Consider the following 72089-nt stretch of genomic DNA (forward strand, 5'->3'; position numbering starts at 1 on the left):
CTCCCAGCAATAAGGCTTGGAGAGCTTCCTGGTTGGTGAACATATTGATGTGCTAGAAAGACCAGTTGGAGAGGGCACAGAAGCTCTGTAACCAGGACTCCTCCAGACCTTGCTGCCCTGAGTATCTCCATCTGGCCGTTCATTTGTATGCTTTATAATAAACTGTCATTGTAACTATAAAAAAAAAGAAACAGATATTTGTACATTTTGAATAGGGCATAGTTTCGTATGGACCGTGTCAATCTTTTAGGTTGAAATATTTAAGTGTTTTATAGTTCAAACAAAATTTCAAATATACTAGTATAGGGAGAATTGCTCAGAAATAGTATCTTTCATCAGAGATCTAGTGGAAATGTACCTTTCTATGTCTTAGCATTCTTTCCCTTTATTTCTCATTCTCAGTTGTAGACTTTTTTCGTGAGCAAGGCTGGCTTTTCTTCCATCAAAGAGGTATTTTCATTTGGGGAAATGGATTTTTATTTTTCCAACAAATTTTGGGCAGACTTCAGTACTGTTGATAACTAAGGCAGTTATCTAGATAAAACAATTATGTGATAATGTGTTATCATTTTAGTTGTTACATGTGTCAATGGATAGTTTGGGAATTTTGTTTTTTAGAAATGAATCTCATGCAGAATGTGGTTTGTGAAAATGAAGAGGGCAGATGGGTCATGGACCTTGCTTGTCACACATCTTTTATGAGCAAACAAAATGTGATGAGTTGACCGAAGACTTGAGATCTGGTTGTAAGCATGTAAGTAAGTAAAGTAAGTAAGTATATGTGGATAAACACGTTTACTGTACCATTTTCATAAGAGCATTAAAGGAAGCAGTTTGGTTGCTGATCAGCATGATCTCTGACAGTGAAAGTATAACCTGGCTTAGGTCTGCAGAACGACAGGTCATGGCATTTTGAGCCTTAGCCTGTGAAGATGCTGTGCTGCCACCCCCAGGCCCTGGCTCCTCTGTAGCTGGAAGGAACCAAGGTGCTCACCTGCCTGTCAAGCCCAGACTTATTGTAAATAGGCTCAGAAGGGGCCAGAGGAGAAATTATTCTACCCACTGCTTGTCCTAAGCTTCTCCCAAATATCCAGTGATGTGGAATTACAGCAATAAGTGATGCATTATTCCAGTCCTTGAGAAACTCTCCATCAGCCCAGAGGGATAAGACACAAATACAAGACACCATAATCAGCATCACAAGACACACCAGCCAAAAGCATTTGAAGTTTAGAGGAGAAACAACTTTTGCATGAGTAGGTAGCAAAAGAACTTCACAGAGGTGGGCACTTTTGAGGCAGAGTTTTAACAGGTAATCCTTTGGGGGCATGATAAATTTCCAAATGGAGGGAAAGCCCAGTGGGAAGAGAAGGAGATGGTGAAGCGTGGGCGTGTTTGAGAAGGTGCATGGTCCAGTGTGCCCAGTCTTTATGGCAGAATGAGGGGAGTGGCCGGAGACTAGGAGATGAAGATGGAGAGGTCAGTAGGGCAAGGAGGTAGATTGAGTTTTAACAACCATGCTAGAGATTGAAGCTTCTCTGGAAAGCGGCAGGACTCATTGCTTGTGGAACTTACTTTGTGAGTCTTCTCCTGGCAGTGGAGGTCATTTGAATGGGAGAGTCCTTAGGATGTTGTAGAAATCTAGGTGTCCCCGTGAAAATGAAAAGAAACTAGCTAAAGAAAAACATAGAAGTAAAGTGGCTAGGATTTTGGGTGGGATGTCAGGGATAGTAGAGAGGCAGGAAGAAAATAGGGTCTGTGGTCTGAGTTACTTGGGGAAATGGCAATTCCATTACCTGAAGGGTGCAGGAATCAGAAGAAAGTGTAGATTTTAGGTGATTGTGGTTTGAGGTGGAAGTGTTCAGTAGTGGAAATAGGGATCAAAAATTTGGAGGTAAGTTAGTTACAACTTGGTCAGTGATATCTTGATCTCAAAAGATCAATGAAGATGCAGACTGAACAGTAGATACTGACTTTGTCCCTGAAAAGGTCATGGAATTCTCGTGTGGCTTGTGGAAGTGTAAATTGGTACAACTGTTGTAGAAACCTGCATGGCAGTGTCTTGTAAAGGTGAACTTGATGAACTTCATATTTTATCAACTAATACTACACCTTCTACTCAGTAGAAAAAGTGTGTATGTTCACCAAAAGACACACTAAAATGTTCACAGCGGCACTAGTTGTACCAGCTTCAAAAAAGCGACCTCTCAAATTCTTATCAGCAGTGGAATTTTCCAAGTCACTGCAAAAACAAAATGAAACAAAACCTGCATGTGGGGTTCATCATCATGTTGTTCATCCTCTGAACTATTAGGTCACAGTGAGTGAGTGATGTGCAGCTACATGCAGCAACATGGATGAATCTCAGGAATGTGTGGAATTATATGAGGCTAAGAACACATTCTGTAATTCTTTCTGCATATAGCTCAAAAGTGCACTCCTCTGCAGAGCAAGCAGCAAGGGCAGTCACACTTGGATTGGCAGGTGGCTTGGGAAGCAAGCTTAGGGGTGGCTTGGGTAGTACTTGCAGTGTTATGCTTCTCCATCTGTGCTGCTGGCTATGAAGATGTGTTCAGATTGTGAAACTTCCTTCAGTTATACCCTTCATTTATCTATGTATGTTATGCTTTGGGAAAAAGTTTTAAAAAACTAATGTTGAAACTGAGAAAAAGTACTTGCAATTCATGTCACAGGTTAAGGGCCCATTCTCCTAATATATGAATGGTTCTAATAACCAATAAGAAAAAGTCCAGGCGCGGTGGCCCATGCCTGTAATCCTAGCACTTTGGGAGGCTGAGGCAGGTGGATTGCCTGAGCTCAGGAGTTCAAGACCAGCCTGGGAAACACAGTGAAACCCCATCTCTACTAAAATACAAAAAATTAGCTGGGTGTGGCACCGTCCGCCAGTAGTCCCAGCTACTCAGGGGGCTGAGGCAGGAGACTTGCTTAAACCCGGGAGGCAGAGGTTGCAGTGAACTGCCACTGCACTCCAGCCTGGGTGACAGAGTGAGATTCCGTCTCTTAAAAAAGAAAAGAAAAGAAAAATTTATAGGAAAAAATAAAATGGTAGTTAAATGTACAAAAAATTATTTTTACTCATGGAAAGAAATGCAGAATAAATCTACCCAGTGATGTTATTTTTCAATTGTTTCCTTTGTAGTGATCCAAAAGTTTGGTAATAAAACTGTGTTGGCAAGGATGTAAGGGACACAGGTATGCTAGCCCATTCTTGGCGCAGCCTCTAGGTATGGTGATGGTACAGCATCTAGCAATGTTACATGTGCGCTCTCCTATAACCAACCCACTCTGCTCCTGGAATTTATTCTTCAGCTGCTACATTACAAAGATGCTGAGAATACTTCAGTTGCACTTGAGGATACATCCTAGGGAGCTATAACTAATTACATTTTGTTGAGGAAATTATGTTGCATCTCAGATTTGGACAAATGATGCTGGTTATTAATGTCTGTCTCGTCTGTCTTTAAGAGAGTTCTTTGCTCAAAGATCTGAAGCTCTTGGTTGCCTTTGTCGTGGTCACAGTGTGAAAAGAGGAAGCATGGAATGTGCTGTAGTGCTCACAATCAGCAGGTTTTAGACTTTGGGTGTTATAATGGCAGAGCTTGAGCATAGTAACTTTAAAATGCAGAAGAGGGGCAGGACTGAATAGTGGTAAAAATCTAAGGTTTTAACAGTCCTGGAATTGTAGCTCAGCCTTTTAACTACTTCTAGGACATTGAACAATTTATTTAACTTCTCTATGCCTTAATTTCCCCATTTCTAAATAGTACACTTTAATAGGGTTTTATATGACCTAAAAGTGATGGTCCATGTAAAGCATTTAGCCCCACGCCAACATGTAGTAAGCACTTCCCAGCTTCTCATTGCTATTGTTACATTGCTGGTTGGTGTGAAGAGTTTTAAAATTCATTTTTTAAACTATGCTCTAAAAAGATGTTTTGAAATATGTAATGTTTTGACTTAATACAACGTAATACATAGACAAATAAAAAGACAGTAGCTATTCAGATAGTGAAAAGTGCATAAAACATGAGTGAGGAGAAGGAGCTACTTTAGCTGTGCTGGTGAGGGCGACATCTAGGGGATGGTGCTGAGTTGGCATCTCAGTGATGAAAAGAAGACAATGCCCAGAGATCTAGAGGGTGAGTGTTGCAGCAGAGGGAGGTTATCTGTGTGCAGGCCCAGAGGTAGGCAGTAGGATGGCATCTTGGAAGAATGGAAAGCAGGCAGGCAGAGCTGCTGAGAGGAGAGAGTGGGCAGGTAGGATGGATGCATGATTCCAAGGCCAGAGCATGTGAGCTCCTGGTAGGAGTTGGGTTTTATCTCCAATAAACTGGGAGGAAGTGCTTGGGGACAGGGGCGACTTTGTTGTGGTGCTGCCCATCTCCAGGTGCAGCAGGAGGCTATCATATATGAGGGGCCTGGGTGGAGACATCAGTGAAGCACAGAGGAGGGAAAGAAGCAGGCAGAGGCATAGGAAACAGGAGAGAAGAGATGAAGGCTGGGGACAAGGCTGACACATGGAAGCAGAGGACAGGGCAGGAATTCAAGATTGATTCCCTAGAGTCAGAGGACTTATTGATTAACTCCATGGAGGAAATTAGGGTTATTGGAGGGAGTGTTTATAAAACCTAAATTTCACTAAGTCTCATTTTGAGATAGTAGACATAATGTTAGAAATCACAGTTGATGGCCAGGCACAGTGGCTCATGCTTGTAATCCTAACATTTTGGGATTCTGAGGTGGGTGGATTACCTGAGATCAGCAGTTTGAGACCAGCCTGGCCAACATGGCGAAACCCTATCTTTACTTAAAAAAAAATACAAAAAATTAGCTGGGTATGGTAGCACACATCTATAATGCCAGCTATCCAGGAGGCTGAGGCAGGAGAATCACTTGAACCTGGGCAGTGCACATTTTAGTGAGCCGAGATTGTGCACCTGCGTGACAAGAGTGAAACTCCGTCTCAAAAAAAATAAAAAAGAAAGAAATTGGGGGTGGAGCCAAGATGGCCGAATAGGAACAGCTCCGGTCTCCAGCTCCCAGCCCCAGCGACACAGAAGACGGGTGACTTCTGCATTTCTGCTTGAGGTACCGGTTTCATCTTACTAGGGAGTGCCTAACAGTGGGTTCAGGACAGTCGGTGAAGCGCACTGTGCGCGAGCCGAAGCAGGGCGAGGCATTGCCTCACTCGGGAAGCACAAGGGGTCAGGGAGTTCCCTTTCCTAGTCAAAGAAAGGGGAAACAGACGGCACCTGGAATATCGGGTCAGTCCCGTCCTAATACTGCGCTTTTCCAACGGGCCTGGAAAACGGCACACTGGGAGATTGTGTCCCGCACCTGGCTTGGAGGGTCCTATGCCCACAGAGTCTTGCTGATTGCTAGCACAGCAGTCTGAGATCAAGCTGCAAGGCGGCAACGAGGCTGGGGGAGGGGCGCCCGCCATTGCCCAGGCTTGCTTAGGTAAACAAAGCAGCCAGGAAGCTCGAACTGGGTGGAGCCCACCACAGCTCAAGGAGGCCTGCCTGCCTCTGTAGGCTCCACCTCTGGGGGCAGGGCACAGACAACCAAAAACTCAGCGAGAACCTCCACAGCCTTAAATGTCCCTGTCTGACTGACAGCTTTGAAGAGAGTAGTGGTTCTCCCAGCACGCAGCTGGAGATCTGAGAACGGACAGACTGCCTCCTAAAGTGGGTCCCTCACCCCTGAGCAGCCTAACTGGGAGGCACCCCCCAGTAGGTACAGACTGACACCTCATTCAACCGGGTACTCCTCTGAGACAAAACTTTCAGAGGAACTATCAGACAGCTGAATTTGTGATCTCACGAAAATCTGCTGTTCTGCAGCCACCGGTGCTGACACCCAGCCAAACAGGGTCTGGAGTGGACCTCTAGTAAACTCCAACAGACCTGCAGCTGAGGGTCTTGTCTGGTAGAAGGAAAATTAACAAACAGAAAGGACATCCACACCAAAAACCCATCTGTACATCATCATCATCGAAGACAAAAAGTAGACAAAACCACAAAGATGGGGAAAAAACAGACCAAAAAAACTGGAAACTCTAAAAAACAGAGCACCTCTCCTCCTCCAAAGGAACGCAGTTCCTCACCAGCAACGGAACAAAGCTGGATGGAGGATGACTTTGATGAGTTGAGAGAAGAAGGCTTCAGACGATCAAACTACTCTGAGCTACGAGAGGAAATTCAAAACAATAGCAAAGAAGTTAAAAACTTTGAAAAAAAATTAGAAGAATGGATAACTAGAATAACCAATGGAGAGAAGGGCTTAAAGGAGATGATGGAGCTGAAAGCCAAGTTTCGAGAACTACGCGAAGAATGCAGAAGCCTCAGTAGCAGATGCGATCAACTGGAAGAAAGGGTATCGCTGATAGAAGATGAAATGAATGAAATGAAGAGAGAAGGGAAGTTTAGAGAAAAAAGAATAAAAAGAAATGAACAAAGCCTCCAAGAAATTTGGGACTATGTGAAAAGACCAAACCTACGTCTGATTGGTGTACCTGAAAATGATGGGGAGAATGGAACCAAGTTGGAAAACACTCTGCAAGATATTATCCAGGAGAACTTCCCCAATCTAGCAAGGCAGGCCAGCATTCAGATTCAGGAAATACAGAGAATGCCACAAAGATACTCCTCGAGAAGGGCAACTCCAAGACACATAATTGTCAGATTCACCAAAGTTGAAATGAAGGAAAAAATGTTAAGGGCAGCCAGAGAGAAAGGTCGGGTTACCCACAAAGGGAAGCCCATCAGACTAACAGCTGATCTCTCGGCAGAAACTCTACAAGCCAGAAGAGAGTGGGGGCCGATATTCAACATTCTTAAAGAAAAGAATTTTCAACCCAGAATTTCCTATCCCGCCAAACTAAGCTTCATAAGTGAAGGAGAAATAAAATACTTTACAGACAAGCAAACGCTGAGTGATTTTGTCACCACCAGGCCTGCCCTAAAAGAGCTCCTGAAGGAAGCACTAAACATGGAAAGGAACAACCGGTACCAGCCCCTGCAAAAACATGCCAAATTGTAAAGACCATCGAGGCTAGGAAGAAACTATAGCAACTAACGAGCAAAATAACCAACTAACATCATAATGACAGGATCAGATTCACACATAACAATATTCACGTTAAATGTAAATGGGCTAAATGCTCCAATCAAAAGACACAGACTGGCAAACTGGATAAGGAGTCAGGACCCATCAGTGTGCTGTATTCAGGAAACCCATCTCACGTGCAGAGACACACATAGACTCAAAATAAAGGGATGGAGGAAGATCTATCAAGCAACTGGAAAACAAAAAAAGGCAGGGGTTGCAATCCTAGTCTCTGATAAAATAGACTTTAAACCAACAAAGATCAAAAGAGACAAAGAAGGCCATTACATAATGGTAAAGGGATCAATTCAACAAGAAGAGCTAACTATCCTAAATAGATATGCACCCAACACAGGAGCACCCAGATTCATAAAGCAAGTCCTCAGTGACCTACAAAGGGACTTAAACTCCCACACAATAATAATGGGAGATTTTAACACCCCACTGTCAGCATTAGACAGATCAACGAGACAGAAAGTTAACAAGGATATCCAGGAATTGAACTCAGCTCTACATAAAGTGGACCTAATAGACATCTACAGAACTCTCCACCCCAAATCAACAGAATATACATTTTTTCAGCACCACACCACACCTATTCCAAAATTGACCACATAGTTGGAAGTAAAGCTCTTCTCAGCAAATGTAAAAGAACAGAGATTATAACAAACTGTCTCTCAGACCACAGTGCAATCAAACTAGAACTCAGGATTAAGAAACTCAGTCAAAACCGCTCAACTACATGGAAACTGAACAACCTGCTCCTGAATGACTATTGGGTACATAATGAAATGAAGGCAGAAATAAAGATGTTCTTTGAAACCAACGAGAACAAAGACACAACATACCAGAATCTCTGGGACACGTTCAAAGCAGTGTGTAGAGGGAAATTTATAGCACTAAATGCCCACAAGAGAAAGCAGGAAAGATCCAAAATTGACACCCTAACATCACAATTAAAAGAACTAGAAAAGCAAGAGCAAACACATTCAAAAGCTAGCAGAAGGCTAGAAATAACTAAAATCAGAGCAGAACTGAAGGAAATAGAGACACAAAAAACCCTTCAAAAAATTAATGAATCCAGGAGCTGGTTTTTTGAAAAGATCAACAAAATTGATGGACCGCTAGCAAGACTAATAAAGAAGAAAAGAGAGAAGAATCAAATAGATGCAATAAAAAACGAAAAAGGGGATATCACCACCGATCCCACAGAAATACAAACTACCATCAGAGAATACTACAAACACCTCTATGCAAATAAACTAGAAAATCTAGAAGAAATGGATAAATTCCTCGACAAATACACCCTCCCAAGACTAAACCAGGAAGAAGTTGAATCTCTGAATAGACCAATAACAGGTTCTGAAATTGTGGCAATAATCAATAGCTTACCAACCAAAAAGAGTCCAGGACCTGATGGATTCACAGCTGAATTCTACCAGAGGTACAAGGAGGAACTGGTACCATTCCTTCTGAAACTATTCCAATCGATAGAAAAAGAGGGAATCCTCCCTAACACATTTTACGAAGCCAGCATCGTCCTGATACCAAAACCTGGCAGAGACATAACCAAAAAAGAGAATTTCAGACCAATATCCTTGATGAACATTGATGCAAAAATCCTCAATAAAATACTGGCAAACCGAATCCAGCAGCACATCAAAAAGCTTATCCACCATGATCAAGTGGGCTTCATCCCTGGGATGCAAGGCTGGTTCAACATACGCAAATCAAAAAATGTAATCCAGCATATAAACAGAACCAAAGACAAAAACCACATGATTATCTCAATAGATGCAGAAAAGGCCTTTGACAAAATTCAACAACCCTTCATGCTAAAAACTCTCAATAAATTAGGTATTGATGGGACGTATCTCAAAATAATAAGAGCTATCTACAACAAACCCACAGCCAATATCATACTGAATGGGCAAAAACTGGAAGCATTCCCTCTGAAAACTGGCACAAGACAGGGATGCCCTCTCTCACCGCTCCTATTCAACATAGTGCTGGAAGTTCTGGCCAGAGCAATCGGGCAGGAGAAGGAAATAAAGGGTATTCAATTAGGAAAAGAGGAAGTCAAATTGTCCCTGTTTGCAGATGACATGATTGTATATCTAGAAAACCCCATTGTCTCAGCCCAAAATCTCCTTAAGCTGATTAGCAACTTCAGCAAAGTCTCAGGATACAAAATTAATGTACAAAAATCACAAGCATTCTTGTACACCAATAACAGACAAACAGAGAGCCAAATCATGAGTGAACTCCCATTCACAATTGCTTCAAAGAGAATAAAATACCTAGGGATCCAACTTACAAGGGATGTGAAGGACCTCTTCAAGGAGAACTACAAACCACTGCTCAATGAAATAAAAGAGGATACAAACAAATGGAAGAACATTCCATGCTCATGGGTTGGAAGAATCAATATCGTGAAAATGGCCATACTGCCCAAGGTAATTTATAGATTCAATGCCATCCCCATCAAGCTACCAATGACTTTCTTCACAGAATTGGAAAAAACTACTTTAAAGTTCATATGGAACCAAAAAAGAGCCCGCATCGCCAAGTCAATCCTAAGCCAAAAGAACAAAGCTGGAGGCATCACGCTACCTGACTTTAAACTATACTACAAGGCTACAGTAACCAAAACAGCATGGTACTGGTACCACAACAGAGACATAGATCAATGGAACAGAACAGAGCCCTCAGAAATGATGCCGCATAGCTACAACTATCTGATCTTTGACAAACCTGACAAAAACAAGAAATGGGGAAAGGATTCCCTATTTAATAAATGGTGCTGGGAAAACTGGCTAGCCATATGTAGAAAGCTGCAACTGGATCCCTTCCTTACACCTTATACAAAAATTAATTCAAGATGGATTAAAGACTTATATGTTAGACCTAAAACCATTAAAATCCTACAAGAAAACCTAGGCAATACCATTCAGGACATAGGCGTGGGCAAGGACTTCATGTCTAAAACACCAAAAGCAATGGCAACAAAAGCCAAAATCGACAAATGGGATCTCATTAAACTAAAGAGCTTCTGCACAGCAAAAGAAACTATCATCAGAGTGAACAGGCAACCTACACAATGGGAGAAAATTTTTGCAACCTACTCATCTGACAAAGGGCTAATATCCAGAATCTACAATGAACTCAAACAAATTTACAAGAAAAAAACAAACAACCCCATCAAAAAGTGGGCAGAGGACATGAACAGACACTTCTCAAAAGAAGACATTTATGCAGCCAAAAAACACATGAAGAAATGCTCCTCATCACTGGCCATCAGAGAAATGCAAATCAAAACCACAGTGAGATACCATCTCACACCAGTTAGAATGGCCATCATTAAAAAATCAGGAAACAACAGGTGCTGGAGAGGATGTGGAGAAATAGGAACACTTTTACACTGTTGGTGGGACTGTAAACTAGTTCAACCATTGTGGAAGTCAGTGTGGCGATTCCTCAGGGATCTAGAACTAGAAATACCATTTGACCCAGCCATCCCATTACTGGGTATATACCCAAAGGACTATAAATCATGCTGCTATAAAGACACATGCACACATATGTTTATTGCGGCACTATTCACAATAGCAAAGAGTTGGAACCAACCCAAATGTCCAACAACGATAGACTGGATTAAGAAAATGTGGCACATATACACCATGGAATACTATGCAGCCATAAAAAATGATGAGTTCGTGTCCTTTGTAGGGACATGGATGAAACTGGAAACCATCATTGTCAGTAAGCTATCGAAAGGACAAAAAACCAAACACTGCATGTTCTCACTCATAGGTGGGAATTGAACAATGAGAACTCATGGACACAGGAAGGGGAACATCACGCTCCGGGGACTGTTGTGGGGTGGGGGGAGGGGGGAGGGACAGCATTAGGAGATACACCTAATGCTAAATGACGAGTTAATGGGTGCAAGAAATCAACATGGCACATGGATACATATGTAACAAACCTGCACATTGTGCACATGTACCCTAAAACCCTAAAGTATAATAAAAAAAAAAAAGAAATCGAAGTTGATTTATAGAACTTAATGTTGAAACTGAATTGTGGTCTTGTCCATTGCAGTGAATTTAAATGAGAATAAATACTTTAGAGAGGTAGATTTTTCTGCCTGGATTGATTGGGACTTTTGAGATTATGACGGAAGTTGAAGAGTAACTAACTTCCTTATTAAATAGATGAAAAAAACACTGGATCATAGGAAAATAGTTCTAATATTCAAAACTTTTATTTGAGTATAAGTTACAATTTTGATTCGCATTTAAGTTACTGAATCAAGAAAAAAAGTTCTCAAGTGAATAGCAATAAAAAATGAAGTGCATTTACTGAGTTCACATTTTAGGTCTGTCATGTGACTGTTGTGTAAGAAAGACAGTGGACATTTCTGCCCTATAGCAAGTTCCTTGAATGCAAACCTTCCTGAAACTTTCACGCAAATCAGAAGGAGAATCCCTAATCTGAATACAGATTTTTAAAAATGTGTTTATTTTATAAAATACCCTTATACCATAAGTTCCAGGAGGCAGGAGTTTTTATCTTCTTTCTCATTAATATGTCACCAATGATTAAACGGTGCCTAACACATAGTAGGTGTTGAATAATAATTATTGAAGGAATAAAGTATTATTTCTGTGTAGTTTACTTAGTAAGGGTAACTTATTTGACAGTATTTGTTTTAATGATTAAAAGACAGCATTAAGGAAATAAAAGGTTGTATCTGATCCTTTAAAGTTTATCTCTAGTAATTTGAGTTTAAGTGGGAAGAACAGCTTTGTCGACATCATTTAGCTGTGATGTCAGTGTAAGATAAAATAGTCTAGAACTTCTGAAAGCAGTTGAAAAGTAAGGAAATCATTATGTAATTATTTTGCAGCCATCAGTGGGCTATTTTATTAGACCACCAGAGAAGAGAAAACTTACTTCCTTGATAAGAAAATCTGACATATTGAGAAGTAATTTAGAAAAAGAAATGACTTGGGCTAAGGCAGTAGCTATGGGGATAGGAGAAAAGATCAGAGAGATTTGTGTTGGGGAAGGCAGCATTTTATTGTCTGTTTTGTGTGTGTATTTTGTGGAAATGACAGTGTTCGGTTTTTAATGAGCTGAATGTGACTGCTCTGGGTTTGCCGTAGAGCCCCCCTCCACCAAGTTGCAGAGTATGTGCACTAGAGTTACTAAATGTGTGGTGCAGTGTTAGACAAAATGTCACACCCATTTCACTGAAGGCTGTCTTTTTGTGATGTTGTTAGGTATTGAGTCTGCATATTCTTAGCATAGTGGGTAAGGGCTGAGTTACAGCATCAGATAATTTCCCCTCTGCTACTTCTTTAGACAGATGCTAGCCCTCCCTCAACCTACTGCTTCATCCCTAAGCAAGAATAGTATGTGAGGGCAGTGCCTGTCACCTAGTAAGTCACCACTGAATACATATTCTTTGTTATTATTAGGAACTGACTAATAATGTGGCCTTTGTTTATTTATGTCTTTGTTCCTAAATCTTTGGCCAGGAGAAGTTTCCAAGCCCAGTACCACAACAGTCAGTGAGGGTGAAGTCTGCCTTGACTTGTGTGTGAACTCCAGCTGGTCCATCCTGCCACGGCTGCAGCTGTCACTCTTCAGGTTATGCATCATGTGTAAACAGATGTGTGTGAACATCCACTAGGACTGTTAACTGCATTCTTAGGAAAGCAGAGCCACATGCGTTTAGACACAGGATACGGATGAGTGCACATGAGAGTTAACACCTTTGATTCTTCAAACACAAGCAGCAGCAGGGACACATCGGGAGTGGGGGCCCCTGTGAACAGGCCGTGCCTCTGATCCCCACTCCCCCTCGTGACTAATATATTTAGATTTTCATTATAAAGTTTACAAACGTCCCTTAAATTTTCAAAAGCTTACTTGACTTTGGTCCTTTATGTAAATTTCAGATACAATTGATGTATACCTCCTGTTTATTTTCCTCATATTTTTTTACAAAGCAACAAATGTAAATTTTCTAATAGCCTGCATTTCCCAGTTGCAGAATAACTCCGTTGTGTAGACCACATCTATTTCAGAAAGATAACCCATGTAGATTTCCTTATTACATTACCTGAGTTTATACCAGCATGACCTGAATTTGTTATATGCAGTTTATCTGTGACTGTTTTTTTAAATTTTGTTAGACTCACAGTGATATCACCAGTGAGATAAGCACCTCAAATTATTCAAGCCAGCCCAGCCCCATCAGAGGAACAGGCTGTGGAAAAATTGAGAGAAAAAGTTTCATGTCAGAATATAGAAAAAGGAACATTACCATCTATTATCCAAAACAACTCTGATACGAAAAATGACTGAAACTACTTCTCTGAGTAGCAAGCCTAAAGATGTAAAACCTAATCTTAGATCAAGTGAAGATCCTTCCTCCAAAAGTGGAGATCTGTTGGAACCCAGCGAGGTGGATTTGACCTCAAACCTCAGGGAAGTGGACCCAATCAGGCTGGCTCTCCTGAGCAAGTTAGGTATTGGGGGACCTGCCCTGACAGTCACGTAGGTTCTTTTCTATTTTCCTAAGCGTTGGCCAGCTTGAGAAATAAACGGACAGAGTACAAGAGAGAAATTTTAAAGCTGGGCCTCTGGGGGAGACATCACACGTTGGTAGGATCCGTGATGCCCCACAAGCCACAAAAACCAGCAAGTTTTTATTAGGGAGTTTCAAAAGGGGAGGGAGTGTGCGAATAGGTGTGGGTGACAGACATCAAGTACTTAACAAGGTAATAGAATATCACAAGGCAAGTGGAGGCAGGGCGAGATCAAGGACCACAGCTCCAAGATGAAATTAAAATTGCTAATGAAGTTTCGGGCACCACTGTCATTGATAACATCTTATCAGGAGACAGGGTTTTGAGATAACTGGTCTGACCAAAATTTATTAGGCGGGAATTTCCTCTTCCTAATAAGCCTGGGAGCACTATGGGAGACTGGAGTTTACTTCACCCCTGCAGTCTCAACCATAAGAGGCAGGTACGCCCCAGGGGGGCCAGTTCAGAGACCTACCCCTAGGTGCGCATTCTCTTTCTCAGCGATATCCTATGCTGAGAAAAAGAATTCAGCGATATTTCTCCCATTTGCTTTTGAAAGAAGAGAAATATGGCTCCATTCTGCCCGGCTCACTGGTGGTCAGAGTTTAAGGTTATCTCTCTTATTCCCTGAACAATTGCTGTTATCCTGTTCTTTTTTCAAGGTGCTCAGATTTCATATTGCATAAACATACATGCTGTACAATTTGTGCAGTTAATGCAATTATCACATAGTCCTGAGGCGACATACATCCTCCTCAGCTGACAGAATTAAGAGATTAAAGACAGGCATAGGAAATCACAAGGGTATTGATTGGGGAAGTGATAAGTGTCCATGAAATCTTTACAATTTATGTTTAGAGATTGCAGTAAAGACAGGTGTAAGAAATTATAAAAGTATTAATTTGGGGAACTAATAAATGTCCATAAAATATTCACAATCCACATTCTTCCATGGCTTCAGCTGGTCCCTCCATTTGGGGTCCCTGACTTCCCACAACAGTTAGGTCTGAGTCATCAGACAGGGTCAGCTGTTCACACTTCCCTGTGTCCTGCTAGGAAACTATAGAAGAAGAGCAAAGAGTCATCTCTAGAGATACATCAACTGCCAGTAGTGAGCTCAGAGGCCAGGACCTGTTCCAAGCAGAACCATTCATGGCTCTGCAGCTGAGATGCAGAACGTGCCTGCTGCGGTGCCTGCACTCCTTGATGTGACCCCCTCCCAGCACAGCTTCCAGAGGTATTTAAGAACACTGCCTTCAGCTGGAAGTGTTTCCTTGCCTCAGTGCCAGGCTGGCAGTGCCACAGTCCATGGCTTCTTAGGAGGCTGTCCTTATCCAGCTTTCAAGGGAGAGCATGTGCAGAACTCTGTGGCTATGAGAATTTGGGACCAAACAAATACTGGCTCTGGATGGATGGGTAACTCTTCCATCTGCAACCCATATTCTAATGCCTTATATCAGAACCTGCTAAGCACAGCAAAACATTTTCCTGTGCAGTCTGTTGGTACAAACTGTGGAAATGGGCCACGGGATTCAGGAATGACATCAGGACTTGGTGAGATGCTTTTGCTCTATTATTGTTGTTGTTATTTCACAGTTGAATTTTTTTCAAATGACCCCACAAAGCTAGTTTGTTTCAAGGAGTTACTGGTTGGCCTAATTTCTTGTAAGTTTTGTGCTTTGTCCCAAACTGAGACCACCACAATATATTTCTGTGCAAGGGTCCCTGAAGATGGCTTAGAACACCCCTAGCACTTATGCAGGTGACAGGCTGCCTGTGGCTTTGCCTCTCTTACTCCTCTTTTGCTCTGCCATTGCAGTTTTGTGATTATTTCACCTAGGAAATGTCCAGTTTAGAGTTGAATCCCAGAGTGAACGAGTGTCTCCACCTTGAGAGTGTCTGGGTGGCTGTTGTGGTGGAGAGGCAGCACTCAGGTGCATCTGTGGGGCAGCTTCCCTCTTGCTGATGGTCACTGTGCCCCCATCGCTGGGAGCTGTGATTTTACTTACGTGGTACACATAGCCACTGAGGTGCTGTCTTCAGTGCCCTCCAGAGCAACTGCATGAGGATGGTGCAAAGACGGGTGGTAGTATTCAAATCAGAGAGGCTCTACATCTGGAAAGTTAGAGCCTCTGTGGTTTTCTGTTAGGTTAAGCAGTGGCATATGATTTGTGAGAGAAAAAAGGAAGAGATGACTAACTGGCAGTAACATCCAATAATTCAGTAGCTATAATGGTGACTTCGATCTAATTTTAATTGTTTTTCCTGGACTGGATGGAAGCAGGAAAAGGTTGTTGGCAGGTCTCTGCTGAGGCTCAGGCAGTGGCAAGGACTCCTGCATCTGGAGCACTTTGAACTGTAGCTCTGAGCCACAAACAGGCTGTCTCATAGACTCATTGCCATTGAACTGATTGGCTTTTAGTCAGGGGTTTGCTATCGCTTGCATCTTTGACTGTGCCTTATTCTCACCCAGGGAGTGTTGGAGTGCCTGAGGAGTGGAAGCTTCCTCATGCCTGCGGTGTTGGGACGGCTTCCCAGTCCCACCTTCATGTGCTCAAGGCAACCAACCGCTGGCTGCAAGTCAGCATCAGCATCCTCAGATCAGCATCAGTGGGGAAAAGGCAGCTTTCTAGGGCGCTCTCCTTTGATGTAACAGTTGCACTGGGAGTCAGTGCTTGATTTCTCCTCTCTCAGGGCCAGGTTCTCCTCCACCCCTTTCCACCTCACACCAGCATTGCCATGGGATCTTCTCCTCGGGCACCATTTTGTTGTAGTGCTTATAATGTACAGTAAAATATGAAGGTTTTACTTTTTCTGTCATTCATTACTTATATTTTATTTTTATTTATTTATAAAATTATACAAATTTGGTTTTAGCACTACTATTACAATTACTGAAAGTTCACAGTTCCTGGCCCTCTACTTGTTAATTTTGTAAAATGGGACTGAATATAAGTTATGGTCATTTATCAAAAGAAAGGAGATAAGTTAATCTTTGGGCTTATGCCTTCATTTGGTAAGGGGAGTCTTTTTGACTACTTTATCTGATGATTTGCTTATGTAAGCTTTTGAAATACCTGGAAATGCAATTTTAATATGCCTAGTGGAGAGGATCACTTGAGGCCGGGAGCTTTAGACCAGCCTGAGCAACCTAGTGACTGTCTAAAAAAATTTTTGAAAAATAAGCCAGGTATGGTGGACCAGGAGATCCAGGCTACAGTGAGCTATGATTGTGCTGCTGCACTCCAGCATTGGTGACAGAACAAGACTCTGACCCTAAAAAACTTTAAAAGTAATAAAATAAATAAAAATTCTCTTTATCCCTTTTGTCTTAGAGCCAATTTTGTCTGGTGTTAATATTGTGCATCATCTTTGTTTTCTTTTCTTTCTTTTTTTTTTTTTTTTTTGAGACAGAGTTTTGTTCTTATTTCCCAGGCTGGAGTGCATTGGGGCGATCTCACTTACTGCAACCTCCACCTCCCGGGTTCAAGCAATTTCCCTGCCTCAGCCTCCCAAGTAGCTGGGATTACAAGTGTGCACCACCACACCCATCTGATTTTGTATTTTTAGTAGAAAAGGGGTTTCACCATGTTGGTCAGGCTGGTCTCGAGCTCCTGACTTAAAGTGATCCACCCGCCTCAACTTCCCAAAGTGGTGGGATTACAGGCATGAGCCACCATGCTCGGCCCACCTTTATTTTCGTTATGAATTTCCTGGTGTATTCATTTCCATCTTTCTGTTTTAAGTCTTTAACATCTACTTTAGTATAATATACCTTAAAAAATTAGCCAAAATTTTTCTTTTTGTTTCTTCTTTCCTTTTTTGTCTCCTCTTGGATAGATTATATTTTACTTTGTTTTTCCTTAGCACTAGTTTGGACATTATGTGTTTCTATTTCTACTTATTTCATATTGCTTATTCAAATCTAAAGTGAATCAGGAGCTCTATTCTATTCTCAAGCAACACAGTCAGCTTTCTTCATTTAAATGCTTATGTTTTCCTTCCATATTACCTTTGACCAATATTTTAGTTGTAAACAGTTTTTGAAACCCCAACATTAAAAAAATTTTACAGATCAAGCTATTTATACTTCTTCGTGTTCACCATTGCTTCATGCATCTTTTTCTCTGTTATAGACTTCATGATATGTATTTAAAATGAATAATTGTGTAGTTTATTTCAGATTTCTGTTTCTTGAAGTACTAATGGTTCCACCGTTACTTCTGTTGAGTCTTCCTGACTTTGAGTAGATTCCATTTTTTGATATTTAAAAATGTTTCATGCAAGCTCACATTCACTGAGGCTGCTTTTTTGCTTTAGGAATCCCATGTGTCCTGGTCTTTGGAAATGCTCCTAGAGAGTACTTTGCAGAAATGCTGGAGACACTGAAAGCCTCGTGATTTTTAGCCTTGGGCTCCCATACCTGGTGGGGCCTAGGCCCAGGCTTTCATGTTTTTATTAACAGTCTCCGATGCCACCTACCTCTGGACAGGTTCCTTGTTACCGTCACAGACATGCGATCAGACTTTTTTTCAGTTTTCTTTTTATTTCTAAAAAGGGCACTTCTTTGCATTTCTGGGCTTTATGTATAGAATTCCAGTTTCATTTTAGCCTCTCCCTGTCCACAAGCTTGAAGTAACATCGTCTGTTCTCTGGAAGATATTAAAGCTTTACAGCCTTGAGAGTGAATCCGGACCCCAGACTTTCCTGGGCCATCATGGAAGTTAGCTCCCACTCGCCAGGTGGACTTCATTTCCCTTTATTTTATGGTTGTTTGGGGCAAAGCAAAATGTGTGTGTGTCAAATATATTCAGTCTTCTGTATCTGTGGGTACTGCATCCCCACATTCTACCAACCTTGAATCAAAAATATCCACCCCCCACTCCCCGTAAAAAAGATGGTTGCATTTGTACTGGACAATGTATGGGCATTTCTTTTCATTATTCCCTACACGATAATGTATAACAACTATTTACATGGCACGTACATTCTTTTAGGTGTTATGAGTAATCTAGAAATGACTTGAAGTATGAAGGAGAATGTGCCTAGACTGCAGGCAAGTAGTATGCCATTTCATGTCAGGGATGTGCACTGATTATGGTGTCCAGTGGCGTTCTCATGTCTTCAAATATTTCTATACGTGGGGATCTCAGGGGTCTTGAGTTATGTTGGTCTCCCTGATTAAGGCAGTGAGTTCAACATGATCATAGGCCCTTGTAAACTTTAAATATGTCTATTTAGATAGTATTTTTAACATTTTTAAATAAAATTTGAAAATGCCAAGATATCAACAATGTTTTTGAAGGGAATGAAGAAGTCATTATTCTAATACTAGGGCTCATTATTAAAACTTTCTAATAATAGAAAGGAGGTCTATGTAATTTATACAATTGTCACTTCATCTGTAGATTAAAGAGTCTTTTCCAAGTAGCAGCAGCTTAATTCTCTGGTCTATTTGGGTACATAGATGACATCAGAAGAAGAATTTGACATTTATCTTTGTAGAATATAAGCAATTGGAAAGTTCTCCTTAATCCTGATTCTTAATTTGTGGCTAGAAATGGCAGTGATACGAACATAAGTAGTGTTATTTATGAATATATTGCTTTAAATAAATCAGTCCCTTTTTTGTAATTAGGTAGAAACAGAAGAGAAAGACATTCTTGATTTTGTTGGCTGCAGTGGTGGAGGCTGGAAATCTCTGCCACTAAAATCGATGGACTGGATGCATGCCACAATGCCAATCAGGCTGATTCTTACTGCTGTGAGTACAAATGTGTAATAAAAAAAATTCACAGAATACATCGATCTTATGAAATAAAATATTTTTGTTAAGAATTTTGTTCACAATTTCACATTACACTATTGGCTTTACTGAAACCGAGTCTTCTATTTCCGAACAGAGCACTGTGGCCTGGCAAGGTCTGATGTTTTCCAAGGATGCTGGCTGAGTTCCTGCAGGAGCAGCTCCCTGCACTGATGTGGTCCCTCGGCTGGCAGGTCACTCTGTGATCAACCACATGACATCTGCCAGTTAAGAGGGACAGGTAGGACACAATGTGCTTTCCATCAAAAAAAAAAGATAAGTTTTTCCAAACTGCTTTTCTTTCATTCAGATTTCAATCTTAGTGCTAGTATACATTAACTTTTTATTTTTATCTAATAAGGTCCAGAATTTCTGATAATTTCAGTTCTGTTCCAGAGTCCAAAGAAGCAACTCGGCTCTTCATGTATCATGTTTGTATTTTCTGGGAATTGCTTTTCTCTATATCTAAATACATTACAAATTTGAAACTTCTTTCCCCTGTCAGTAAATGTGAATGCTTCTAGTCATCAGTCAAATATCTTATGTTGTTTTGACAATGAGGCAGATGGCATGCTGTTTTGGATCAAACTTAGGTGAATGTGCATGACCACAGCAAGTACCACTGAGGACCTATTGCGATATTTTCTCTAAATTGATCTTACCTCATTTAATTCTTTAAAAAATCTTCTTGCCTACATTTTCTCATTGCCTCTAAGGACACTGTGTTGGACTAGTGATGGCGTGTACAATTCAATAACTCTCTGGTCTCTAAACTAAAAGAATAACCTTTTTTAATTTTAGAGCTTCAGGACTCAGGAGAAGACTTCGTGGGCAAGAGTTGACATAGAAGTTGACAGTCAAAACCCTATACTAGTTCTTAGAAGTGTTGATCTCCAATAAAGAGAAGAGCTAAAACCCATGCTCCCAGGGACTTATAGGTACCCTCAGTCCTCCCCTCTGCCATCATTGTCTTGCATTCAGACTGTTGTCACTTAAATGGTGACAAATTGTTGAAAGGTCTGTCTCGCTCCATCTTCTAGATGATGCGTTTGGTGGCCATCGTGGCTTCATCCACAAAGCAGCCCTTACCTCTGAGAAACGCTGGGAACATTGAAGTTTATTTAGATATCAACATATGAATTCCCACCAGAGCATCATACAGTAGTCTTTCCTGAGACTGTGAGAGTTCCCTGCCTTCTGAGGGCCCTGGTGCTGCCTGCCCTGTCAGGATACCCTGAGGAGCAGATCATGGGATCGCTGAGAATTTTAGACACTGGATGTTTCGCTAGTGTAAATATGGGGGTGCAGTGGGTGGAAGATCAGGTTTGTTAGGGAAGATGAAGAAGGAAAAGAGATGCTTCCTGGGAGAATAGGATAAGCTGAGACTCTGGTGAACCAGGAGGAAGGGCCAAATAACCTGTACTAGTAAATGAGAAAGGCATCTAAGGCAGGAGTGACTGAGTGGAAGCCGCGTTTCTCTAAGTCAGCATTCAATTATGATTCTGTCACTTTTTAGGTCCCAGAACAAGGAAGTCCCTTTTTAGAGGATCCAGAGAATCTGTCCCTTAAACCTGGAGAAGAACATGAGGTCATAGTTTCATTTTCTCCGAAGGATTCTGAAGCCTGGGAAAAAAGGTAACATAAACATGTTTATAATAACGAGGTTTTACGCGCCTCTCAAAACAGCCATTCGCTTAGATGTGCTTCAAAATCCACAGTCTGAATGACAAAGTTCACATCTAACATTACCTAATAGATGATATGGCTCCATGTAACCTTTTTTATTTAGCTTTAGATTTCCTTCTTTCTATTACTAAAAATCTCCTTTGAAACCAGTGGAATGGAATTTAAGAAATCATTATTTTCAAGTATATTCTGAAGGGTGTGAGTTAGGTTTGTCGCCCATGTTTGAGGAAGTGAGTGTATCATGACCGCAGGCACTTGTTGTAAACTTTGGGTATGTCTATTTTGATATCATTTATGCACATTTAGATTGGCTGAAAATGCCGAGATATTAACGATATTTTTTGAAATGAATTGAGAAGTCATGATTCTAATACTAAAACTCATTTTACAACTTCTTAAGAGAAAAGAAGTTTATATATTTTATACAATTTTCAGTTCATCTGAAGATTGATAGTCTTTTTCAAGTAGCAGCAGCTTAATTCTGTGGTCTATTTGGGCATGTAGATAACCTAAAAAGGAGAATTTAACATTTATCTTTGTAGAAAATAAGCAACTAGAAAATAGCCCAGGAAAACTTAGGTAAGTTTTATTTAATCCTGACTTTTAATTTGTGGATAGAAATGGCAGTGATGTGAACACAAGTGCTATTTATTAATATATTGCTTTTCATGAATAAGTCCCTTTTTTGTAATTAGGTAGAAACAGAAGAGAAAGACATTCTTGATTTTGTTGGCTGCAGTGGTGGAGGTTGGAAATCTCTGCCACTAAAATCAATGAACTGGATGCATGCTACAATGCCAGTCAGGCTGATTCTTACTGCTGTAAGTAGGAATGTGTAATAAAAAAAATTCACAGAATACATCGATCTTATGAAATAAAATATTTTTGTTAAGAATTTTGTTCACAAATTTCACATTACACTATTGGCTTTACTGAAACCGAGTCTTCTATTTCTGAACAGAGCACCGTGGCCTGGCAAGGTCTGATGTTTTCCAAGGATCCTGGCTGAGCTCCTGCAGGAGCAGCTGCCTGTGCTGAAGTGGTCCCTTGGCTGGCAGGCCCCTCTGTGATCAACCACATGACATCTGCCAGTTATGAGGGACAGGTAGGACGCAATGCACGTTCCATCAAAAAAAAAAAAGAAAAAAAGATAAGTTTTTCCAAACTGCTTTTCTTTCATTCAGATTTCAATCTTAATGCTAGTATACATTAATTTTTTATTTTTATCTAATAAGGTCCAGAATTTCTGATAATTTCAGGTCTTTTCAGAGTCCAAAGAAGCAACTCGGCTCTTCAGGTATCATGTTTCTATTTTCTGGGAATTGCTTTTCTCTACATCTAAATACACTACAAATTTGAGACTTCTTTCCTCTGCCGGTAAATGTGTATGCTTCGAGTCTTTGTCAATTATCTTCTTCTGTTGTTCTGACAATGAGGCAGATAGCTTGCTGTTTGGGGTCAAACCTAGGTGGATGTGCATGGCACAGAAAGTACTACTGAGGACCTATTGCAATATTTTCTCTAAATTGATCTTATCTCATTTACCAGTTGGATTTGCTCTTGCTTTTTCTGCTTCTCCACTCATTTCCAGTCCTCTTTTAATTCTTTAAAGTATCTTCTTGCCTACATGTTCTCATTGTCCCTAAAAACATTGTGTTGGAGTGATGATGGTGTATACAATTTAATAACTCTCTGGTCTCTGAACTAAAAGAATAACATTTTTTTAATTTTAGAGATTCAAGACTCAGGAGCAGACTTTGTGGCAAGAGTCGACATAGAAGTTGACAGCCGAAACCCTACACCAGTTCTTAGAAGTGTTGATCTCCAAGAGTAGAAACAGCTAAAACTCATGCTCCCAGGGACTTACAGGTACCATCAGTCCTCCCCTCTGCCACCATTGTCTTGCATTTAGACTGTTGTCACTTTAATGGTGACAGATTGTTGAAAGATCTGTCTCACTCCATCTTCTAGATGATGCATTTGGTGTCCCATCATGGCTTCATCCACAAAGCAGCTCTTACCTCTGAGAAACACTGGGAATACTGAAGTTTATTTAGATATCAACATATGAATTCCCACCAGAGCACCATAAAGTAGTCTTTCCTGAGATTGTGAGAGTTCCCTGCCTTCTGAGGGTTCCGGTGCTGCTTGCCCTGTCAGGTGCTTTGAGGAGCAGATGACGGAATTGCTGAGAGTTTGAAAAACTGGATGCTTCTCTAGTGTGAAATATGTGCTATGGTGCTGTTAGGTTAGAGTCCAATGTCTTGAATATGAAAACCAAGTTCTACATTGATTTCTGAAAAATGTGCATGTCAGCTTGTGGCTGGAGTTGGGGAGGAGTGACCCACACACTTTGACCTCTTTTCTGAGACCTAAAGGAGAGTGAGAGGGCATTAGTGACAGGAAATTATGGGTGCAGTTTGTGGGAGATAGGTTTGTTATGGAAGAAAATGAAGGAAAAGAGATGCTTTCCAAGAGAATGGGATGAGTTGAGACTGTGATGGACTAGAAGAAAGGGAAAGATAACCTCTCCTAGTGAATGAGAAAGGGACCTAAGGCAGGAGTTACTGAGTGAAAGCTGCAAGTTGACATTTAATTATGATTCTGTCACTATTTAGGTCCCAGAATGAGGAAGGCCCTCCTCAGTGGATCCAGAGAATCTATTCCTTAAGCCTGGAGAAGAACATGAGGTTATAGATTCTTTTTCTCCAAAGGATCCCAAAGCTTGGGAGGAAAGGTAACAGAAATATGTTTATCACTACAAGGTTTTACTCATCTCCCAAAATAGCCACTCGCTTGGATGTGCTTCAAAACCCACAGTCTGAATGACAAAGTCCACATCTTACTTTGGTTAATAGATGCTATGAATCTGTGTAACCTCTTTCATTTAGCTTCACATTTTCTTCTTTTTGGTACTGAGAATCTCCTTTGAAAACAGCTGAATAGATATTAAGAAATCATTATTTTTAAGTATATTCTGAAAAAAGTAAATAATAAAACATCAATCTTGATTTTTCTCATTCACTTTTCTTATTCTCCCAGAAACCACTAGTTGATTTTGTCAGCTGTTGAGGTGTATTTCTTCATTTCTTCTATGGGCCCATGAATTCTGGGACCCCAAATCATAAGTGAATATCTACTTACAGCCAGAGCTCCCCTGTGAAAAGTATCTAGCTCACTTGTGTGGCCCTTGCTTAAAGCACACTGTCCTCTTAGACACACACAGCTTATCCCCCTGCCTGGGTTACAGAACTCTTTGTGTGCTCAGTCTGCTCTTAGGACCTTACAGAAGAAGAAAAGAGTCATGCCTGCACCAGTGTGCATGCCTGTGTCTGGACTGCTTGCCCTCAACTTCCCTGGGCTGGCTCCTCCTAGGAAGCTTTCCTCCACTTTTCCCAGATTTCTTATAAATAGCATGCTTGTAGCACCATGGCCACTCACACCCCCTGTGCAGATGGCATTGTGATCATCTCTCTCCTTGCCTATATTCTTCCCTGGAGCACAAGCTCTAAGGGTGGGAATATCATTGTATCCTCAACACCTAGCTGTCTTTTGGGCAAAGGAAATACAGGAAATAGTTGACAACAGAATTGAATTCAGGATCTTCAGTTCAGATTTCTTTCTTTTTTAGGATCTAAAAAATGTTTGTGCAGCCATTTGGACCTCAGTGTGAAGTGGTGATAAAAGGTGAAGTCCATTCTTCAGGAAGTAAACCCCTGCCACATGGATCATGCTCAGACATTCTATTGATTTTGTCCAACAAACAGTTTCTTGCTTTGGAACATTTCCCTCTTGATGGAAAACAGTGAGTGTCAAAGATGGACAAATAGTCAATCCACTGTTTGTACATGTATTGGAGAAGATTGTGAATTAGTGTTTGGAGGACAATTTTGTTGTAACAGGCACTGTCGAGGCTCAGTTGTAAAGAACTGAAAAAGCCTTCTAGATGTTCATGTGTCTTGATTCAGCCTTTGTTTAACATGTATTGCAATCCTGATTCTGGCTTCACCAGCTGCAAAGTGGCGTGACCACTTTGCACATGTGACCAACAATGCGGAAGCTGCTAAAGAGAGAGTATTATCACCTCAAACTTACAGCCACCTCGTATTTTCAAAAGCCAGCCAAGAGAGGTACTTACAGCGAGCTGTACAGAAAACATGAAGTCCATCTAGCCATCTCAGTGAGCTAAATTTCTCAATCATTCACCCATGGTTTTAGCAAAACCCACAGAAATAGATTTGACTCACCAGCCTTGGGTGTCATGCTTCCTGCCCACACCAAATGGGGCACCTGACAGAGAGGAGACCCTAAGAAATGGGATTTAATATTTACTGTAAAATTGGTTTTTTTGAGACCCCCTATATTATACAGATTTATCTTTAAAAGCACCTCTGGGAGAAACAGCTCTCAGAAACCTGTGGCAGGAATAGTTCCACTTCCCTCAAGCAGTAGCTAGCTAGTTCTTAACTTCTGAGCACATTTAACTGACTATATGACTCTATGGAAACCCAGCCTCTCCCATTTCCACTTGATAACTGTACTACTTGAAAATAATAACCACTTTTTTTGTTTTGTTTTTTTTTACAAAGTAAAAAGTAAATAAATAAAAACGAAAACTGTAAGTAATGTTTCTTTCAGATTAAGTCTTTCCCAGTCGTACCTGTGGAAGGCTTTGCCAGAGGTGCCAGTAGCCAAAGGTCTCAGCATTCTTTTTGAATACAAGACCGAGGAGGCATAGACCACAGCTTAAATAATTTATTAGCTGCTGATTTTTCCAAAATTCGAGTAAGAGCTTTCTTTTAACAGACCAGCTTCTTCTTGTTTTTTGAGATGGTTAGGGGCTTGTGGAAGTCACGGCTTGTCATACTTACCTTATAAGTGAACTTGAAGGTGGTTCATGTGGTTGTCTTTATTTCCTGGGATGCATCCACACCAAATTGGACTGTTTTCCATCTAACTGGGAAAGTAAAGGTTCATTATAGGTGACAAAAATGGGTATGTTGGTGGTTCTACCAGATGGCTATACTTTCTTCACGCAGCCACAATCAATGTCCAGCTGCAAGTTGAGGCTCTGGCCAAGCACATGGCTGCACCTTTGAATAATACACACTATGCTCTTACCCTTCTAACTGAGGACACCTCTCAGATTAGGCAGGTGGCCTTATCAAACCCTATGGCTTTGGACATTTTAACAGTGGGTCAAGGGGGAAATTGTGCTTTGGTCAAAACCAAATGTTGCATTTTCCAGACTATTCACATAATTATTACCCAGGCTTAGAAAGGTTTAGACACTCATGTCTGCCTTTGATGCACCATCAGTCAACTCCTTATCAGCTTGGTTCCAACAACTGCCCAGTTTTTGGAAAGCCTTGTTTAGTTTACCTGGGATAATTTTACTTACTTTACTTTGCTATTGTTGAATATATTATGGTTGTACTCTTTGTATAGGAACACAAGATAAGCTTACTCAATACTTTCTTAAATTGGACACTTATTAATCTTCTAGGTGTCACATTTTGCTGGAACTCAGAGTTACAAACGACACTTACCATACCAACACTTTCTGACTGAGCTCCTCTTTACCCTGAATACAAGAGACCCTAATAGTTATGTGGAAATATCATTGCCCCTGTTCCGCATGAAAAAGTTACAGAAGACAGACCTTGATCCTTCTGCAACCCTTAGGATTAAGGGTCCTCTTGTAAAAAGGAGGGAGGATATATGTAAGAAGCATTCAAACCAGAGCAACTCCATTTTGAATAAGCACTAAGAAAAATGAAGCTGGGATCTGTTGGGCTGCATTTCCAGGAGGTTAAGCATTCCTACCCTCAAGATGTTTACAATTTAGGGAACAGATTAATAATGTTGTCTAAACAGACTCAGGACTTAACAGACCCAGGAATGTCCTGATACCTTGAGAAAAAAAAGCATTCCTAGCTTTAAATATGCATTGTACCTAGGTTGGATACTTTTTTCCTCCTACTTTTGGAAATGCCATACTCTTGTCTATGGAGTCACTATTCTTTCACTCCTTTAATAAAGTTGCTTCCATTTTACACTGTGGACTCGCCCCAAATTCTTCCTTGCATGAGATCCAAGAACACTCTTTTGGGGTCTGGATGGCGACCACTTTCTGATAACAGGTGGAACTACCCTTCTGGGATCTGGAGGATGGTGACCCTTTTCTCACAGCCCCACTAAGCAGTGCCCCAGTAGGAACTCTATATGGAGGCTGCAACCCCACAATCCCCCTCCACACCATCCCAGTTACAGGTTCTTTGTGATGGCTCCACCCCTGCAGCAGGCATCTGCCTGGACATCCAGGCTTTTCTATAAATTTTCTGAAATCTAGGCAGAGGTTCCTAAGACTCAGCTCTTGCACTCTGTGCACCTGCAGGGTTAACACTATGTGGAAGCTGTCAAGGCTTAGAGCTTGCACCCTCTGAAGCAGCAGCCCAATTTGTACCTTGACCACTGTTAGCCATGGCTGGAGCTATAGTGGCCAAAATGCAGGGCATCATGTCTCAAGGCTGCACAGAGCAGCAGGGCCCTGAGCCTGGCCCATAAAACCATTCAGTCTTCCTAGGCCTTCAGGCCTGTGATTGGAGGGACTGTCACAGAGGTCTCTGAAATGCCTCTGAGGCCTTTTCCCCATTGTTTTGTCTATTAGCAATTGACTCCTCTTTACTTGGGCAAATTTCTGCAGCCTGCTTGAATACCTCCCCTGAAAATGGATTTTTCTTTTCTACTGCATGGCCAGGCTGCAAATTTTCCAAATGTTTTAAGTGCTGCTTCTCTTTTAAATATAAGTTCCAGTTTGGGGTCATTTCTTTGCCCAGGCATATGAGCATAGGCTTTTAGAAGCAACTAGGTCAAATCTTGAATGCTTTGCTGCTTAGAAATTTGTTCCACCATATACCCTAAATCATCTCTCTCAAGTTCAGTGTTTCACCAAGTCTTAGAGCAGGAGCATAGTGCCACCAGTCTCTTTGTCAAAGCATACAAGAGTGACTTTTACTCCAGTTCCAATAAGTATTTTTTATCTCCATATGAAACCTACTCAGCCTGGACTTCATTGTCCATATCACTATCTATCTGCATTTGGGTCACAACAATTTAACAAGTCTCTAGGGAGTTCAAAGTTTTTCCTCATCTTCCTGTCTCCTGAGCCTTCCAAACTGTTACAGGCTCAGACCATTACCCAGTTCTAACACTGCTTCCATATTTTGAGGTATCTTCATAACAATGTCCCTCTCCCAGTACCAACTTTTGGTACTATTTCATTCTTGTATTATGAAGAAATGCCTGAGACTGGGTAATTTTTAAAGAAAAGAGGTTCAATTGGCTCATGGTTCCATCGGTTGTACAAGAAGTATGGCAACATCTGCTTGGGTTCAGTTATGGTGGAAGGCAAAGGGGAAACTGGCACTTCACATGGCTAAGGTAGGAGAAAGAGCGGGGAGGTGCTGCATGCTTTTAAACATAATCTCATGGTAACTTGCTATTGCCATGACAACACCAAGGGGGATGATGTTAAACCGTGAGAAACTGCCCCCATGATCCAGTCACCTCCCACAAGGCCCCATCTCCAACATTCCAACATTGGGGATTACAGTTGAACGTGAGGTTTGGATAGGGACAGAGATCCAAACTATATGACTCTCTGGGCATTCCAATATATGCAGAAAAAAGCATTTGACAAATTCAACGTTTTTTAATGATAAAAACTGTCCAAAAATTAGGTATATAAAGAATATGCAACTATACAATAAAGGCCACGTATAATATAGCCACAGCTAGCATCATAATCAACAGAGAAAAAAGATCCAGAACAAGACAAGGATGGCCTCAACACTTCTATTCAGTATAGTGCTGGAGGTCTTAGAACAATTAGATAGCTGAAACAAACAAAAGGCATCCAAATTGGAAAGAAAAAAGTTAAACTGTCCTTTTTTGCAGATGACATGGTCTTTTTTTTTTCTGGAGGCAGAGTCTCTGTCACCCAGACTGGAGTGCAGTTTCATGTTCATGGCTCACTGCAGCATCCACCTCCCTGCCTCAAGTGATCCTCCTGCCTCAGCCTCCCGAGTAGCTGGAACCACAAGCATGTGCCACCACAGATGGCTTTTTAAAAATTTTTTTGTAGGGACGTGATCTCACTGTGTTGCCCAAGCTAGTCTCAAACTCCTGAGCTCAAGCGATCCTCCTGCCTCAGCCTCCCAGAGTTTACAGGCATGAGCCCCCATACCCATACAGAGAAAACCCTAAAGACTCCCCCAGAAAACTGGTAGAAAACAGTCGAATTCAGTAAAGTTGCAGGATATAAAATCAATATGCAAGAATCAGTAGCATCCTTATTTACTAACAACAAACTATCTGAAATCAGTAAAACAATCTCACAATAACTATAAAATGTACTTTGGAATAAATTTAACCAAGGAGGTGAAAGAACTCTACACTGAAAACTATAGAACATTAATGAAAGAAAACATAGTAACATTGAAAAAAATTAAAATTTGTATGGAACCCCAAAAGACTCTGAATAGCCAAAGCAATCTTGAGCAAAACGAATGATCAAACATGGAAAAAATAAAGTTGGAAGCATCCCACTTGACCTCATAAAATACTACTTAATATACTTGACATATACATATATACACATATTTTTATATTGTAATATGTAATATATCGACCTCATACTACAAAGCTATAGTAACCAAAACAGCATAATACTGGCATTAAAACAGACACATAGATCAATGAAACAGAATAGAGAGCCCAGAAATAAAACACACTTACAGTCAACTAACGTTTGACAAAGGTGCCAAGAACACACAATGGGTCAAGCGTGATCTCTTCAAATGGTGCTGGGAAAACAGGATATCCACATGTAAAAGAGTCAAATGAGACCCATGTGCTGAACCTTATTGAGAAATCAACTCTAAATGGATTAAAGACTGAAATGTCAGTAGTCCAAAACTATGAAACTACTAGAAAAAGACATACAGGAAAAGCTTCATGACATTGATCTGGGCAAGGACGTTCTGGATTTTACCCCAAAAGCACAGCCAACAGAAGCAAAAATAGACAAATGAGATTACAGCAAACTAAGATGCTTCTGCACAGCAAAGGATACAGTGAACAGAGTGGAGAAACAACCTACAGAGTGGGAGATAATATTTGCAAACCACACATCTGACAAGGGGCTAATATCCAACATATATAAGGAATTCAAACAACTCAATAGCAAGAAACAAATTTGAAAATGGGCAAAGGACTTGAATAGTCATTTCTCAAAGGAAGACATACAAATGACCAACTGGTGTCTGAAAAAATGCTCAACATCACTAATCATCAGGGAAATGCAAATCAAAACCGCAGCAAGGTATCTCCTCACACCTGTTAGAATGGCTATTATCAAAAACACAAAAGGTAAGTGTTGGTGAGGATGTGGAGAAAAGGGCACCCTTGTACATTTTTCGGAATGTAATTTTTACAGCCATTATGGAATACAGTATGGAGGTTCCTCAGAAAATTAAAAATAGAACTACCATGTGATCCAGCAATTTTATTACTGGGTATATATCCAAAGGAAATGAAATCAGTGCTTTTGCACTCCCATGTTCATTTCGGCATTTTTCACAATAGCCAAGATGTGGAATCAACCTAAGTGCCCATCAGTGGATCAATGGATGAATGAATTTACTATTCAGCCATAAAATGAAGGACATCGTGTCATTTGTAACAACATGGATGAACTTGTGTTATGCTAAGTGAAATAAGCCAGGCACACAAAGGCAGATACCGCATATTCTGACTTGTATGTGAAAGCTAAAATGATGGAACCTAAAGAAACAGAGAGCAGAATCATGGCGGTTGAGATTGGGGAGGGCTGCATGTATGTTAATCAAATGATGCAAAATTTCAGTTAGAAGGAATAAGTTCAATAGACCTACCTTACTACATGGTGAGTTACACTTAATAACATATTGTACTCCTGAGAAATACTAAGAGAGTAGGTGTTAAGTGTTTTAACCACAAAAATAATCAAAATATGTGCTAATACATACGTTAATTAGCTAGATTAAGTCATTCCACAATGTATATATACTTCAAAACACAATATTGTACACAGTAAATACATACAATTTTAATCTTTTTAAAAAGCATTAAAAAAGAAAGGAATGTTTCCTTATTTTTCTTCCCAGCCTACTGAAAGATGGGTAACAAGCTGAGTTGTGGGAAAAAAAGCTCCATTATATGGAAAGGACACCAAATGTTTGCTTTGCCTTTCCTCTCAGCCCTGGGCCATAGGAAGCCGGTTGGTAACTAAGTGTCTATCAGCAGTCCCTAATGTAGGGAGATTAAAATATTTCACAATTTTTCAAGTTTCATCAGAATTCATTTTCTAAATTTCAGTTTAGGTTGAAATTCTTCCATAAAAATTAAGGCTCCTAAATAAATCAGGCAGCATGCTTTCATTTTACACAATGTAGCATTTTGATGAAATTTCCTATATAATAAATGTCATAGTATATGGATAGGTGATTGGATGGTTTCAATTATTACTATCAAGTTGTTCACCAAGTCCTACTAATATTTCCTTTATGTTTAATGCATTTAAAGAAAAATAACTTTGTTCTGAGCAGAATACAGTCAGCTTTGCTTCACTACTTAAAATTAAGCTGCATCATTTTTACCTATGCAGATTTTGTACATTTGTGTTCAAACATAGTATCCTATAAAATTATTATTATTATTATTTGAGATGGAGTCCCACTCTGTTACCAGGCTGGAGTGCAGTGGCACGATCTCGGCTCACTGCAACCTCCGCCTCCTGGGTTCAAGCAATTCTCCTGCCTCAGCCTCCCGAATAGCTGGGACTACAGGCACACACCACCATGCCCAGCTAATTTTTGTATTTTTAAGTAGAGATGGGGTTTCACCGTGTTGGCCAGGAAGGCCTCTATCTCCTGACCTCATGATCCACCTGCCTCGGACTCCCAAAGTGCTGAGATTACAGGCGTGAGCCACCATGCCTGGCCTAAAATTATATTTGAACCATCATATAAAGTAAGTCATAATTGTTCATCTAATAGCAAATCTCATTTACACCAAGAAAATAACAGCAACATGTTTTTGGATTATATGTATCTTCTAGAAAATGCCTACACCACTATATTCTGAATGAGCTAAAATAATAAAAAGACACAATTCTATATAATGTCCAGAGAATCTTGTTTTGGACTTCCTAGTTTGTTTAATACTGTTTCATTATATTGCTCTTTAAATATACCCTGTAATAAGTACAATATATTTCACTTTTGTTTTTAAAGAGGAACTTACATGTTTTCTTGCTATAAAATTCAGTAACTTCCCAATTTCCAAGCTATGGTATTTTTACAAGTAATTTTTGATATTTAATCAGAAATGACATTTGAGAGTTTCTTAATTTTATGAGCATGGAAGTGACAGAAATCATGTATATTAATCTGATAAGTTCTTAGAGACATTCCTTCAATGTTACTTATTAAATCTAAAAAGTGCTTATTTAAAAATCTGAGGCTAGGTGCAAGAATAGCTAAAATCTCATACAATTATTGATATTTTGTTAGACAATGGTATGTTTGAAATCATACTATAAATACATTATTTCATTGTATACATTAAAATTTAACTGTATTTATTTGTCTTTTTTCTGCTATAGAACTTAACTGCAAGAAAAAAATTTTTTTTAAGTTCTGGAAATACTTTAATTGGACCTTTAATGTTAAACATCCATTTAAGTGAACAGATTTCATGGTACTGGACATAATACAGATTTTTTTTAATTTTTTTAATTGAACTTTTAAGTTCAGGGGTACATGGGCAGGTTTGTTATATAGGTAAATTGTGTCATGGGGGTTTGTTGTACAGATTATTTCATAACCCAGGTATTAAACCTAATACCCATTCGTTATTTTTCCTGATCCTCTTACTCCTGTCACCCTCCACCCTCTGATAGTCCCCACTGTGTTTTGTTTCCCTCTATTAAGGGAGGAGACCACCCCTCATATTGTCTTGTGCCCAATTTCTGCCTCCAAAGAAAGAAGTAAAAACTAAAAGGCAGAAATGAAATCCACAGGCAGACAGCCCAGCGCTGTGCCCTGGGTCTGGTAGTTAAAGATTAGACCCCTGACCTAACCGGTTAAGTTATCGATATATTCCAGACATTGTATGGAAAAGCACTGTGAAAATCCCTGTCCTGTTCTGTTCCAATCTGATTTCCGGTGCATGCAGCCCCCAGTCACGTACCCCCTGCTTGCTCAATCGATCACGACCCTCTCATGCAGACCCGCTTAGAGCTGTGAGCCCTTAAAAGGGACAGGAATTGTTCACTCAGGGAGCTCGGCTCTTGAGGCAGGAGTCTTGCCGATGTTCCCAGCCAAATAAACCCCTTCCTTCTTTAACTTGGTGTCTGAGGAGTTTTGTCTGCGGCTCATCCTGCTACACTATGTGTCCATGTGTTCCCATTATTTAGCTCCTACTTATAAATGAGAACATGCAGTATTTGGTTTTCTGTTCCTGCATTAGTCTGCTAAGGATAATGGCCTCCAGATTCATCTGTATACCTGGAATGAACATAATCTTGGTTTTTTTATGGCTGCATAGCATTCCATGGTATACGTGTACCACATGTTCTTTACCTAGTCTACCACTGATGGAGGCCATTATCCTTAGCAGACACCGTTCTCACAGGAAACCAGAGCATGGCAATCCTTTATGGTTTTGTCTTGGGACCACGAACAAGGACCTTTGAAGCTTGTATTTTGGGTAAGGATTTTATGTTACCTATTTCTTCCTCCTTTTTTTCCCTTCTTTCCCCTTGTGAGAAAAGTGGGGGCACACATATGTGAGGACAGTAGGCCTATTAGAACATCAATGTAAAAATAACATCTGAAACAATATTTCTGACAGTTAATTTTATGCATCAACACAACAGGGCCAAGGAACACCCAGATAGCTGGTGAAATATTCTTCTGGGTGTGTGTGAAGGTGTTTCCAGAAGAGATTAGCACTTGAATCATAGACTGAGTATGGACTATCCACCCTCACCAATGTGGGTGGTCATCGTCCAGTCCATTCAAAGTATAAATAGAACAAAAAGGCAAGTTAGGCACATCCAGTTTCTCTTTCCCTCAGACTTTGGAGCTTCTGGTTCCTGGTCCTTGGATCTCAGACTGCCACTACCCCACCAGCCTTCCTGGTTTCCAGCTTGCAGACAGAAGATCTTGGGACTCCTCAGCCCCTGTAATCATGTGAGCCATGTCCACACAATAAATCACTTTCTAGGCTGGGCACGGTGGCTCACCCCTGTAATCCCAGCACTTTGGGAGGCCGAGGCAGGCAGATCACAAGGTCAGGAGATGGAAAACATCCTGGCTAACACGGTGAAACCCCATCTCTACTAAAAAAAAAAAACTACTTTCTGTATATCTATATATATCCTGTTGGTTCTGTTTCTCTGGAGAATTCTAACCAGTATAATATTTCTTTAGATGTCAGAGGAAATTCTGATTTAGTAAGTCTACAAGATATTTTATTTTTTTCTTTTTTCTTTTTTTTTTTTTTTTTGAGATGGAGGCTCGCTCTGTCGCCCAGGCTGGAGTGCAGTGGTGTGATCTCAGCTCACCGCAAGCTCCACCTCCCGGGTTCACGCCATTCTCCTGCCTCAGCCTCCCTTGTAACTGGGACTACAGGCGCCTGCCACCACGCCCAGCTAATTTTTTTGTATTTTTTAGTAGAGACAGGGTTTCACTGTGTTAGCCAGGATGGTCTCGATTTCCTGACCTCGTGATCCACCCACCTAGGCCTCCTAAAGTGCTGGAATTACAGGCGTGAGCCACCGCGCCTGGCCTCTACAAGGTATTTTCTTAAGAGAATGAAGTAAGGAAGGTGTAATCAGGAGCAGGGCAGAGTTGGGGATAGAGGAATTGGGGAAATTGGGCTGCTGAGAAAGTTAATGCCAGGTGGAGGCAGTAGCTGGAGCAGAGAGAGAGGAGGAGGATCTTGATCTTTTCCTTTTCTTTCCTTGCCTTGCCTTGCCATTGTGATGACCTCTGTTGCTGTCATGGAAACCTTCTCGACTGACTTGGGAAAATGAAAGGAGGGAAGTGGTAGGACGACAAAAGGCAGTGCAGATCCCAGGAAACAGCAAAAGTTGAAGCTGTAAAGAAAATAATAGAGGCAAATCCTACAGGACAGATTTGGGAGGTATGAGAAATTTCTCTACCAGTTTTTCTGGGGCAGTTATTTCTGGAGCGATGCACACACACCAACGTAGACTGCATAGGCATCCATGAGGACCTGTGTCTTTGTTCTACCCACTTGAAATTCAGTGTGCCAAATCCTTCTTTAAAAGCAATTAACCACGCTGGGCGTGGTGGCTCACACCTGTAATCCCAGCACTTTGGGAGGCTGAGGCGGGTGGATCACGAGGTCCAGAATTCAAGACCAGCCTGGACAATATGGTGAAACCTCATCTCTACTAAAAATACAAAAATTAGCCAGGGGTGGTGGTGGGAGCCTGTAATCCCAGCTACTCGGGAGCCTGAGGCGGGGAACTGCTTGAACCCAGGAGGCGGAGATTGCAGTGAGCTGAGATCAGGCCACTGCACTTCAGCCTGGATGACAGAGGGAGACTCCGTCAAAAAAAAAAAAAAAAAAAAAAAAGGCAATTAACCATTTCCTAAACTGTTTTATAAATCTGTGTTTTCTTCTACCAGTTGAAATGAGCTGTATTTTGGTGGTCCATCTGGGCTTGTGCAGTATTTAATAAATCATATCAACAAAGCAGCAGAAGGATAGAAAAACTGCACGATGCTGTCTAGAATTGTTGGTATTTGAACAATCAGTCATATGCTTATATTCCAGCAAATATTTTCACTGGATGCATCCAAATTTATACTTGACAGCTTGGTTTGATAGGACTTGGAGGACATCTTTATTAAAAATAAATGTAAGGAAAGGAATTTTCAGAAGAGACAACCTGGGCCCCCTGAGCAATGGTAAGAATGCAAGAGGAGATGATAGACTTGGATGAGGTAGTGTTGGGAAAATGTGATTCCCTTCCCGCTGGTTGGGTCATTTTCTCTGTGGGGGTGAGGGTGGGGGTTTTTACTGCTAGAGGGCAACGCCTGCCGGGCCTGCTGCCAGAGCAATATGGGTTGCATGCTGGAAGCTCACATAAACACTCCCACCCATCAGCACTGGCTACTTCTTCCAGATTTGCTGTTGATAGTAAAATACTCTGTGTGTGTGTGTGTTTTCTTTAAATCGTGGTGTAATTTTTAAAAAATAAAACATTTGAAAATCGGGAGAGATCACGTAGGAGCTCATTGTTTAGCGGTTTTGAGATAATAGGATGGTGATAATTAAGTTCTTTTCTGCTTCAGTGAATTCCTTTGCTTATGGTGCATATTGTCAATACCAATTTTGCAGATGCTCAATGGCACAAGAAAGAGAGTGCTTACTGTCCTTGGGTTTTATTTTTGTTGCTTTATAGAATTGTCAGGAATGAGTAATGTTATCTTTGAACACAGACGGCAGCCATATACATCTTTTCCCGTAAGAACTATATCATAAGAAGCACTCCTGAATATCACTTTAGTTACATGTTTTTATAATGGTACTAAAAATTAGTTGACAGATACAATTTATGTAGATGCATCTATCTATACAGGCAACACACGCAAAGTAACACACAATACAGTTGGCCACTGTGTCTGGTTCTCTGACTCAGTCACATTGCTAAAGAGACCACAGAGGCAGCTTCACTTTCAGTAGCAGCTGTTGACCTCGTATATTTTATTGTCACCAACTACCTAAGTTGAGCCTTCAACCTCACAAACGCATCACATTAAATCATAAGGTTTTGGACCTTGAGGGAATCTTAGTAATAATTGATCGTTTTATAAATGGGAAATGGAGGTTTAGACCATAGGCCATGGTCAGAGTAAGGTCAGAATTCACGAGTGTCTGGGTTATGGCGTGGGAAGGAAGTGGGCTTCGTGGACTGCCATTTGCTAAAACTGCTCAGAGGCTATGTCCTCGTTATGTTGTTTTGTCTGAATATGGACTATAGGTTATTGTTTAAAAGATTCAGGCTGATACAGACATATTCAAATTCAGCTGCATATTTATTTTCTAATTGACAGTTAAAGATTGTATATGTTTATGGTGTACAACATGTTTTTATTTTTGGGAGGTGTTCAGAGTCTCTCTCACCCAGGCTGGAGTGCAATGGTGTGATCTTGGCTCACTGCAGCCTTGATCTCCAGGTCTCCAGCAGTCCTTCTACTTCAGCCCCCCAAGTAGCTGGGGCTATAGGTGCATACCACCATGCCTGGCTATTTTTTATATCTTTTGTAGAGACAAGGTCTTGCCATGTTGCCCAGGCTGGTCCTGAACTCTTGGACTTAAGGGATCTGCCTGCCTCAGCCTCTCAAAGTGCCGGGATTACAGGCGTGATCCAACATGATATTACCACGGTGCTTGGTCCAACATGATATTTTGATATGTGTATACCTTGTGAAATGGCTGTCAAGCTAATTAACATATGCATTACCTTGCATACTTTTTTTGTGGTGAAAACATTTAAAATCTTCTCTTAGCAATTTTCAAGAATACAATAAATTGTTATTAACTGTAGTCACTATGGTGTACATTAGATTTCAAACTTATTCTTCCTTCTCACTGAAATTTTGTACCCTCAGACGATCATTTCCGGAATCCACTGCCACCCCACCGTTGGTAACCACCATTCCACTCTCCACTTCTATGATTTTGACTTTTTTAGATTCCACATATATTTCACATATCTGTCTTTCTTTTCCTGGCTTATTTCATTTAACACAATGTCCTCCAGATTCATCCATGTTGTTGCGAATCATCTGCATATCTCTGAGCTGTTCTTACCCTTATTCCCAACTCCAAACACTATACACAGAAATGAATTGAAATGAAGTACATGAAACGTTTGACTGTTATAGGAAGTCCAAGAATATCATCTACAATAATTACTGGATCCATGGCTGGATTTTCCCAGATGGCATTTGGATGCTTGCTTGATGGCCTGAAGATAAACTGGAAAAGTAGTACAGCAACTGCCAGTAAGTGCCAAATAATATCATACCTAATGCCACCTCTGAAGTTGCACATGACTGTGAGCAAAGACCAAGAATCATGCCCATGAGTCGTTATCCTGGCCTCCAATCATTCCTCATCTTGCTGACTCTTAAGAGCCATTTGTCCAGGCATGGTGGCTTATGTCTATAATCCTAGCACTTGAGAGGCTAAGGTAGGAGGATTGCTTAAGCCCAGGAGTTCAAGACCAGCCTGAGCAGCATAGCAAGACTCTGTCTCTAGAAAAAAAATTTTTTTTTAATTAGCCAGGCATAGTGGTGCATGTCTGGTCCCAGCTACTTGGGAAGCTGAGACAGGAGGATAATGTAAGTCCAGGAGGTTGAGGCTGCAGTGAGCCATGATCACATTAGTGCATTCTAGCCTGGGCAACAGAGCAAGACCCTATTTCAAAAAGTTAAAAAAAAAAGTCACTTACAAATATTTATCATTAAGATGTGATATTCTTATCTAGGTTTCTTCTTTTTTTTTGCGCCTTCTCTCCCTTCTTTTCTCCCTTCCTTCTTATCCCCATCTTCCTCCTTCTGAGTGCATATTATACAACAGGCATTTTTTTTTTTTTTTTGAGACACAGTCACACTCTGTTGCCCTGGCTGAAGTACAGTGACAAGACCTTGGCTCACTGTAGCCTCTGCCTCCCTGCAGCCCCCCGCCTCCCAGGTTCAAGCGATTCTCCTCCCTCAGCCTCCTGTGTAGCTGGGATTACAGGTGCCTCCCACCATGCCCGGCTAATTTTTGTATTTTTAGTAGAGACGGGGTTTCACCATGTTGGCCATGCTGGTCTCGAACTCCTGAACTCAGGTGATCCACCTGCCTTGGCCTCCCAAAGGGCTGGGATTACAGGCATAAGCCACTGCACCCAGCCTCCATCACTGACTTTCTGATTCTCCATAATTTGTTGAAGTCTTTGTCCTTTACTGTTTCCTGAGGAAACTCCGAAAGAGGCTGTGGTCTGAACTTTCCCCTAACTCCTATCTTCTGCCTGCTGACCACCCTGGTGCTTCCCCGTGTGGCCTGCATGACATGTGCACTTCCTGTCCCTAGGACCTGTGAGTGCAATAAACTCTGTCTTCCTGAGCCTCTCTTTTTGTGGCTGTACCTGACTGACCATCTCATAAAAAATACAAAATATCTTGTCTCCTAGCCCTGCATGACCAAAGCAGCCTACGTGCACAACGTGCGGCTGAACATTCCACTGCATTCAGAGAGGAACTCAGGAGTTGGTCATAGCTATTGATGAGGCCATGGCAACCTTGCGCCTGATTTGGCAGTATAACCCACTGCCCAGACTCTGTTGTTAATTTCTAGGCAATGTTCCCTGCTGTTATTCTTGCAGCCCCTTCTCTCTTGTTCTTGTTAGTCTGGGGGTCCTTCCTTTGAACTTGACATCTTTCCATGCTCTCAGCCATCCTCTTTTCCCTTTATTATTTTACCAGTATAAAATATTAATTCCATAAACAATCCCCTATCAACCTGCTCTTATCTTCCCTGAATTTTCACAGATATTATGAAGCATACATGTCTGTATAGTTTAGGGCAAGATCAGAACTAGAAATAAAAATTTTGGAGATATCAGATACACGTGTTTTTATAGCTACGTGTTTTGATGAAATCATCTGCAGAAGAGGGACTGATACAGGTTTTGTGATACTTAAATCTTTTATGCATTTGAGGGTTTTCTGCAAGACAGAATATATAATTATCAATCAAATTCAAGTTTATAAAAGTGAATTTTACTTAGGGTAAATTTAGAATATTAGAATGAACATTTACTTAGAATCTACACGAATTATAATTTTTAACTGTTGAATAAAATACCACAAACATCATAAAACCCAGAAAAATTATATTTGCATTAATTCACCACCTGATACACTCCTATAATATTTCCCCACCTGTTTTGGCTATATATTCTTTAGTCACATCTTTATATGACAATAATTTTGTAATATTTTCCATAAGGGAATAGGAAATTCAGTCTGTCCTCTAACAGGCTTATGGAACTTAACAAAAAAAATAGTTAAAAATGTTTCTTTTAGCATCACCAGTTTTTATTGGCAATATGCAAATTTTTAGGATTGTTTTCAAATGTGGGAAAATCTCCTTGAGTATTTTTTAAATATATAAACTATAAAATATCAGAGTATTTGAAGTTTTCATTCTCAGTGATTATTTTTTTCCCTGATATTTGTTTGTTTTTTTTTTTATTTAGTCCCAGAATAGTTCAGCAAACCACAGATCACAAACCACATCTGCTGCTTCGTTTTAAATGGCTCATAAGATAAAAATATATTTTACATTTTTAAATGGGTAAAGAAATCAAAAGAATAATAATATTTTGTGACACACGAAAACTGTAGGATAGTCAACTTTCAGTGTTCACAGGTAAAGTTTTATTGGAACACAGTCAAATTTATTTGCATAGTGTCTGTAGTTGCTTTCACATTACAATGGCCATATAGCTCATGAAACATGAACTATTTACTTTCCTGCCCTCTATAGAAGAAGTTTGCTGACCCATTGCCTAGAATATATGCATAAACAAAAATAACCAATTAACTAACCATTATCAAATCCTTGCCACAATATCAAATCCAACTATTTTTAAAGGAGTTCAAAGTACTTTATGTTTTAATTTAATTCTCATATACTCCAGTGGTCCATTTTATTCAAACTTTCTTGGCCACAGTCACCAGCCAGCCAGTTACTGCTGTGGGTGGAACATCAATCTTGAGATCCTTGGACCAGCATCCACTGATTACCCTTGTGCAATGACTAATTTTAAATACTCTGGATTGACAAAATTTCATTAACCAAGTGGTTGTTGGTGGATGCACTTACTGTAAGCAGTTTATCATGCATTTTATGTTATTATTAATTAGATTATTCATCAAAAGCCAACTCTTTACTCTTCCCGAAATTTATTTTTACTCAATGAATTATTGTTTTTAATATGATCTGAACAATTTCTTGTTGCAATTCACTTCTTAAAGTCAGAGTAATCTCTATTGATTTCACTGACCATCTGTGCTGATTTTGTTTCACATTCTATTTGTTTCTTCCAAATTTTATTATCTTTAAAATAAATAAATTTAAATAGGACAAAAACTGTCCTTTGTGTAAATTCAAATCAGGAATCTGTAATTTCTCACTTGTGTTATTGAAATAGTCAATGTGTATTTAAGTTGCGGGTAAATGGCATTTTCTCAGCTCACTTTTTCCTTAGCTGGGTTTTATTCCCCCACCACTGTCAACAAAATATAAACCTGAAAACTAAAATTAATTTAATATCACTAACTCTTTCAGTCTGGTTTCACTTAGCTGGATTCCCAAAGAAGTGCCTGGCTACTTCAGTAACCTCTGATAGAAGGAATTACGGAGGAAGCCATAGTGGAAAAAGACAAGGATTATCTGGTAATGATTAAAATATCTAATTTTTCTTAATATTTTACTAATACCATATGGTGATATGAACACATTTTGAGGGCCTTTGCTCCTCATGTAACATAAAGTCACCTCCCAAAATGAGGCATTGTATATAAAAAAGCCCTACAATAATACTCCAGGGAATCTCTACTATTTAGAGATAGTTTAGAGGAGATGTAACAAACAAACAAAAAAAGACTGAGAAGAAGATAAAAAAATCTATCCAGTGGGATAAAATTCAGATGAAGGTATTAACTGCATTTGAGGCAGGCTACAGACATGGGTAGTATTTAAAATAGGTTTTAGGGAGTGGATAGAGTACATAAAAACTCACTTAAATTATGGAACGTTTTTATTAGTTTCTTGTACTTAACCATACATCCTTTCAACTTTACATTAATCTATCTAACCCTTTATGCATTAACAAATGAAAGTTCTTAGCACACTTGATATATTTATAAATTTGAGTATTAAACTAACTCAGAGAACTCATACAACCTTTCACATCAAAGTATATTATTTATCTAATTAATTATAATAAAACCACAAAGCACTAGTTATTGAAGCAGATTCTTAAGTATATAAGGTGTTATTAATAGTTATAAAACGCAGCATGGGGAATGATAAGTAGGTGATGACGATCAAGTCTCAGGGAAGCCCTTGCAATTTGTTACACTGAAGACACTCTTTAGTGAATTTGTACTTGTAGAGATCACACACTAGATATTAATTTCTCTACTACTGTCTGCAGAATGTAATGTTTAAATATTGTAATCGATTTCTAATACTATTTGCTATTTCAGCCTCCCTACAATTATTATTAAATAGAGAAAAAAGATTGTAAACAAGAGAGAACTATGAACACTTGAATCCACATACATTAACTATCAAGGCTGAGACTTAATCATTTGTTTTAGGGAATTATTGCCCAAAAAGATAAGACTTAAAGTCAGCAAAAAAACTTTACTGCTTGCTTCAAGAAATTCCTGAAAACCAATTTATCTGAGTAAACAATTTGCTCATCTGGGCAAATAACTTTCCTATCAGCAAAATATGTGCTCACCTGCACAAAGAGCTTGCTTAGCAAGCAACAGTTTAGTGATCAAGACTCACTTGAGGCTGGGCACGGGTGGTTCAGGACTGTCATGCCAGCACTTTGGGAGGTGTAAGCAGGCTAAGGTTGTGGGTACCAGATAAAATGCAGCTTCAACAATTGTAAACTACTCAGGAAATTCTTGTACTCTCAGGCTCTTCTCTGCACTTGGTATTCTCTGCTCCTGTTTCCTTCCCATTCCCTCTTACCTAGATTCTCCATTCGGAGTGATGACTTAGTCTGTTAGATAACTGACCTGACTTGGACTTCACTCCTGCCCCTTACATTCAGCCTCTTAGACCATGGTCCTTGACGTCAGCAGTTGGAGACCAGCCTGGCTAACATGGTGAAACCCTGTCTCTACTAAAAATACAAAAATTAGCCAGGCATGGTGGCGCGTGCCTGTAGTCCCAGCTACTTGGGAGGCTGAGGCAGGAGAATCGCTTGAATCTGGGAGGCGGAAGTTGCAGTGAGCTAGGATCGCGCCCCTGCACTCCAGCCTGGGCGACGGAGCGAGACTCAGTCTTAAAGAAAAACAGAAGACTCACGAGAAGGCGGCGAGCGGGAGAGGGGAAAAGGTGGTGGGAAAAAGATTAGGGGTAGATGGAAGGGGGAAAGAGGGTAGCGAGAGGGAGGGGGAGATAGGGAAAAGAGGGTGGGAAAAAGACTGAGGAAAAGTTTTTGGATAGATGGAGGCAGAAAAGAGGGTGGCGGGAGGGGGAAAAGACAGTGCAGGAAAATGTTCTTGGATAGATGGAGGGGAAAAATAGGGTGGTGAACGGGATAGGGGAGAAGGTATGGGGAAAAGACGGTGGAGAAAATAATACTTGGGTAGATGGAGCCTGGAGAGAGGGTGGGGAGAGGGAGCTGGGAGAAGGCCGTGGGGAAAAGGGAGTGAGAAAAAGATGATGGGGAAAAAGACCTGAGGTAAATGGAGGGGAAAAGACTGGCGAACAGGAGTGGGGAGAAGCCGTTGGGAAAAGACGGTGGGGAGAAAACTTTGGGTAGATGGAGGGAAAAGAGGCTGGTGAGGAGGAGCCGGGAGAAGGCCTTCAGGAAGGACGTGGGGAAAATGTTTTTGGGTAGAAGGAGGAGAAAAGACTGTGGTGAGCGGGAAGGGGAAAAACAGGGAGGCGAGAGGGAGAGAGGAGAAGGCTTTGGGAAAAGACAGAGGCAAAAAGAGTGGGGGAAAAAGGTTTTGGGTAGATGGAGGGAAAAAGAGGGTGGCAAGAGGGAAGGGGGGAAAAGGCATTAGGAAAAGACAGGGGGATGGATAGAGACTAGCTTAAAGACCTTGCCTTACCCACCAGACTACTGTAGTCCCACACATTTTCCAGTTCAAATCAGTTCCCCATTGTTATGAACTGCATGTTTGTGTCACCCCAAAATTAATGTCACAATCCTGGCACCCAATATGTTGGTGGTAGGAGGGGGAGCCTTTGGGAAATAATTAGGTCTTGAGGGTACAGCACCCTCATGGATTAGTGCCCTCACAAAAGGGACACTCTTATAAGAGAGATTGCTTCCTCTGTCTCTGCTCTCTGTCATGTGAGGCCACAGTAAGGAGGTGGCCAAATGCAGGAAGAAGGCCCTCATTGGAAGCCAGCCATGCTGCATGGCTCTGATTGCAGACTTCTAGCCTCGAGAACGACTGGAAATAAATGTGTATTGTGTAAGACACCCAATCGCTAGTAACTTATAGCTGCGTGAGCTCACTAAAACACGCATCTTGAGCTATCTACCGTAAATGATTGTAGTAAGTTTTCAAGACTTCATAAATTTCTTCCGTGGCCATCACTCCTTTGCTAAGAAGCACTATTGTCTCTTATTGCAGTAAGTTAAATGAACTCACCATTATTTGATTGACAGGTTATGACAGTTGTCTTATTTGGGACTCAAGAACCAATAATCTGATGAGAAATGAAATGCATGATATGCCATTTTATCCTTACACTCAGAAGGAAAATCTGTCTAAATATTAAAGGATTAATGTGGTACTAAAAAATGAACCTTAAACCCTGCCACTGATACACAAGCTGTCTCTCTCAGAGTTCAACGAACACTTCAAGAGAGTATTTCCAACAATGTTTAGATAACCACCACCCTAGAACATTTAGTGGGTAGACATTCTATTCTCCTTTTTCAGATAACTTGGTCAGAAGTGATTGACCGTACAAATGGTACTTCTCAGCTAAAATCTTCCTTACGAACCCTTTCTTGAAGAGAAAATGTGTTTTCAGGCTGTATCAGTCAAAACAAAATGTCATAGAAGGGGTGGCTTTAAAATCATTTATTTCTCACAGTTCTGGAGGCTTGGGAATCTAAGATGAAGGTGGCAGCTGGATTGGTTTCTGGTGAGGGCTTTAGTCCTGGTTTGCAGAGACCTGCCTTCTCTCTGTGTCCTCACATGGTCAGAAGAGAAAACGTTGGGGGAGCCAATGGGGGAAGAGAGAGAGAGAGACAGAGATAGAGAGAGAGAGAGAGATAGGGTCCTCCTGTCTAAACCCATCATGAGGGCCCCACTCTGATGACCTCATCTAACCCTAATTACCTACAAAAGGCCCATCTCCAAATACCATCACATTGGGGGTTAGGGCCTCAACAGAGAAATTTGGGGAGGACACAGACATGCTGTCTACGATATAAGTGGAAACCCATCTCTTCCTCACCACTGGCGGAGACCACACTCTGCAGCCATGGAGACAGTGGAATGTTCTTCCTACAACTGGATCCATCTCCCCTAGGAGAGGGGGCAAGGAAGGAAAACAAAGCTGCGAGCACTGAAGAATATTAACAAGAGAATAAGGTTGCCAGATTTAACAAATAAAAAATGCTAGCCAGGCGCAGTGGCTCACACCTATAATCCTAGCACTTTTAGAGGTTGAGGTGGGCAGATCACCAGAGGTCAGGAGCTCAAGACCAGCCTGGCCAACGTGGCAAAACCCTGTCTCTACTAAAAATGCAAAAATTAGCCAGGTGTGGTGGCGGTTTGGTTCCAAATGAGTGCCTGTGCTGGGATGGCTCACCCCCTCCCTGCATAGCCCATGGAACTTACACTTTCCTTTTGGAGCCCTTGGTGGCTGGGGTCAGGGCACCTCTGAGCAGGTGGCCCTGGGGATGGAATAGGGCTGGCCCGAGGCACCACAGCAGCTAGCATGGCCAGGGTCTCCAACCTCCCAGCCACCCCTTTCTGTTGTGTTGAAGGACAGGGGTGGGGGGCTTGCTGTCAGTCCAGGGAGAGGAAAAGTGGTGAGACCTGCCCGGCTCCAATCCAACCTCTGCCACTTGCCAGCAGACCCTCCAAAGCAGGGGCCTGCCACACCAGTCCAGAGGGCCATCCACACTGGTCCCTACCTGCTCCAAATGTGTAAAATTACCTCACTGAAGAGAGAAGGGAGAGCAGGTGCTGTCCTAAGTCACTGTGTAAATGAGTAGAGTGTGTAAGACCAAAGGCAAAAGGGAACTGAGCATAAGCACTGCACTCTAGCTGATAAGGCTCTTCCCATAGGAAGTTGAGGGGAGAGAGCAGCCCTTTTGTGCTATTATCATGCCCCAGAGCTGCAGAACGGTAGAGGGATGCAGCAGGGAGACAGACATAAGGCTGGTCTTGGAGCAAGGGGTGGCTGCAGCCAGGTGGAGCAGCAGGCTGAGGCATTTCCTGGTCACAGAATCACTTCTCTCCCAGCCCCACGGCAGCCTGGGCCAAGTGAGAGGAGAATCTCCCCCTCCATTCCTTCTCCAGGCAGGGCCTGGGTAGTGCCCACTGGAGGAGCTGTTCACCCTGAGCCAGCCGGGTCTCTGCCCTTCTCTTCCTGACCCGAGTGCCCAGTGTGGCTTGAAGTCCTCACCTGTCTCCTCCTCTTGCTTTGGGTGAAGCTTCAGGGTCCTGCCAGTGAAGAAATGGCCAAACACTGAGAAGGTAACCCCGGCCAGCGGACCCCCCATGGTGGCTGCCCTGCGTTGGGCAGTCACTCCCAGCCTGAGCCTGGGTCTGGGGCAGGGGGGAGGAGGAAGGGGGTCTGCAATGGGGTGGTTGTCCAGCTGGAATTTTCTAGCATAAGGAGTCACCTTAATGGCAGACAAGTGGGGAGACTGTCCGGAGGTGCCTGGTGCCAAGATGCTGGGTGAGGTCTCCTGGGAGGTGTGCAGGAGGGGAGGGGATGTGCACTGCTCCTTGGGTGGGACAGAGCAGGGACAGGGAATGAGGAGGCTGAACCTGGGGGCCAGGATGGCCAGAGGAGGCTGGGTGGGGTAAGGGTGCAGGTGACTAGGGAGTGTGTGTCAGAGAGGAGGGCAGTGTTGCTGGGGGAGCCAGCATGCCAGGAGGGTCAGGGAGGCTGGAGAGGAGGAGGGAGATGGGAGATGGGGGACTCCAGGGGGTTCCTGTTCAGGAACTCATTTCCTGCTTTATGATGTCCTCAGGTTTTAAGCTGCCTGTGAGGAGGATCCTGATCCTGCAGGTGGAAAGGCTGATGGTGGCAGGTGGGGGTCCTCAAGCTGCCCCCAGAACTGAAGGTCAGGTGAAGGCTGCAGGGTGGACCTCAGCCCTGAGGCTCACCTCCCTCTTGGCCCCTCAGGGTGACACTTTTTCCTAGGAGCTCCCATCGGGGCAGCCATCCCAAATCCAGGCCCATTGCCTCCTGCCTCCTTCCCTAGCCTCATTCAGGGGCCAGGCGGCCAAGGTCACCTTGGGTGTGTTAGGCCAGTGTGGTCCCAGGTGGGGCCCTGACGCCTTGTCTGAAAGACAGGGAGAAGGAGGGGCCCCAGCCCCAGAGACTCTCCGCTATCCACACCCACAGACCCTCTTCAGCCCCCCAGCCCAGCAGGGCAAGGGCACAGGCGGGGGCTCTCGGCTGCCCCTGCAGTGAGTCTCCTTCCTGCTGTCAGTGTGCAGAGGGCCCCACGTGCTCTGGGAACACGATTACATTTTCACAAAGAAATTGGAGAAATTACAGCAAACACAGTTCAGCCGCGGCACTGAAGGGGTTCCCTTTCTCTTTCTTCATTTTGTCCTCTGTGAGTTCACAGTTACTCTTGCCCTGTCCATGTGCAGCCCCAAGTCTGGCACTGGAGATGGGTTTACTGTTTTGAGGGCAGAGGACATGGCCCAGAAATAGCAGTAGAAGGGCAGCTCTCGGTGTGGCAGCTCCCCAGCATGGCAGCAGAGAGAGAGCATGTGCAGGGGAACTCCCCTTTGTAAAACCATCAGAGCTCGTGAGACTTATTCACTATCATGAGACTAGCACGGGATAGACCCACCTTCATGATTCAGTGACCTCCCACCAGTTCCCTCCCACAACATGTGGGAATTATGGGAGCTACAATTTGAGATTTGGGTGGGGACACAGTCAAACCATACCACTGTCTATGACTGCTTTCACGCAACAAAATCAGAGTTTAGTAGTCGGAACAGATTGCCTGATGCACCAAGGCTAAAATATTTACTAGCTGGCCTATTGCAGAAACAGTTTGCTGACCCCTGGTTTAAAGTATTTACCTTGTGATCCCTTTATACTACAAATTGTAGAACAAGCCCTTTATCAAAGATAATGTACACATTAATTTTTAGCCAATTAGGTCAGAATTGTTCCAAATCAGTAGAACATGAATTCCCAGGAATGGGCATCATAACCTCAGGTTACAGTCTGAGCATGGTGGAAGTTGGAAAGAAAATGCTTGCACAGGGGCACGTCATTCCTACCCTGCTCTCGTCTCCCTCCTCCACGGCCCTGCCTTACGCACTCTGTGTTGCCCCAAGTACCAGAGTCTTTGTCTTGCTCACTTTTAGGAGGTCTCTCTCCTTCTCCCACTAGAACATGAGCTCCCTACTGGAGGGACGTCTGTCTGCCTCATTCTTGACCGCTAGGCAGCAAAGGCCCAGCCTTGGGTCACGGACCAGATGAGGAATGAGCCCAGATATAGAAGGACCGGCTGTGAGTTCCGGGTCACGATCCGGCACACTGGCTTTGGGAGGGATAATTTCACCTTTCTTTTCAACAGTAGTGAATTCCCACCTCCCCCCTGTCTTTTTCTCAGTTTTTTTTAGCTGACATCTATAATTTACAAAGCCGTAAAAATGAATATAGATGAAATATTAGAGGGTGGCAGTCTGAGAAAAGTGTGGACAAAGAGGCCCTCACCGCCTTCAATACGTCTTAAAACCACTTTCATCTCCACGCAGCCTCAGCCCTGTGAAACTGATTCGTTGACCAAACTGGCCATTTAAGATTCAAAAGCCTAGGCTCTCTCTGTTCAGCTCCCTCGTCTCCAGATTTATGGGGCCGCAGAGAGGCACCTGGGGTGTCTCTAGTTTCTTTTTTAAGGATGATCTACAGTGAGGCGACAGGCCCCTCCTTCCTGGGGAGCACACACTTGCCCACAACCACAGCCTGAAGCGGGCGGCCGTGCCAGGCACTGGCTCCCGGGACCACAGAGGGCACCTTTGCAGGTGCCATCCTGGGAGCCTGTCCTTGGGGATGACCTCCCCTCTGAGCTCCTGTCCTGCTCATTTGGAGGAACAAGGACTGGCGGTGTTTCCCAGGAAGGAAAGAGGTGGAGAGCAGCCTGGGATCCCAGTCCATGGCAGCAGCTGTGTGAGCCAGGGCAGCTCTGACTAGCATCGGGGAGCCTGAGAGTGCCCGACCTCTTCTTCTGAACTCACCTTGCCATCCTGAGCAGAGTTACAGCACTGGGCAGGCCTGGAGGCTGATCCCAGAGGTGACACGGGTAGGCATGAGCCTCCTGTGCAAACGAGTTTCATGGCAACCAGAGGATGCAAGGGTGGGGCCCCCAAGAAGGAAGTGGGAGAGAGCCGTTCCTCCCCAGGCGGGCAGGAGGTGGTGAATGATCAGTCCCCAGGGGGAGTTTCACGGCAGGGAACTCCTTCCCTGGTCACCTGGGCTCTGGCCACTTCTGCTACGTAAGCAAGCTGCCAGCAGAAGTCTGCAATCTAGAACCATGAGACTTCTTCAGGCTGCAAGAGGACAACTGGGAGAGAACATGGGAATAGGGGACTAGAAAGTGAACAGGTACTCCAGAGCTCCTGTTCTAGAATATTAGGGCATCCGCCAGCCCAGAGTGAAGCTCCCAGGGGACCTCAGATGGCAATAAAATTGGGAGTGGGAAAGGTCTGGAAATGTAGCTGCAATCAGGGTTCAGTCTGAGACAAGGATTGATGGCTCAGCCTGAGATCAAGATTCAGGCTTAGTTTGAGATCAGGATTCAGGGCTCAGTCTGAAATCAGTATCGGGCTCACTCTGAGATCAGGATTTGGGTTTTGATATGGTTTGGCTCCGGGTCGCCACCCAAATCTCATCTCAAATTGTAATCCCCATGTGTTGAGGGAGGAAGATGATTGAATCATGGGGCAGTTCCCCCATGCTGTTCTTGTGATACTGAGTGAGTTCTCATGAGATCTGATGGTTTTATAAGTGTTTGGAAGTTCCTCCTTCACTCTTCTCTCTCCTGCCACCTTGCGAAGAAGGTACTTGCTTCCTCTTCACCCTCCTCCATGATTATAAGTTTCCTGAGCCCCCAGCCCTGTGGAACTGTGAGTCAATTAAATCTCTTTCCTTTATAAATTACCCAGTCTCTGGGAAGTTCTTTATAGCAGTGTGAAAATGAACTAACACAGGCTTAGTCTGAAGTCAGGATTCAGGCTTAGTCTGAGATCAAGATTCAGGCTTAGTTTGAGATCAGTATTCAGGCTCAGTGTGAGACCAGGGTCAGAGCTCAACTTGAGTCAGAATTTTTGGAGCTTAGTATGAAATCAGGATTCAGGCTCAGTCTGAGATCAGGATTTGGACTCAGTCTGAATGATACCAGGACTTAGGTTCAGTCTGGGAACAGGACTCAGGCTGTGTCTGACATCAGGATTCAGGCTCAACCTGAGACGAGGGCCCACTGTTAGTTAATTAGGAGGTCTAGTTTCAATCTGTGCACAGGATAGCTTTCCTCAGTGTGAAGTGACCTAGCTGTCATTTAATTCAGGAACCCCTGCCTCTGCCCTCCTAGAATGACTTGTCCTTCTTGAGCTTGCTCCTCCGAGCTCTGTTACTGTCCCCCCTGCCAGGTCACTCTTCCTGGGCTGGGTGGAGGCAACCCATAGGTCCTCACCTCCTTTGCTCAGCACACCCTGCCCATAGTCTGCCTGAACATTGGTCCCCTGTGAGCCCTGCATCCAGCATGGCTGGCACATAGCCAACTCCCCAGGTGTCCAGTGTCCACTGAGCACCCATGGGTCCCTGGGAACCATGGGTCAGGTGAGGGGCTTGCTTGAGACAAGTGAGACAAGGAGAGAGGGCAGCCATGAAGGGCTCCCTGTGGGAGGGGGAGCAGCAGCATGATCCGCCCGAGAGCCCGTGAGCTGGGACATCCAGCCGCGCATCCCAGGCTCCCTGTTCCAGGCCAGCTCCCGAGGAGGCTAACTTCATGGCACTTCTGCCCTGTGACAGAGACAGCAGGAGGTCCCAGGGCATTTGGCTGTGGGAGTTGGCAGCCAGAGGTTGGCCCTGTGTGCTGAGATACAGGGGGCCCCTACAAGTCCCAAGCCCTTGTCCTCCCGAGCCCCTCACCTCCCGGACAGCAGAAGGTCAGCCCATGCCCGGCCACACCCCCAACCAAGGCCCTGCCACCAGGAGGCTGGCTGCTCCCTCTCCAGTGCCCACTCTGGATAGAATCAGGAGCCTCCCAGCCCCAGCCCCCTGCAAAGCCCCAAGTCTCCTTTTAATTACTCTTATTTTGTAACTTTAATTACACAATAAGTGACATACTAAAAAAACATTAAAATTTAAGCCTTTGTAATAACACCATTGTATTACATTTTGATGACTTTCTGTGATACTTTATTATTCATTCCATGTTATTTTATGAAGGCACAGTGAGATTTTTAATATCTATGGCACGGAGTGATCATGAAACACGTCTCATGCAGAAGCGTGCTAAACCCAGGTCCCAGGAGCACCTGGTGCCCAGGGAGGAGGGGCACCAGGTCAGGAGGGACCCGCGAGGCTGCAGGGGCAGCAGTTCTGTTGTGCGCTCTCAAAGGAGCGTGGAGACGGATGGGAACTCTGCAGCCAGACCCACCATGTCAGTCAGAGATGTTTCCGCAAGGTGAGCTGGACATGCCTAAGGTCCTGGGGCTCCCGGGTGGTGGCCCTGGGTGGCCCAGACTGTCAGGCCACTGCTCCAGAGAGGCCCCAGCTCCACTGGACAGCTCCCTGCAGTGGTCAGTATCCTCCAGCAGTGATTCCAAACCCCCAGGAAGGCTCCTGGGCTGGCCTGGACTTCAGGACATCCCACACGAGGCGCTAGGCAGAGTCTCTCCTCCCAGGCTTTAACACCTGGGGGACTCCAGGGACTTCTGGTCTCCTAGAAGCAAAACCTCAGACTAGGGAGGGGTCACCTGCCCTGCCTGAGGCCACCCTTCAAGCCATTGGTGGCCCCAGGAGAACCCAGGTCCCAGATCCTGGCCCCCAGCAGACTGACCTGCTGTAGACCTACCTTATGGATGAGAGACAGGCAGGTTGGGGAGACCAGCAGGGGGCCTCGGGGGGGCAGGAGGGGAGCAAGAGAGGCGGACTAGAGGGTACACTCCACGGAGCTTCCCACCCTCCACCTTCTCCAGACGCTGCTCGGGCGATTCCCGCGGAGGGTCCCACACCGGGCCCTGCCTGCTCAGCATGCCTCCCTCCAGCCTGTCATGCCTCAGGGACTGGCCTGAGAATTCCTCGGAGCAGAGGAAGGCCCTGGAGGGAGGAGGAATTCTGAAACGCTGTTACTGGAGAGGTCCTCTTCCCTGCGCGGCCTGGGAGGTCCTGCTCCTGTGAGCCTTGGCTGCTGGCCGGTCACCCCGCTCCCTCTGCTGCAGCACCCCCATGTGGGCCTCCTCTGACTGTTCTTGGACCTGTGGCCACAGATCTTAGAAGCCTGAAATGGGTAGATGCGAGGCCTGGGCACCCTGGCCCCTCCTGGCTCCTGGGCCTCCCGCCTGGCACTTCATGCTTCTCTGAGTCCCTGCTGGGCCTCGGGCCTGCTCTGGGTCCAGGTCACTGAGCAGCAGCTCCACCCACTGCCACACCTGTCACGTATCAGTGCCCTAAATGTGGTGTCTGGACATAGTCTCTCTCAGGGCTGAGTTTTTGCCATCCTGAGAGGTGGGAAGTGGCATCTCACGGTGCCCCCTTGCCTCCCATAGCAGACTCATGGGACCCCAGCCCCAGGGGCCAGTGAGGTTGCACCGGCAGACTGGAGGCCCCAGCTGGCAGGGCCCAGGCAGCGTGGGTGGGGTCCTGGGGCCACTCCACAGGTCCAGGCAGCATCTAGTTGAGAACCCAGAACATCCCAAGACAGGCAGGAAGGCAGATCCTTGGCGACCCTCTCCCTACCCCAGTGCCATGGACATGGAGCACTCGCTGCCTTGTGCGAGGACAGTAGTCCACGCAGCAGCCCCTGGCCCTCTGAGAAGTGCTGCCCACGGTGGCAGAGAGGTTCCGCCCCAGCCAGGATGAAGGGATGGGGCCTTGGCTGTGGCCCTGTCAGCTCCAGGGCAGAGGCTCACCAGGTGAGCCGGGGCAGAGACAATCGTGAAGCTGAGCGCTGGGCTGACAGCGGGGCATCTGGGGAGTCCGTGTCATCTCCAGGGAAATGGGGTGTGGCTGCGTTTATTTCCATAGCTGGGCCTGGAGCCTCTCTGGGGGGATCTTCTCCGCAGGAATGAAGTGCCAGCCACGTGGGGCTCCCACCTTCCAATCCCATGACTGAGTAGCTTTGCTCAAGCTCTGGCAAAATTTGATCATCCGAGAAATGAGATCGCTCACTTGTCCCACTCAAGGAAGCTCAATTAACGGCGTCAGGCGCGGTCAGCCCTTCATCAGTGTGGGAAGGTGGCAGCCCTGAGCCCTGAGCCAGGCCTGCAATCCTGACAAGGGGGTGTGAGACCCCAGCCCCGAGGGACCACGGACAGTCCTCTGACAGATGATTCAGTGTGGGACCACCACCAGACCACACATGCTGGGCAGGCTGGGCACCTCCAACCTTTTCCCATTTGCCTAAAAGTAAGTGAACATAAATTGAAAAATCTGAAAGAGGATGTCTGGGGTGATTCTGGCTCCATGCCTTAGGGGTTTCTTTCTGTCTGGAGGGGCCCCAATGCCTGAAAAGGCTGCTGCCTCCATGACGTGGGGCTTTTTAACCAAGAGGTTCATAGGCAGGGGCCATGGCTGTCCTGGGGTTCATGCAGAGAGGTGGGACCTGCCTTGTTCCAGGGTCCCCATGTCTGTCCCTACCTGCATCTTCCAGCACAACTTGCCTGCCCAGGAGTCCCTGACGGGAACCGGGGGCCTCGGAGTCTCTCCCCTGTGACACCAGTCCTATGCTAGTGAGATCCCGTGCTTCTGGGCCAGGCGTGCAGGGCCATTGGTGTGGGGGCTCAGCCCCTCTGCACTCCTGAGAGATCAGCTGGGCTGCGGCCATCTCCTGCTGCCAGTGGCATCTCCTCAGCGCCCTCCTCTCCCCTGCAGCACCACCTCCCTTCCCTTCTCAGGAGAAGGCTGAAGGAGCCACGGCAGCTGGATATGCAGCCACCCACCACTGTCCCCAGACCTGCTCCTGGTGAGGCGCTGCCTGTGAGCAGGCGGTCAGGGTGGGCTCTGGCAGGGAAGGTTCCCTGGGGAAGGGCTGGAGAGGGGCCAGTCGGGGCCTGTTGAGGAGACAGTTCCCATGAGAAGTCTCAGCTGACTTTTCAAGGCATCCAGCACAGCAGTAAGACAACTTTTATTTAAAATGCCTGGGCCTCAGTTTCCTCCTCTGTAAGATGTTGATTCTCTGTCTCATACCTCCCAGGCTTTTCGCCAATGCAGAATTCAGTGGTTTTTAGTATATCTACAAAGCTGCACAATCAAACCATTACCATCATCTGATGTCAGAACCTTTTCACCACCCCCAAAAGAAACCCCCATATCCGTCGTGGCCACTTCCCATCTGCCCCACCCCCAGCCCCTGGTGACCACGAAGCTACTTTCTGTCTTCAACAACTTTGCCTGTTCTAGGCACTTCGTATAGAAGGGGCCATTTGCTGTGTGGTCTTTGTGACCGGCCGCCTTCACCCAGCGTGGCGTACTCAGCCCCTGTTAGCATGTGGTCGGTGCCTCACTCCGCTAACTCTGGTCAGTGCCTCACTCCGCTAACTCCGCTAACTCCAACTCTGGTTGCCAAATCGCATCGAGGGCCTCCCAGGTTCCTGCTGGGTTCCACCCAGTGGCTGCATTGTTCTACATTCCCATCAGCGGCAGGCAAGGCTCCAATTCCTCCCTGTGCTCGCCAACACTCGCTATTTTCTACAGAGAACAGCTGGGGCTGTGACCATCTCCTGCCACCAGGGTCCCCACGCCTGTTTCCACCTGCATTTCCAGCACAACCTGCTTGCCCAGCAGCCCCTAATGGGAGCCCAGGGCCTTGGAGTCCCTCCTGTGACCCTTCCTTCTCTCCCTCCCTCCTTCCTTCCTTCTTTCCTCCCTTCCTTCCCTCCTTCCTTCCTTCCTTCCCTCCTTCCTTCCTTCCCTCCTTCCTTCCCTCCTTCCTTCCTTCCCTCCTTCCTTCCCTCCTTCCTTCATTCCCTCCTTCCTTCCTTCCCTCCTTCCTTCCTTCCCGCCTTCCTTCCTTCCCTCCCTCCCTCCTTCCTTTCTTCTTTCCCTCCTCCCTCCCTTTTATCCCTCCTTCCCTCCCTCCTACCTTCCTTCTCTCCCTCCCTCCTTCCTTCCCATCCTCCCTCCCTTCCTCTCCCCCTTCTTCTTTCTCTGCCTCCTGCCCTCTTTCCCTTCCCACCCTCCTTTTTTCCCTCCTTCCTTCCTTCCCTCCCTCCCTCCCTCCTTCCTTCCCTTCTTCTTTCCTTCTTTCTTTCCTTTCTTCTCTCCCTCCCTCTCTCCTTCATTCCCTCCTTCCCTTCCTTCCCCTTCTACTCCTCCTCACCATCCTGAGGAGTGAGAAGTGGCATCTCGTCATGGTTTTGGTGGATTCTCTAGTGACTAATGGCGCTGAGGCTTTTCATGTGCTTGCTGGCCATTTGCAGGTCTTCTTTGGAGAAATGTCCTTTAAACTCTTGTGCCCAGTTCCTGGTTGGGTTGTTTGTCTTTTCAATGCTGGGGTGTAGCTCCTAGGAGTTTTGTGAGACTCGAATGTGGGACCGAGGGGACCATTTCGAGCCAGCGGGAAGCCACGGAGCCAGGAGCCCTGTTCTCCTCCTTGGGCTCCACCAACGCCGGTTCCTCTCTCCTCCCCTCCTCTGTCCCTGGACCCCGCTCTCTCCAGGCTTTCTGAGGTTTGTCCAACTTTGCAGAAAAGGCAGGGCCGGACCCAACCCCAGGGTGGCCACTGACCAGATGTGCGACTCTTACCACTGGGAGAGGGGTTGACACCTCTGACAGCGTCGTTTGAGAGTGGCCTCAGACCCCAGGCTCTCCTAAGGGGCAGAGAACGCAAATCACCCTAGAGATAGTTACCTGCAGGGCCACCGAGGGAGAAGCCGACGGGCTGATGAATATTGAAACAGCTTCCAGACACGCCTGACATCAGGGAGGAAGGCTAGGCCTCAGCTTGCCCACAGCCACCCTTGGTGCTGCCCCCAGGAACACTGACTGGGTTCTGTGCCCGGGAGCCCAGGCTTATTTGAGCAGACAGCTTTCCTATTCCCAGGTCCCTGGAGAGGTGGGTGGGAGCTAGCTGGGTGGAGAGGGCGTATCCCCAATTCCCGGGTCGGGGAGGCCTGGGGAAGGCCCCATGGAGGGTGGGGACTGCTCTTGGCATCCTCTCTGCCCCTGCTGCTCCCACAGCCTCTTCTGATGTAATCCATGGCTGGGAAGCCCCTTCCTGTGCCCTTACCAGGAAACCATGGAGGACTACTCTGGGGCCCTCTTGCAGCCAGGGCCAGGGAGACCCGCCCAGGGTCACACAGTCACCAGAGGCAGAGTTCCAGCCCTGTGGATCCCGCAGCCAGGGGTGGCCACCCAGCCCCCTGTGCAGGCACCACAGGCCTCCCACACCCGTCTTCACGACAACCCTATTAGGTAGTATTTCCCACCACCACTTTACACCTGAGAAAACCAGGGAACAGAGAGGTCAGGTACCTGCCCAAGGTCACACAGCACGTGCCTCCAGAGCCCAGAGCTTGAGCGCTTGCTATGAGCCCTCTCTTAGTCCCTCAGGGCTGCTGTGACTGCGTGTCACACACTCAGGGGTTGTGAGCGACAATTATTCCTCCACTGTAACTGCGTGTCACACACTGGGGGGTTGTGAGCGACAGACATTTATTCCTCACAGCCCTGGAGGCTGCAAGCCCAAGATCACGGCATGGCGCGTCTGGTGTCTGGGAGAGTCGCCTCCTGGCTTCTCTATGGAGTCTCCTCACTGTGTCCTCACATGGGGAGCAGCAAGTGTCTCACTAGGCCCCTTCACAAGGGCACGAGTCTTGTTCCTGCAGCTCCCCCCTCATTACCTCATCACCTCCCAAAGCCCCCACTTCCTAAGACCATTACCGTGGGGGTGAAGATTTCAATACAGGAATTCTGGGGGGACTCAAATATTTGGTTCATAAAGAAACCTTGGGCCTGGCCCGAACACTGACCTCCAACCCAGGGAGGCAGCCTTTCCCAGTGGGAGGAAGGAAGTGAGACCAAGAACCACAAGGAGCCCTCCTCCCCTCACCCAGACAAAGCGAGAGGCCCGTCTCCGAGCGCCCACACTTCCCTCTGCCACAGAGCCGCGAGATGCAGCTGTGCTGTTTCAGATTCCTTCACATGCCCCTCACCTCACTCCTTTCATGCTGGAGGAGGCTGATTCGGGCTCGGATCCGGTTCTCACTGCCTGGGGACCCCCAGGCCTAGGATGTCACCTTTGGCGTAGGATGTCATGTGTGCTGCAGATTGAGATGCCACTGGAGCCGGCCACTCAGATGTGACAGATGAGGACAAACAGCCTGGATGACCTCTAGCTGCAAGGACTTCTGTGGACAGTGGACACTCCCGGGAAAACAGGGCTGTGAATAGGGGCTGGGTGGGGGCAGGGGGTGCCAAGCCTGCAGGGCACCACCACATGAGCAGTGAACGAGGTGCTGGTCAGAGACCCTGCCCATGGCAGGACCTCACCTGGGGCTCCAGTGTCACGTGCTGGGTAGAGGCCCTGGGCCCATCTGCGGACAAAGCCCGGGTTCCCCACTGCTGGGAGAGGGGCTTGGAGGGGAGGTGGGCTACGGGGCCTGCCTGGGAGGGGCAGGGGTCTGGAGGGCGTCCCGAGCACAGCATTGCATGTTGGAGGTGTCCTTCCAGCAACCCACCTGTCCTCTCAGCTGAGGCACCCATTTCCAGGACTGACGGGAGGGTTGGGTGAGCAGTGCCTGAATGCCCTTTCCTTCCTTGTGGCCGTCCTTGTCCTTTTTCCTCTTCCCTTCACCCTCACCTCTCCTCCTCCCAGGATTCTAAGGGGACCCCTGAGGCCTCCTCTGCCATGCCCTGTGCAGCCGTCTCCCCTGGAGGGGGCAGGGTGTGGAGCAGCTGACTTCGAGTCACTCCAAAGGGAGATTATTCTGGGTGGGCCTTGCTTGAGCGGGCAGAGCGCCTCCAGCAGGGACCCTGCTAGCCCTGGAGAAGGAGACTGCCCTGATGGCTAAGCCTCGCAGAGCTGCCACCATCAGGGACACTCAGGAGGAGCTGTGTGCTGAGCTGGTGTTAAGAAGGTCTCTGCCTTCCCTGGAGAGCCGAACCGTGCCTCTCTGCTTGTTTACAAGAAGGCCATAGACGGAGGGACAGGGGCAGGGAGCAGAGGCCCCTCTCCTGGGTGCCCCAGCCCTTCCCTGCCTGCAAAGTCAGGGCCCCACATGGTCCCGTTTGCTGGGGCCCTGAAGCAGTCTCCTTCACAAGCCCGGGCCCGAGCTCTCCTTCCCGGCCAGGCCTGGGTCAGAGGATGCCTGCTGCCTCAGCCCGAGGGTCCGGACACTCATGAGGGTGCTATCCCCGGACAGGTCACTCCCACTGCGCTCTTCCTCTTCCTTCCATCAGTGGCTTTCCTCCCTCTGCCCTTCCCCTCCTGCATGGTCCCCTTGACTGGCGTCCCCACCAAAGCCACAGCCACTGTCTGCCGGCACGTGGTCTCCCTGCCAGGCAACTGCCCATGTTCCTGCCTTCGTCACCATCACTGAGCCTCGTGGGGCCTGCGGGGACCAGACGCCGTGGTCTTCCCCTCTGTGCTCAACGGCCTCACCTTTTAGGAAACCCCGCCAGCCACCTTAGCACCATGGTCTCATATTCCGTGGCCGAGCCGGCCCTCCTGATTCATGGAGGAACTGCATCTCTGGGGATCCCCTTGTTTTCAGTTTTAGGGTTATTCTTCCTGATTCTACAAACAACGCTGTGGGTAGAAACATCCTTGTTCTTATATCTTAGCAGACCAGTGCTGTCATTTCTACAGAAACAAGCGCAAGGACTCTGTAAGGGGCTGAGCTGGGTCCCCTCCAGATTCCTACAGTAAAGCCCCCACGCTGGTATGCAGAATGTGCTTGAGTTTGGAGATGGGGTCTCTAAAGAGGTAAAAAATTAAAATGAGCTCATTAGGGTGGGCCCTGATGACTAGTGTCCCTAAAAGAACAGGTGATTAGGACACAAGTGCACGCGCACACGCACACGCACGCACACACACACAGATGAACAACCACGTGAGGACCCAGGGAAAAGACCACGTCACATGCCCAGGAGGGAGGCCTCAGGAGAAAGGAGCCCTGTCCATACCTTGATCTCAGACCTTCTGCTGCCGGGAGCTTGAGAGAATCTCTTCCTGCTGTGTAAGGCGCCATCTGCGCTGCTGTGCTGTGGCTGCCCGAACAGATACTACAAAATGGGATTTGGAGGTTAAGAAGCATAGACGGTGTTTCTTTGAACTGACATTCCTAGATAACCTTCCAAAAATGCTGCCGAATGTCCGCTTCCCAGCAGTAGCGATGCACGTGCTCTCTCTTCTTCAAATTCTCTCCCCAAATCCGTCGCGCTGCCCTTTTCTTTTAATTTGCCAGTCAGGTGGGTTTTAAGTGACAGCCCCTTGTGACCTTAACTTGTATTTCATCAATTATTGGTAATTTTGAACATTTCTTATATGATGTTAGCCGTTTGGATTTACTCTTGTGAATGTATATTTTTTTGACCCTTTCTCAATTGGATTTTTTTCTCCTATCAATTCATAAGCACTTTTCATATCTTACAGATAGTAGCTTTTTGAACGTTGTTTTAATCATAAATCACTTCTTGTGTTTCTTTTGTGTGTTTTGTTTTGTTTTTTCTCAAAAAACTTTGAGACGGAGTTTCGCTTTTGTTGCCCAGGCCACAGTGCAGTGGCGCGATCTCGGATCACCAAAACCTCCGCCTCCCAGGTTCAAGCGATTCCCCTGCCTCAGCCTTCTAAGTAGCTGGAATTACAGGCATGCACCACCACGCTCAGCTCATTTTGTATTTTTAGTAGAGGCTGGGTTTCACCATGCTGGCCACGCTGGTTTCAAACTCCTGATCTCAGGTGATCCTCCCACCTTGGCCTCCCAAAGTGCTGGGATTCCAGGCGTGAGCCACCACACCTGGCCCACTTTTTGTTTTTCTAAACTTATATTTTGTCTGTTGACTTGGTTTTAGGTATCTCTTCATAGATGAGTTTTAAATTGTTTTATAGTCCAGCGTATTTATACTTTCTTCTAAGAATTTCTGAGCTTTCAGTATTGCTTAATGAGGAATCCTTACCCTAGATGGCATGGTCTTCCAGATTTTCTTGCAGTATTTTTATTTTATCTTACTTCTTTTACATTTAAGTCTTTAATCCACTTAGAATTTATTTCTGATTAAGATGAAGGAGTGGATTCACTTTTATTTTCTTCTAGCTTGCAGCTGGGTGTGCTAGTCCCATTAATTAAATGGTGCTTCCTTTTACCCTGAAACAAATGAAGCTTGGTCTTGCTTATCCTGAGGCCATTTTCTGGTTTTCTATCCCATCCCGTGGTGTGTTGTCAATGTGTGTACAGTGGCAGGGTTGTCTCATCTTGCATGACTATTTATCCTCCCATAAAAATGTCAACATTAATTCTACCCACCAAGACCACACCAAAACCCCTAACACTCTGTTGGGAATCTAATGAAATGGCATTTGACTTAAAGATAAATTTCAGGAAAATTGACATTTTTAAATTGAAAGTTGTTATCCAGAAAAATGTGTCTGTTTTGTGTCCTTAAATAAGATTTTATCATTTTTTTCCATAGGGATTGTATTAGTCAGGCTCTGACCTGGAAACCAGAAATCTCTCTAGATCTTTCCAGCAGAGGGAATTTAATGCAAGGAACTGGTTGTAGGGGTTATTCCGTATGGTGGTGAGGATACTTATTCCCCAGGGCTGGGCCTGGAGGGTCAGTGTGGAGCGTGCTCTAATCATATTGAGACTCTCAGCCCCATCTGGGACCACAGAGAAAGGGGCTTTCAGGTGGGAGCCCACGGCCACCGAGAAGACCCAGCTACAGCTGGAGGTGCCACTGGAACAGAGAGAGGGAGAGGAGGGCCTCGTGTGTCCTTTCATCCCACCCTTCAATCTTGGGTCAGCACCACCCGTTGACCAAATCTGCTGGAAGACAAAGGGGAAGGGAGCCTGGAGTATGGAGCAGGGCCGGACAGGAAATGGCTCCGAGTGGCAGTGGGCAGATGCCAGGCACACAGTTCCTGGGTCCTTTTCCACTGCTCCCTAAGTAGCTCAAGGTTTTGTCACTGTTGTGAACAGACTGATTCTTCCCCTTTCTATTTCTAGATGCCTATCATTTGAAAAGAGATAATGCATTGGTTTCTGCATAACTATATGACATCATCTCATCCTATCACATTTTATTTTTCATTCTAATTTTTAATACAATATCTGGGTTGTAAAAACTAATAGCTATATCTTTTCCAATGCTTAAACTGTGTGTTTTATTTTCTTGGCCATTTGCATCTGCTTGAACCCTCAGTACAATATCAAATAAGAATAGTGGGCCTCCCTGGCTAAGTTCTGGTTTTAATTGTATTAGTTTGGTGTTTCATGATTTGGATATCATCTGTGTCAGGTGGCCAAGTCATCCCTAAAGGGAGCATGGCTGCGGCTGTGGGATCAGCAGGCTTCACTCCCATAGACCCGGCTGCCAAGAAGACAGTGCGTCCAAGAGGAATCGAGACAGTTTATGACTCACACAGACAGCAAAGCCACGAGCAGTGCGGTTTCAGGTCCCTGGGCCCCTACTCCACAGGTCGACTGAAACAGCCAGTCAGATGATGGCCAACTTGAGTGGTGGGTCACTCTGCCATTGAGGAGTCCTCTCTAAACTACAGCCAAGCATTTGTACAGACTACACAGAAGCCGGCAGCTCCACAGGACAGGGGAGTGGTGAGGAAGAGCTTTGTGCTCAGTGGAAACTGGGGAGACGGATGAGCAACACTTGGAGACATTCTCATGCTGATCGGGGGCTGCCCTCACTGACTCCTCCCCAGGCTAATCTCCCCTTGCTTCAGGAGGAATCATGCCCAGGACTCAGCTTAGACTGTGGCCAAGCCTCCTCTAGGAGGCCTGTAAGGAGAGGTGCAACGTGGTAGAGGCACCATGGGAGAGCCCTTCCCCTACAAATTGCTGCCGGGTTTTGAGATCTCTTTTGTAGTAGCTTCTTTTTAGTATTACTTTTCTCAAGACCTTTTTTGCAGGACCGATTGCTGAATTCCCTCAAATGCTTTTTCTGTGTCTATTGATGCGATCATATGGTCGATGGATATACTAAATTTTGTACCTAGTTTCTTGGTATTGAACCACCTTGCATTCCTGAAAAACAATTCATAATACTTGGTCATAGCGGATTTTTAGAAATATATTTCTGGATTCTATTTGCTAATATTTTATTCAGATTCTTTTTGCATGTATATTGTGAGTCAGTTTAGAGTTATCTTTTTCTGTTCTCTTTTAATTACACAATTAAAGTTTCACTTATACAATTATAATTTCCCATCTTTTCCCATGTCCCAGAATGTTCAAAAGAACATTGAAATTATTTGTACTATTATGTAGAGAAAGCCAGCTTTGACTTGTTTAAACCTTGTGACTTTTTTTAAAAAAAGAAACAGTATCATAGAGATATAATTTGCATACCATGTGAGTCACCTAAAGAGTACAAATTAATGCGTTTTAGTATATTCACAGGGTTGTGCAACCATTGTCATAATCTAACTTTAGAACATTTTTGTTTCTCATAAAAGAAACCCTTTATCCACTAAGAGTCACTCATATTCCTCTCTGCCCACTTCCCAGCTCTAAGCAAATTCTAATCCATTTTCTGTCTCTATGGACTGGCCTGTTTTAGACACTTCCTTACAAATGCAATCCTGTAATATGTGGTTCTTTGTTATGAACTTCTTGCACTTAGCGTGTTTCAAGGTTCATCCCTGTCAACATTTTGTGGAATGTATCAGTATTTTATTTCCTTTTCATTGCCAAATAATATTTCTTTGTACTGATATAATGCATTTTATTTATTCATTTATTGGTTGATGAATATTTGAGTTATTTCAATTTTTGTCTACCATGAATAGTGCTGCTATGAAAATTTGCATGTAAAATTGTGGACATGTATTTTCATTTCTTTTGGGTATATACACTTAAGAGTGGAATTACCAAGTCATATTGTAAATCTATGTTTAACATTATGAGAAATTGCCAACCTGTTTACAAAGCAGCTGCAGCGTGTTGCAACCCCATCAGCAAAACAGGCTTCCAGTTCCTTCACATCCTCATCTGCAGCTGAGTCATTATCTGTCTTCTTGATCCTAGGCATCCTCAGGATGTGGAGTAGAATCTGGTTGTGGTTTTGCTTTGTACTTCCCTGGTGAGGAAAGATACTGAGCAGCTTTTCATGTGCTTATTGGCCTTTTGTATATTAACTTTGAAGAAATGTCTATTTAAGTCCTTTGTCCCCTTTTAAATGGTATTTTTTGTCTTTTTGTTATTGAGCTGTAAGAATTTTTAAATATATAGTGGATATAAGACCTCTACCAGATACATGATTTGAAAATATTTTCTCCAATTCTATGGTGTTGTACTTTTGCTTTCTTGGTGGTATTATTTGTAGCATAAAAGTTTAAATTTTGATTGGCCCAGTTTATCTATTTTTCATTGATTTTTTTGCTTTTGGTGTCCTATTTAAGAAACTATTGCCTAACCCAGGGTCATGAAGATTGACTTTTGTGTTTTCTTCTAAGAGTTTTGTGGTTTTAACTCTTTAATCTCATAGACATTGAGGTCTGTGATCCATTTTGAGTTTTAGTTTTTGTGTATGGTTTGAGTTAGAAGTTGTTCATTATTTTGCATATGGAAATATAGCTGTTCTAATGCCATTTATTGAAACGACACTTCTTTCCCCCACTTAACTGTCTCAGCACCTTGTTGAAAACCAATTGACGATGAATGAAAAGGTTAATTTCTGGACTCTCAATTCTATTCTATTGATTTGTATGTCTGTCTTCATGACAGTATCACATTGTCTCGATTACTGTCACTTTGTAGTATGTTTTGAAATCAGGAAGTGTGAGTCTTTCAAATTCATCCTTTCTTTTCAATTTGTTCTCCTTGCTATTGAGAGTCACTTGTGTTTCCATATGAATTTTAGAGTCAGTTTGTCAACTTCTATAAAACAGTCAATTGGGATTTTGATAGGGATTGAGATGACTCTGCAGGTTGATTTGGGCAGTACTCTCATTTTAACAATATTAAATCTGACCCATGAAGATGGTATGTCTCCATTAATTCTGATTGTTTTCGGTTTCTTTCAACAATGTTTATAGTTTTCAGTGTACAAGGTTTACACTTATTTTGTTTAATTTATACTTAAGTATTTTATGTTTTGAATGCAATTATAAATGTATTTTTCTCCTAATTTTATTTTCAAAGTGTTCATTCCTAGTGTACAGAAATACACTGATTTTTGTCTTAATATGTTAATCTTATATCCTTCAAATTTGTTTAAGCCATTCATTAGCTCTAATAATGTCTATTTTGTGGATTCTTTGAGGTGTTTTTTACATACAAAATAATATTATTTGCAAACAGAGATAGTTTTACATCTTCTTTTCTAATCTGAATGTTTTTATTTCATTTCCTTTCCTAATTGTCCTGGCTAGAAACGCCAATACAATGTCAGATAGAAATGGCAACAGCAGACATCCTTGTCTTATTCCTGATTATAGATGGCAAGCTTTTCATTCTTCATCATTAAGTACGAAGTTTGCTGTAAGTTTTTTGCACATGCTTCTTTTTTTTTTTTTTTTTCCCCGAGATGGACTCTTTCTCTGTCGCCCAGGCTGGAGTGCAGTGGCATGATCTCGGCTCACTGCAACCTCCACCTCCCAGCTTCAAGCAATTCTCCTGCCTCAGCCTCTTGAATAGCTGGGATTACAAGTGGGTGCCGCCATGCCTGGCTAATTTTTGTATTTTTCGTAGAGACGCGGTTTCACCATGATGATCAGGTTGGTCTCGAACTCCTGACCTTGTGATCTGCACACCTCAGCCTCCCAAAGTGCTGGGATTACAGGCGTGAGCCACCGTATCTGGCCATCTACATGCTTTTTATCAGATTGGGGAAGTTACCATTTATTTCTAGTTTTTTGAATTTTTTTGTCACAAAAATGTTGCTTGTTAAATACTTTTTCTGATTATTGAGATGATAATATGATTTTTGTCCCTTATTCTATTAATATGGTGTGTTACATTAATTGATTTTTTAATGGTAAATTAACCTTGTGCTCCCGGGATAAATCCTACTTGGTCATGGTACATAATCCTTTTTATATGTTGCTGGATTTTGTTTGCTAGTATTTTTTTAAAGAGTTTTCCCATCTCTATTAAGAAGATAATTCACCAGAGCTATTTTTTTTCCTTAAGATATCTTTGTCAGGTTTTTGTATCAGGTTAATACTGAACTTATAGATTGATATTAATTCTATGAACATTTGATAGAATTTGGCAGTTAATCTAGGACCTGGGCTCTTCTTAATGGGAAGTTTTCTTTTGTTTCAATTTGGTTTTTAATTCTAATTAAATCTCTTTACTTGTTATAAGTCTATTAAGGTTTTCTATTTTTATCTTGAACCAGTTGTTGTAGCTTTCTTTTTCCAGGAATTTGTCTATTTCATATAAATTATATAATTTGGTGGCAGATGGTTGTTTATAGCATTCTCTTATTCTCCTTTTTATTTCTGTAAGATCAGTAATCTTATAGATTTTAGTGGTTTGAGTCTTCTCTCTTTTTTTCATGGGCAGTATAGCTAAAGATTTGTCACTTTTGTTCACCTTTTCAAAGAACCAAACCTGTGTCAAAACAGCCTCTTGAATAGCTGGGATTACAAGTGGGTGCCTCCATGCCTGGCTAATTTTTGTATTTTTCGTAGAGACGCGGTTTCAAAACCTTAGATTCTGTTGACTTTATTATTTTATATTCTTTATTTCCTTTATTTCTACTCTAATCTTTGTTATTTCCTTCCTTTTGTTTGCTTTGGGTTTAGTTTACTCTTGAGGAATATAAGGGTAAAGCTATATTTACCCTTATATTTCTCCATTCTCTCCCCATTTTGTGATGCCATTTTGAGGCCCAACAATACACCTGTATATTACATATATTGTTTTATGTAATTACTTTTTAAGTAAGGCAAAAAAATAAAGGGAAAGTATGCAATTATGCAGTCTTTTGTAATTACCTATATAAGTACCTTTAATGACACTTTTGTTTATTTGTGTGGATTTGAATTATTGTCTTGTGTTGCTTGCTTTCCCTCTGAAAAACTTCCTTTAGTATTTCTTGTAAGGCAGATTTGCTGGCAATAATTCATCTCAGTTTTTATCTGGGAATGTCTTTATTTCACCTTTATATTTCAAGATGGTTTTGCTGGAAATAAGATTTTTGGTTGACAAATGTTTTGTCTTTCAACACTATTTCATTCCACTGCCATCTGGCTTCTATTATTTCTAATGAAGTTAGTTGTTAATCTTATTGGTGTCCCTTTGCATGAATTGTTTTTGTTTTTTTCTCTTGCTGTGAGGACTAAATGGGGACCTTTTTTTCTTGCCCAAATTCCTATCTAAGGGGACTGGGGAGTCATGCTCTACAAACCGTAAAAATCTCATCGGACAGGTTTTTATTAAATGTGGCTTGCTTTCCACTTGACTTTGGTCTAGTATCACATGACAGACAGCAGACTCTAAAGGAAATATTAACAAAAATATTTTACCACAAAATATATTTCTTTAACATACTTTGAAATGGCTGCCACAGTGCCAACAGATTAAAATGGCCCTCCAAAGCCATCTTTTATGGGGAAAATTTGCAGCTACAGAGAATCTCCAAGAATATAACCAGGTATTTTCCCTTCCAGGCTTTTTCAGCTCTAGGAGAGATTAACTGAGAGCCTGACACCTTTAAAGTCTGAAAAGAGTCCTTCATCAACTATTATATCTCTGAGAGCTGCCACCCATGAGGCTTCATCTACATAATAACCTCTGCCTCCAAAACTCCCTAATCTTAACTCAGGCATTCTTTTCTACTGATTTCAAGTCCTTAGACTATAGCTTAACTCTCTCAACCAACTGGCAACTGAAGAATACCCTAAACCCACCTATGACTTGTAAGCCCCCACTTTGAGATGTCCTGCCTGTTCTGGCCAAACCAATGTGCACCCTTCTCATATCAATTTATTATTTTACCTGAAATTCCTGTCTCCCTGAAATCTGTAAAACTGCCAAGACCAGCTCAGTCGTGGAGACCCTAACCCAGCGGTGCTAGAGGAATTAAAGACACACACACAGAAATATAGAGTGTGGAGTGGGAAATCAGGGAGCTGACAGCCTTCCGAGCTGAGAGCCACAAACAGAGTTTTACCCACATATTTATTGACAGCAAGCCAGAGATAAGCATTGTTTCTGTAGATTATAGATTAACTAAAACGTAAAACAAAGGGATGGGCTCTGGCTAGTTATCTGCAGCAGGAACATGCCCTTAAGGCACAGATCGCTCATGCTATTGTTCGTGCCTTAGAAATGCCTTAAGTGGTTTTCCACCCTGGGTGGGACAAGTGTTCCTTGCCCTCATTCCCGTAAATTCACAATCTTCAGTGTGGGCATTGTTCCCAACATAAAACCAAGCTATAACCTAACCTCCTCAGGCACACTTTCCCAGGACCTCTTGAGATTGTGTAAGCTTGGCCGTAGTCACACTTATTAGCCTAGAATAAACTTCTTTAAATATATTTTGGCAAAATTGGGATTTTTCTGTCATCAACTGCTTTCAAAATTTTCTGTTTGTGTTTGTCTTTAACTTGTTGATTATGACATGTTTGGGTGTGTTTCTCTTTGTTTTTATCCCACTTGCAGTATTGAGCTTCCTGGATGTGAGGCTAGTATTTTTCATCTGATTTGGAAAGTTTTTAGCCATTACTTCTTTGAGTACTTTTCCTGTCTCCTTCTATTTCTCCTCCCTTCTGGCACTCCCAATACATGTAAGTTGGGGTGATTAGTGTTGTTCCACGTTTCACTGAATCTCTGTTAATTTTTATCTATCTATTCTTCAAATTGAATACTCTGTATTTATTTATCATTAAATTAGTTCATTATCTCTTCTGCCAATTCAAATCTACTGTCAAACCTCTCTAGTAAATTTTCTACTTTAATTATTATACTTTTAATCTCCAGAATTTCCATTGACACTCCAGTCACAGTAAGCACACCCAGTGCCCACATCTTGGTTTCTAATGCCTTTCTCCAATAAAAGGAATCAGAAATCCTTTGATAAATGGCTGATTCTAGGGCTGGGGTAGGGATTATAAAAGAGAAGCCTAGAGCATCATGTAGTGCCAGGAAGTAAAGAAGTGTTTAAAAACCCCACGAGAATGAGATTATGCCAGAGGGACACAGGAACCACTGAAAGAGCTCCCAATAGCCAAAGCTGGAATAATCTGAGCAACAAAATAAAGCACCTGTAATGCAAAATAGGAGATTGAGACCATCCTGGCCAATATAGTGAAACCCAGTCTCTACTAAAATACAAAAACAAATTAGCCAGGTGTGGTGGTGCACGCCACCAGCTACTACTACTACACCAGCTGGGAGTAGTCTCAGCTACTTGGGAGGCTGAGGCAGGGGAATCACTTGAATCCAGGAGGCAGAGGTTGCAGTGAGCTGAGATCACGCCACTGCACTCCAGCCTGGTGACAGAGCAAGACTCTGTCTCAAAATAAATAAATAAATAAATAAAAATAAATGTTCACGAATCCTTACTGATATATATGTGCATATATGTATATATATATGTTATATATAAAGTAGTATATATACATATGCATATGTATGTCTAATGTAGATTGTCTAATGATACCTTTATCACTAGGCAATCTACATTATCTACATTACCACTAGGCAATCTACATATTTAGGAGTAAGCCTTATAAGTCTTCCGAGTTGCTGCCACTCTCAACCTCTTTCTACTGCCCCCTGTCTGGAGCAGGGAGGACTCAGCTCATGCAGTAGCCAGCATCCATTTCAGAAGATGCAGGTAGGTTGATTTGAGATGGGAGGGATAAAGCCATGCTTCCAGCATCCCTCTTCCATGATTTAAAGTGGAAAGTCACATCAGACCTCTCTTCAAATGCCCCAAGTCTCTGCCCTTGACTTGAAAGAAAGAGACCAGATGCCACTAGGAGGACCAGGTGGCCAAAGCCATCTGCCTCTGGAGCTTTCCTTTTCTTTTTTGTTTTTTTTTTGAGATGGAGTCTTGCTCTGTACCCCAGGCTGTAGTGCAGTGGCATGATCTTGGCTCACTGCAAGCTCCGACTTCCGGGTTCATGCTATTCCCTTGCCTCAGCCTCCCCAGTAGTGGGGACTACAGGTGCCCGCCACCACACCCGGCTAATTTTGTTTTTGTATTTTCAGTAGAGACTGGGTTTCACCGTGTTAGCCAGGATGGTCTCAATCTCCTGACCTTGTGATCCACCCACCTCGGCCTCCCAAAGACCTCTGGAGCTTTTTCAAGGGAAGTTGTGCCTCCGATTCTGCCAAGGATGAAGTGTGTCTAAACATCAGTCAGTTAATATTTTGCGAGTCACAAAGTCTGCAACAAAGTGACATAAAGGGATAACTTTTCTCTCCCACAGCAATGACTGGTCAGGGACCACTGGAGCAGAGTAATGAGAATGGCTAAAGGAGACACCGGGGGACGCTCGGAGGGGACGGTCGAAGCTGCCCCCCGGAGCATGGTCCAGACACCTCTGTTGCAAGTCCCAGTGTCAGGAGCAGGCGAGGGGAGGCTCAGGGAATAACAACTGAATCACAACATTGTAAGTCATTTTAAAAGCAATTTATCTGCCAGCTCCTCCTTCCTTTCCTCCTTCACCAGCTCATCCTCAGCCCCGTGGCAGGTGTGTGAGTGGGTCAGATATGCTCCTGTGGCCTGAGATGCCATCCTCAGCCTCATGACTCTCAAATCCGTTTTATGCACTGCTGACCCACTGCTGTGTCTGGCAGCTGCCCCTGTCGATAGTACCCCTAACTTCAATGTGTGAATTCACCTCTCATCCTCTGCCCTGGAACACACCTTTTTCTTTCAGAGTGGGGAGCATTGAGCAGAGGAAAGAAATATAACACAAGAGATGCAAGAAGCCCAGTCACGGCCCTGCCCACCCCACTGCTAGGCTGCACCCATCATCTGGGACACCCGAGCAATCGGAGGGCAGCAAGGAATGCAGCAGGTGCTGTGCTGGGCCAATGGTGCTGTGGGTGCATAGTCCTAGAGACAGAGTGGATGACAGCCACTCAGGAGGCAGGCCCTGCATCCTGGCGTTGGGGGAGGAGTGCACCTGGAGAACCCAGAGAGGCCCTCAGATCCCCGGACACTTAACCCAACAGTTACCAGATTGCCTGTTTGGTGGAACAGATGTGTATACATCAACCTTTTTGCTCTGGAGAGAAATTCATCCACCTATTCCCTGGGTCGGTACTACTTTTGATGGAACTACCCGGCTGTGGGAGGCTCTTTGGTAATAGATACCTGGATAATGGCAGCCAGGCGCAGTGGCTCACGCCTGTAATCCCAGCACTTTGGGAGGCCGAGGCAGGTGGATCATGAGGTCAGGAGATTGAGGCCATCCTGGCTAACATGGTGAAATCCCGTCCCTACTAAAAATACAAAAAAATTAGCCAGCATGGTGGAGGGCACCTGTAGTCCCAGCTACTCAGGAGGCTGAGGCAGGAGAATGGCATGAACCCAGGAGGAAGAACTTGCAGTGAGCGGAGATCGCGCCACTGCACTCCAGCCTGGGTGACACAGCGAGACTTTGTCTCCAAAAAAAAAAAGATACCTGGATAACGGCTCCACTCTCTTCCTAGAATTTTTTGTCCATTGAGCTATGTGTATATGTGGGGGTGGGGGTGGGGGTCATCAACAAGAGCCAGTGGTCAGCAGAGGGTGGGCACATGGCCAGCCTGGCTGGTCACACCAGGGGTGAGGATGGGGAACCGGCTGCAGAATCAGTTATGATGGGCTTTGTCCTGGGAACATATCAGGGGACCTGCCCTGAAAATCACGTAGGTTCTTTTCTATTTTCCTAAGCATCGGCTGACTTGAGAAATAAAGGGACACAGTACAAAAGAGAGAAATTTTAAAGCTGGGTGTCCGGGGGAGACATCACACCTTGATAGGATCTGTGATGCCCCACAAGCCACAAAAACCAGCAAGTTTTTATTAGGGATTTTCAAAACGGGAGGGAGTGTGGGAACAGGTGTGGGTAACAGACATCAAGTACTTAACAGGGTAATAGAATATCACAAGGCAAGTGGAGGCAGGGCGAGATCACAGGACCACAGCTCGGAGGCGAAATTAAAATTGCTAATGAAGTTTCGGGCACCACTGTCATTGATAACATCCTATCAGGAGACAGGGTTTTGAGATAACTGGTCTGACCAAAATTTATTAGGCGGGAATTTCCTCTTCCTAATAAGCCTGGGAGCACTATGGGAGACTGGAGATTATTTCACCTCTGCAGTCTCAACCATAAGAGGCAGGTATGCCCCGGGGGGGCCAGTTCAGAGACCTACCCCTAGGTGCGCATT

The 72089-nt window shown here is 43.9% G+C and overlaps 1 pseudogene; it reads left to right on the top strand.

The window, feature by feature from the left end:
- The first annotated feature begins 1407 nt into the window (after positions 1 to 1407).
- Positions 1408 to 36198, top strand: LOC129463878 (centrosomal protein of 192 kDa-like; annotated as a pseudogene).
- Positions 36199 to 72089: the final 35891 nt, after the last annotated feature.

This window comes from Symphalangus syndactylus, chromosome 15 (assembly GCF_028878055.3).
Source record: "Symphalangus syndactylus isolate Jambi chromosome 15, NHGRI_mSymSyn1-v2.1_pri, whole genome shotgun sequence".
In the NCBI taxonomy this organism is placed as follows: Eukaryota; Metazoa; Chordata; class Mammalia; order Primates; family Hylobatidae; genus Symphalangus; species Symphalangus syndactylus.